General features: G+C 38.5%; 10 protein-coding genes across 18 annotated transcripts; 4 read left to right on the forward strand and 6 right to left on the reverse strand.

Annotated features, from left to right (window-relative positions):
• Positions 1–3,117: 3,117 nt before the first annotated feature.
• Positions 3,118–4,922, reverse strand: LOC126600780 (uncharacterized). The gene has a single exon (XM_050267428.1). It carries the CDS (start codon positions 3,790–3,792, stop codon positions 3,118–3,120), a length of 675 nt encoding a protein of 224 aa, XP_050123385.1. The 5' UTR covers positions 3,793–4,922.
• A 3,218-nt stretch (positions 4,923–8,140) lies between these two features.
• On the reverse strand, positions 8,141–11,694 carry LOC126600778 (probable cyclic nucleotide-gated ion channel 16). 2 transcript variants are annotated; one of them, XM_050267423.1, is made up of 6 exons: positions 11,086–11,694; positions 10,546–10,758; positions 9,966–10,300; positions 9,693–9,804; positions 9,318–9,554; positions 8,141–9,180 (listed from the first exon to the last, which is right to left on the reverse strand). In XM_050267423.1, exons 1-6 carry the CDS (start codon positions 11,536–11,538, stop codon positions 8,392–8,394), a joined length of 2,139 nt encoding a protein of 712 aa, XP_050123380.1. In that variant the 5' UTR covers positions 11,539–11,694; the 3' UTR covers positions 8,141–8,391. The 2 variants fall into 2 exon arrangements, with proteins under 2 accessions (XP_050123380.1, XP_050123381.1); XM_050267424.1 differs by having other exon boundaries at positions 8,142–9,180; positions 9,966–10,276; positions 11,086–11,693.
• A 2,072-nt stretch (positions 11,695–13,766) lies between these two features.
• LOC126600779 (spermidine synthase 1-like) lies at positions 13,767–19,438 on the forward strand. Of its 3 annotated transcripts, XM_050267425.1 has the most exons (9): positions 13,767–14,096; positions 14,995–15,071; positions 16,571–16,693; positions 17,889–17,993; positions 18,100–18,172; positions 18,267–18,338; positions 18,472–18,667; positions 18,933–19,062; positions 19,161–19,438. In XM_050267425.1, exons 1-9 carry the CDS (start codon positions 13,925–13,927, stop codon positions 19,266–19,268), a joined length of 1,056 nt encoding a protein of 351 aa, XP_050123382.1. In that variant the 5' UTR covers positions 13,767–13,924; the 3' UTR covers positions 19,269–19,438. The 3 variants fall into 3 exon arrangements, with proteins under 3 accessions (XP_050123382.1, XP_050123383.1, XP_050123384.1); XM_050267426.1 differs by lacking the exon at positions 17,889–17,993; XM_050267427.1 differs by lacking the exon at positions 14,995–15,071 and having other exon boundaries at positions 14,037–14,096.
• A 9,759-nt stretch (positions 19,439–29,197) lies between these two features.
• On the forward strand, positions 29,198–34,258 carry LOC126600792 (probable alpha,alpha-trehalose-phosphate synthase [UDP-forming] 9). 4 transcript variants are annotated; one of them, XM_050267448.1, is made up of 5 exons: positions 29,198–29,501; positions 29,702–29,763; positions 30,948–33,022; positions 33,127–33,400; positions 33,492–34,258. In XM_050267448.1, the coding sequence occupies exons 3-5, from the start codon at positions 31,032–31,034 to the stop codon at positions 33,813–33,815; spliced, it is 2,589 nt and encodes an 862-aa protein (XP_050123405.1). In that variant the 5' UTR covers positions 29,198–29,501; positions 29,702–29,763; positions 30,948–31,031; the 3' UTR covers positions 33,816–34,258. The 4 variants fall into 4 exon arrangements, with proteins under 4 accessions (XP_050123405.1, XP_050123403.1, XP_050123404.1 ...); XM_050267446.1 differs by having other exon boundaries at positions 30,979–33,022; XM_050267447.1 differs by having other exon boundaries at positions 29,198–29,763.
• Positions 34,259–34,741: 483 nt separating this feature from the next.
• Positions 34,742–36,340, forward strand: LOC126600795 (protein NUCLEAR FUSION DEFECTIVE 2). Its single transcript, XM_050267451.1, has 3 exons — positions 34,742–34,910; positions 35,049–35,137; positions 35,669–36,340. The coding sequence occupies exons 1-3, from the start codon at positions 34,848–34,850 to the stop codon at positions 36,072–36,074; spliced, it is 558 nt and encodes a 185-aa protein (XP_050123408.1). The 5' UTR covers positions 34,742–34,847; the 3' UTR covers positions 36,075–36,340.
• A 1,976-nt stretch (positions 36,341–38,316) lies between these two features.
• Positions 38,317–39,215, forward strand: LOC126600798 (uncharacterized). Its single transcript, XM_050267455.1, has one exon. The coding sequence runs from the start codon at positions 38,395–38,397 to the stop codon at positions 38,821–38,823; it is 429 nt and encodes a 142-aa protein (XP_050123412.1). The 5' UTR covers positions 38,317–38,394; the 3' UTR covers positions 38,824–39,215.
• Positions 39,216–40,135: 920 nt separating this feature from the next.
• Positions 40,136–46,021, reverse strand: LOC126600791 (RNA-dependent RNA polymerase 2). The gene is made up of 4 exons (XM_050267444.1): positions 45,382–46,021; positions 43,229–45,132; positions 41,175–41,325; positions 40,136–41,023 (listed from the first exon to the last, which is right to left on the reverse strand). Exons 1-4 carry the CDS (start codon positions 45,913–45,915, stop codon positions 40,262–40,264), a joined length of 3,351 nt encoding a protein of 1,116 aa, XP_050123401.1. The 5' UTR covers positions 45,916–46,021; the 3' UTR covers positions 40,136–40,261.
• A 947-nt stretch (positions 46,022–46,968) lies between these two features.
• On the reverse strand, positions 46,969–48,892 carry LOC126600794 (RING-H2 finger protein ATL46-like). Its single transcript, XM_050267450.1, has one exon. It carries the CDS (start codon positions 48,212–48,214, stop codon positions 47,153–47,155), a length of 1,062 nt encoding a protein of 353 aa, XP_050123407.1. The 5' UTR covers positions 48,215–48,892; the 3' UTR covers positions 46,969–47,152.
• A 2,500-nt stretch (positions 48,893–51,392) lies between these two features.
• Positions 51,393–53,902, reverse strand: LOC126600793 (probable inactive receptor kinase At2g26730). Its single transcript, XM_050267449.1, has 2 exons — positions 52,377–53,902; positions 51,393–52,159 (listed from the first exon to the last, which is right to left on the reverse strand). The coding sequence occupies exons 1-2, from the start codon at positions 53,701–53,703 to the stop codon at positions 51,585–51,587; spliced, it is 1,902 nt and encodes a 633-aa protein (XP_050123406.1). The 5' UTR covers positions 53,704–53,902; the 3' UTR covers positions 51,393–51,584.
• Positions 53,903–55,191: 1,289 nt separating this feature from the next.
• LOC126600796 (ubiquitin-conjugating enzyme E2-23 kDa-like) lies at positions 55,192–59,163 on the reverse strand. Of its 3 annotated transcripts, XM_050267454.1 has the most exons (8): positions 58,990–59,163; positions 57,630–57,732; positions 57,435–57,507; positions 57,140–57,219; positions 56,768–56,882; positions 56,411–56,463; positions 56,081–56,209; positions 55,192–55,526 (listed from the first exon to the last, which is right to left on the reverse strand). In XM_050267454.1, exons 3-8 carry the CDS (start codon positions 57,476–57,478, stop codon positions 55,393–55,395), a joined length of 555 nt encoding a protein of 184 aa, XP_050123411.1. In that variant the 5' UTR covers positions 57,479–57,507; positions 57,630–57,732; positions 58,990–59,163; the 3' UTR covers positions 55,192–55,392. The 3 variants fall into 3 exon arrangements, with proteins under 3 accessions (XP_050123411.1, XP_050123410.1, XP_050123409.1); XM_050267453.1 differs by lacking the exon at positions 57,630–57,732 and having other exon boundaries at positions 59,017–59,163; XM_050267452.1 differs by lacking the exon at positions 57,630–57,732.
• Between the last annotated feature and the right edge of the window lie 9,507 nt (positions 59,164–68,670).

Genomic DNA, 68,670 nt, shown 5'->3' on the forward strand with positions numbered 1-68,670 from the left:
AATGCGTTTAGGAACGTGGAATATAGGAACCTTAACGGGAAAATCTATGGAAGTAGTGGAAGTTATGGTGAGGAGAAGGATAAATATTATGTGCCTACAAGAAACTAAGTGGGTCGGTAGTAAGGCAAAGGATCTAGAAAACTCAGGGTTTAAACTTTGGTATTCGGGCACAAATAGAACGAGAAACGGTGTTGGCATCATCGTGGACAAGACCTTGGTACAAGATGTTGTAGATGTCAAGAGGGTAGGAGATAGAATCATGGCAATCAAGATTGTAATAGGACAAGAACTTATCAATGTGATTAGTGCGTACGCACCTCAAGTAGGGTTGGATACGAGTTCGAAGGAGAAATTTTGGGAAGATCTTGGAGACTTGGTGCAAGGAATTGCTCAGACGGAGAAGTTATTTATAGGAGGAGATTTAAATGGACACGTGGGCAGGGAGACAGGCAACTATGGAGGTTTTCATGGTGGCCATGGTTTTGGGGAGAGAAACGAGGATGGGGAAGCTATCTTGGATTTTGCAATGGCATATGATCTCTTTTTAGCCAACACCTTCTTTAAGAAGAGAGAAGAACATGTGATCACCTACAAGAGTGGGTCGTCAAAAACACAAATAGATTTTCTTCTAATGAGGAAAGGGGATCGTATAACTTGTAAGGATTGCAAAGTTATACCAGGAGAGAGCGTGGCTAATCAACATCGCTTGTTGGTGATGGATGTACATATCAAAAGAGTAAGACAAAAGAACAAGACTTGGAAGTGCCCAAGAACTAGATGGTGGAATCTAAAAGAAGAAAAACAAGCCATTTTCAAAGAGAAGGTAATCACCCAATGTGTGTGGGATAGAGAGGGGGAAGCTAGCCAAATGTGGGATTCCATGGCTAGTTGTATCCGAAAAGTAGCAAAAGAGGTATTAGGAGAGTCCAAGGGCTTTGCCCCACACCAAAAGGAATCTTGGTGGTGGAATGAGGAGGTACAAACAAAGGTGAAGGCTAAGAAGGAATGTTGTAAAGCCTTATACAAGGAGAGGACCGATGAAAATGGTGAAAGGTATAGAAAAGCGAAGCAAGAGGCGAAGAAAGCTGTCAGAGAAGCTAAGTTAGCGGTTTACGACGATATGTATAAACGACTAGATACCAAAGAAGGAGAGTTGGATATCTATAAACTAGCTAGAGCAAGGGAAAAGAAGACAAGGGACCTAAACCAAGTGAGGTGCATCAAGGATGAGGATGGAAAGGTTCTTGCTACAGAGAACGCGGTTAAAGACAGATGGAGAGGTTATTTTCATAATCTTTTCAATGAAGGACATGAAAGGAGTGCTTCTTTAGGGGAGTTGAGTAACTCAGAAGAGTGTAGAAACTACTCCTTTTATCGTCGAATCCGGAAGGAAGAAGTGGTTGTAGCTTTGAAGAAGATGAAGCATAGAAAAGCAATATGCCCAGACGATATACCAATCGAAGTGTGGAAAGTTTTGGGAGAGACAGGTATAACATGGCTCACTGACCTTTTCAATAGGATTTTGAAAACGAAGAAGATGCCAAATGAGTGGCGAACGAGCACTTTGGTGCCTATCTACAAGAATAAGGGCGACGTACAAAATTGCATGAACTATAGGGGTATTAAGCTAATGAGTCATACAATGAAGCTCTGGGAGAGAGTCATTGAGCATAGATTGAGGCAAGAGACACGGGTTTCGGACAACCAATTCGGGTTCATGCCAGGGCGCTCAACCATGGAGGCAATCTATCTCTTACGAAGATTGATGGAAAGATATAGAGATGGGAAAAAGGATTTACACATGGTCTTTATAGATTTGGAAAAAGCGTATGATAGGGTCCCAAGAGACATTCTTTGGAGGATTTTAGAGAAGAAAGGAGTACGAGTAGCATATATCCAAGCTATAAAGGATATGTATGAAGGAGCAAAGACTGCCGTAAGAACTCATGAAGGACAAACCGAAAGCTTTCCCATAACTGTAGGATTACATCAAGGCTCATCCTTAAGTCCTTACCTTTTTGCGTTGGTAATGGATGAGTTAACAGGACATATTCAAGATGATATTCCTTGGTGTATGCTTTTCGCAGACGATATAGTGTTGATAGATGAAACTCAGGAAGGGGTAAATGCAAAGCTTAACCTTTGGAGAGAAGTGTTGGAATCTAAAGGTCTTCGCCTAAGCCGATCAAAGACAGAATATATGGAGTGCAAGTTCAGTGCAAATGGAGGCCAAAACGAGTTAGGGGTGAGGATCGGAGATCAAGAAATACCAAAGAGCGACCGTTTTCGTTACCTAGGATCTATCTTGCAAAAGAACGGAGAATTAGATGGAGATCTCAACCATAGAATACAAGCTGGATGGATGAAGTGGAAGAGTGCATCCGGCGTGTTGTGTGACCGCCGTATGCCACTGAAGCTCAAGGGAAAATTTTATAGGACGGCAATAAGGCCGGCGATGCTGTATGGCACAGAATGTTGGGCGGTGAAACATCAACACGTACACAAAATGGGTGTAGCGGAGATGAGGATGCTTCGTTGGATGTGTGGGCACACGAGAAAGGATAAGATTAGGAATGAGGATATCCGGGGTAAAGTAGGAGTAGCCGAAATTGAAGGAAATATGAGAGAAAATCGGTTACGGTGGTTTGGACATGTGCAAAGAAGGCCTACTGACGCTCCGATTAGAAGATGCGACTATGGGACAGAGGTTCAGGGCCGAAGGGGTAGAGGAAGACCTAGGAAAACTTTGGAAGAGACTCTAAGAAAAGACTTAGAGTACTTGGATCTAACGAAGGACATGACACAGGATCGAGCACAATGGCGTTCTAAGATTCATATAGCCGATCCCACTCAGTGACTTGGATTTTCCAAGTCTCCAACCAAGAAGTTTTCCTCACTCGGGAACTTAAGGGAACACTACCCCAACCTACATGCTCCACTCAGAAAGCTTCAACATACAAGCTTCAACAAAAGAAAATTCAAAGAACTTAGCGAAGAAGGCTTTGGTGTATTTAACACAATACGTTGAAATGAAGGAAAGCTTATTTATTGATATCCCCGATAAGCTACAAATATGTACATATACATGAGTCAAAATAAACACACAAGAGGGAGCCTTCACAAAGGTTGCTTAGGAGAAGTCTCAGCAGTCGGTAGAGCCCCAGAAAGAGAAGGCACCGGAGGGGGATCATTTGGAGCCTCAGTACTGGACAGAACCCTAGAAGGAGGAGGCATCAGAGGTTGATCATTTGGAGCTTCATTACGCGGTACAGCCCCAGAAGACGAAGGCAATAAATGCCTTTGGAACAAACCCACAAATCTCTGATGATCAAGTAAAACCTGACCATCAGTTTCCTTCATCTGGTCAAGCTTCCTCTTCATGTTTGTAGCATAGTCATGTGCGAGCCGGTGCAACTGTTTATTCTCATGCTTGAGCCCTCTAATCTCCTGTTTGAGACTCATCACTTCAGCCGCCAATGATTCAACTTGGCGGGTTCGAGCAAATAGGCGTTGGGCCATATTAGACACAGAACCTGCACACTGAACACTGAGAGCCAGCGAATCCTTAACAGCTAACTCATCAGACCGTTTGGAAAGTAGTCTGTTATCTTTGGGAGTGAGAAGGTTCCTGGCCACCACCGCAGCGGTCATATCATTCTTCATCACGGAATCCCCAACGGTAAGAGGACCAGTTGAGGAGACGAAGGATGGGCGCCATATGTTGTCTGGAGAAGGCGGGGCTGCCTCTTCAACAAGGTTCAAGTCAAAACGACGGTCGGAGGGGCCAGACATTTTCAAAGGTGTTGAAGAGAGAAGAGGTCGGACAAATCAAGATCTTAGAAGTGCAAGAATGAAGCTTCTACTGGTGGAGATTCAAGTGTGCTTTGGAACTTAATGCCAGCCTCTATAAAAATCTGCACTCGACGGAGCTTCAGAAATCAAAGAGGCGCCTGCTCAGAAATCGAAGAGGCGTTTGCTTTCTCAAAAGTTGGGCTGCTTAGAGATCACGAGGGTTGATCTCAGAAATCGAAGAGCCGTTTGCTTTCTCAAAAGTTGGGCTGCTCAAAGACCACGAAGGCCGATCTCAGAAATCGAAGAGGCGCTCGCTTTCTCAAAAGCTGGGCTCCCTAGAGACCACGAGGGCCGATCTCAGAAATCGAAGAGGCACCTACTTTTCCAGCCTTGTCAGCACCTGTCACAGGCACACTCAGCTTTGCGGAAATTATGGGCATTCTGTCAAAGACTTCTGGGGAAGTAGAAAACACATGAATCTTACTGTTCAATCACCCACTTCCCACACGCAACAATAGCTCATGGGTACCACAGATAACTTTGCCAAAGTTCTCTGCCAAAGTTGAGCACGTGAAGCTTGCAGCTCCCACTACATCGCTCTGACCAAGAAGGGTAAAAGAATAGCAAAGAAACAGCACTAACAAAGTTTAGACCCATAAATTTTGAAGGTCTAGCTACCATATTATTACCCACAAGGGTAAAGGAACAGTACCACTGCTGGATAATTGGAAAGTCCATGTATGTCAACCTCTGTGCTTCGTGGCAAGGTAGACTAGCAAACATGCCCAACCTTTACTCACATTCGAGAAAACACTCCCAATAAGATTGCTTGCTCCAAAATCGAAGAGGCACCGTCCTCCGAATCTAAAGAGCCAGACTCCCAACATGACTACTTTCTTAAAAATCGAAGAGAGGGTAAAGGAACAGTACCATTGCTGGATAATTGGAAAGTCCCTGTGTGTCAACCTCTGTACTTCGTGGCAAGGTAGACTAGCAAACATGCCCAACCTTTACTCACATTCGAGAAAACACTCCCAACAAGATTGCTTGCTCCAAAATCGAAGAGGCACCGCCCTCCGAATCTCGAGAGCCACTCTCCCAACATGATTACTTTCTCAAAAATCGAAGAGACACTGCTCCCCGAATCTCGAGAGCCAGACCCCCAGCATGATTGCTTTCTCAAAAATCGGTGAGGCACCGTTCTCCGAATCAATCGAAGAGGCGCTCGCTTTCTCAAAAGCTGGGCTGCTCAGATACCACGAGGGCCGATCTCAGAAATCGAAGAGGCATCTACTTTTCTAGCCTTGTCAGCACCTGTCACACGCACACTCAGCTTTGCAGAAATTATGGGCATTCTGTCGAAGACTTCTGGTGAAGTAGAAAGCACATGAATCTTACTGTTCAATCACCCACTTCCCACACGCAACAATAACTCATGGGTACCACAGATCACTTTGCCAAAGTTCTCTGCCAAAGTTGAGCACGTGAAGCTTGCAGCTCCCACTACATCGCTCTGACCAAGAAAGGTAAAAGAATAGCAAAGAAACAGCACTAACAAAGTTTAGACACATAAATTTTGAAGGTCTAGCTACCATATTATTACCCACAAGGGTAAAGGAACAGTACCACTGCTGGATAATTGGAAAGTCCCTGTGTGTCAACCTCTGTGCTTCGTGGCAAGGTAGACTAGCAAACATGCCCAACCTTTACTCACATTCGAGAAAACAGTCCCAACAAGATTGCTTGCTCCAAAATCGAAGAGGCACCGTCCTCCGAATCTCGAGAGCCAGACTCCCAACATGACTACTTTCTCAAAATCGAAGAGAGGGTAAAGGAACAGTACCATTGCTGGATAATTGGAAAGTCCCTGTGTGTCAACCTTTGTGCTTCGTGGCAAGGTAGACTAGCAAACATGTCCAACCTTTACTCACATTCGAGACAACACTCCCAACAAGATTGCTTGCTCCAAAATCGAAGAGGCACCGCCTTCCGAATCTCGAGAGCCAGACTCCCAACATGATTACTTCCTCAAAAATCGAAGAGACACTGCTCTCCGAATCTCGAGAGTCAGACCCCCAGCATGATTGCTTTCTCAAAAATCGAAGAGGCATCGTTCTCCGAATCTCGAGAGCCAGATACCACAGACCACTTTTTCAAAGTGCTCTGACAGAGTTAAAACATGTGAAACTGGCAGCTCCCACTACCGTGCTATGACCAAGCAGGGTAAAGGAATAGCATTACTACTTGTTGTTAGGGAGACTCCTATATATGTCGACCTCCATCCCAACGGACAGGCAGACCTGCAAAAATGCTCAACCCTTCATCATATCTGAGAGGGCACTCCCAACAAAGCCTTTCGAAATATTCAGCTTTCTTTCCCCCCGATAATACCTCTGCAAACAAGCTATACTAGAGCAAGAATATCTCATATCATCAGGGTTAAAAGCAAGAGTATCCCATATCATGCTTTTTCCCTGTTTTTTCTTTTGGCCTTGTTTTTACCTGCAAGACAAGGAGAAAGAGAGCAATATGTCAGCACTTGGAATCAAGCTTCCAGCCAGGAACTGACTGCCTGGAACCCCTTACCTGATTACTTACCTGGCATTGCTCTCGAGTACTCATCTTCATCATCTTATGTTTCCAGGGAAGATTCCGCATCTGCTTGAGGAACAGATAGGGCAAGTGCGAAGGATACAAGGAAGCATGTGGAGACAAGCGTAACAGCACACGTGCCGATACATCCATTACTCTGTCAAAAGCAAAAGTATCCCATATCAGCAGGGTGGAACGTACTCTAGATTTGATGGACTTGTTTTGACCCTCAAATTCTTCAGTCGGCCTTATACTCTGGAGGAAACCAGAAAACCCTCCAGCTCAGTTCAAGAATAAGCCTGTGGAAAGTTACTTCTTCAAAAGCAAAAGTATCTCATATCATCTCTTCTCATTTTTCTTCTCTTTATCCTTCATGCTGCTGCAAGATGGGGAGAAGGTGAACAATCAGTCGGAGCTCTGATTGCTTACCTTGTCTGTCACCTCTTTCAGCAGACCCCCTAGCTCGGCGACTTGGGGGACTCCTACTACATGGTTTGTATCGCGCTTGACCAAGCCTGAAACTACAAGTAAGCTTCAAGTGAAATTGATACATTACCTTGTGCATCTCCACCAGTTAAAGATACCACCCCTGGATGGAAGAAGAGTACTTCCAGAGAAGATGCCACATCTACCTATGAGACAGATAAGGCAAGTCAAGACGACACCACACTCCGATACTTAGAAGTTTCGTGATTACGAGATCATTCTCCCACAATATTTCCTAATGTCATTTGTACTAAATCATTCACTCGTACTCACTAAAGGAGAGCTTGAACCTATGTACTTGTGTAAACCCTTCACAATTAATGAGAACTCTTCTATTCCGTGGACGTAGCCAATCTGGGTGAACCACGTACATCTTGTGTTTGCTTTCCTATCTCTATCCATTTATATACTTATCCACACTAATGACCGGAGCAATCTAGCGAAGATCACAAAAAGCGACCGTTTTCGTTACCTAGGATCTATCTTGCAAGAAAACGGAGAATTAGATGGAGATCTCAACCATAGAATACGAGCTGGATGGAAAGAGTGCATCCGGCGTGTTGTGTGACCGTCGTAGGCCACTGAAGCTCAAGGAAAAATTTTATAGGACGGCAATAAGGCCAGCGATGTTGTATGGCAGAGAATGTTGGGTGGTGAAGCATCAACACGTACACAAAATGGGTGTAGCGGAGATGAGGATGCTTCGTGGGATGTGTGGGCACACGAGAAAGGATAAGATTGGGAATGAGGATATCCGAGGTAAAGTAGGAGTAGCCGAAATTGTAGGAAAGATGAGAGAAAATCGGCTCTGGTGATTTGGACATGTGCAAAGAAGGCCGACTGACGCTCCGGTTCGAAGATGTGACTACGGGACAGAGGTTCAGGGCCGAAGGGGTAGAGGAAGACCTAGGAAAACTTTGGAAGAGACTCTAAGAAAAGACTTAGAGTACTTGGATCTAACGGAGGGCATGACACAAAACCGAGCGCAATGGCGTTCTAGGATTCATATAGCCGACCCCACTTAGTGGGAAAAGGCTTTGTTGTTGTTGTATATGTATTACTATTTATATAATAACACGTAGTGTACCACCTCGTATTTATGTGACACTGAAAAATCTTTACTTTTGGCGGTCCATCTCTTTGGATTTGGAACCACGTTTGAGTTAATTTGGCGGTCCATCTCTTTGGAGCAATCTTAATGCAACTCTCCTTTTGAGAAATCACTGTTCTATTTTTATATATTTTGTTTTCTGTGCTTAATTGTTTTTTTACCCCCGAGGATGGCTGCCTTCGCTGAAGAACACCATCAAACTCTGGTTGTAGTGGACTGACTCACTGGTCAATCACTACTCATCTATCTATCTTGTTTAATCCATTGCATATTTCCTTACATTTTAGAAACGGGTAAATGATGAAAATATATAGTAATACAAACTGTATATATATATATATATATATATATATATATATATATATATCTGTAACTGGTCACGCAAAGGATTCTGATTATTATATACTCAACTAATCTGCTGAAAAATCAGGTTCAATTGGCTTGAACAATTTTTTGGGCATACTAGAGCTGGTTTCATCATGTTGAATAACCGATGCCACCTTCTGAATCCCTCTTCTGGTGGTTGCAGCAAATTTGGAAGCCAATATCGCCGGCCCAAGCGGAATATTCTGCTGCCTATTCGCCTCGGACGATGACCTCTCAGCACCTCCTATACCATCATAATCTCTACTAGTTCCTACTCTAGATTCATTGCCATTGCCAAGCTCTTCTTGCTCCAAAACATGTGCGTAATAGTACTCCTCCTCTATTGCCAACTCCATTGCCAACTTTCTCTTCCTAAACCTTCTCCAAGCAACTTGTATAAAACAAGCCCCCCAAGTTCTCCACTGGTGTGAATAGTACCGAAAAGCATGCTGCAGTCTTTTGCTGTGAAGGCGCTTGAATTGAGTGGCAACGAACTTGAGGTCTTCAGCTCTCAGCGCAAATGCCTCAACTTCGGTTAGGGACCTCACCGTACGCGTCGAGCATGGAAGGTTGAGGCTTGATGTAGGCATCAAGGCCCATGTGAGCAACTCTTCGCCGCAGAAATCGCCAGCCCTGAGGGTAGTTGAGTTGTAGAACCCTGTCCTTCCACCATCAGTTGTGGAGCTCTCAAGTTGCCCTCTGATGATGAAAAGCATCTCATTCACAGGATCACCTTCCCTGATGATGTATGTGTTCCTGGTATTCAGGGATGACTCGAGACGTTCACATATGGCGTCTAGAAGCTGATCGTCCATTTGTGCGAAAAAGGGTACCTGAGAATTGAAGAAATTATACCACCAGTAAACGATCAGTGCCAACAACTTATAAACTCAGCTGCATTGCGCTTATCAGCAAGCGTCAGCATGTGAGCAATGGTTTAGATTGACAGTCTCCCAAACATAATGCTTACACGGCGAACAAGGGCAAGGCATAAATGCCTTTGGATCTGGCGGCGGAGATCTGCAGGCAAGGATTGCAAAATGTTTTTCTCATCCACACCTCTTGTGGCAATCCATTTATATTGAACAAACCGACGAACACGCTCTTGCAGCTCCGCAGGGAGCTGACGGTGCCTCATCCACTCCTCTGTGTCTCTCCTTTTTACCCGCCATTCCTCAAGTCTAATCGTTGCAGATTGCAGATAGGTCTTGAAGAAATGCGAAAATTTATAAAAATAAGTAACCAATGTATCAAAAATTCAACCATGTGAGGGAAAAATTAGACCTAGATTAATAAATTAAGACATTTTCTTGTATGTAGTAGATATGCCTTGAGCAAATTATACCTGCATCTGGCTCATGAGATGTGAGAAGAGAACTAGACCAAGAACGGCAATGAGAATGCAAAATGAGGTTTCACTGATAAAAGTGCTTGTCTTAATATCTTGTCCGTATGAACTGCGTATCGCGAAATGAGTAAAAGACATGAATTAGCACAAATAGCTTGCTTAATTTTTAACTGTTTTCATTCCTTGACGGACAAGTAACTATTATTATATGATCCAAATGTAACAGCAGAAAAATGCATTTTGGCTTGAGCTAGTAACAGCAAAGCATACCATAAATTTCTCATACCCCACCAAAGGCAGTAGAAATATTTTTCAATGATGTATGCAGAAGCAACCTCATTAGTGAAAGCCTCCGCAAACATTCCAAACTCAAATTCGTCCTTACCAGCTGCATCACAACTAGTCTGAACTTTTGTGATTTGCAGCCAAAGTTTTCGTTCGGGGTTATCGGCACTGCCACAATCCAGAAACGAAATTTTACAGGATGGAGAATGTGTGTTATTCACCTCCTTTTTACATTCTCCCGTCCAGCACTCGTACTGCCGTCTAATGGACATCACATACCATGAAGCTCCAACAATCTGCACTGAAGAACAACAACCATCCTAACAATCAAACCAAATAAATAAGGCGCGGTATAGTAAATCGCTGGATCAATTATTATTATCTCGCATTTTATGTTGTCAGAACACCAATTTGGCACCACATATTCGAAGAAGAGCTTATCAAAATCAACAGCTTAACAACGTAAGATGTCACTGTCAAATTGTAAGTACGTAGTAATAATTGAACGGAAACAAAATGGGATACAAACACACACATAGATATAACTAGCCATCTAGGTTCTTACATGTGCAATTAGACAAAACAGAACGAGATTGTAAGCTGCCCCTGACCAAGCAGTCTTGGCTACAACGCCGGTCGATTTAGTAATTCGTCGGTTGAGAGGGAAAAGTTGAATAAATCGAGGAATATATTGAATGAGCACAATTAAAGAAAGGGTATGATTAGCATGAGCAGCTGTTGGGTTTTTCACTGCTGGAATTACAAACCAAATCACAATCTGCAAAAACACAACAAAACAAAAATAAATTATATATATTCCATAAGTGATGGTATTCGTTGGACACTGCTCGGATACTTCCTGCAAATTATAATTCAACACATATGCATAAAAAATTTGTTAAAAACACAAAAGTAAAAATTAATCCAAATATCGAGATAGGAAATGTAATCCAAATTTGTGGGGGAAATGATTCCCGCACACCTGTTTTCTTATTTTGCACTCCACCTTTTGTTTATGTCGTTTGATTTTCCTTTGATTTATTTAATCAACAACTACAAAAAACGTGAGAAAAAGAGTGTGTAGAAATCATTGTTGAGTAACTACCTGTGGGAGTGGTAGGGAGGCGGCAAGATCGATAGAGAAGTCGCCCTTGAGGTAGCGGATGGCGATAGCCCTGGGGTCCTTAATGAGCTGGCCCCGCCCAAAAACCCTAGAACCTGGATCGATATAAGCAATTCGAAACTTGATTAGGATATTGATAATGTAGAAGAAGTCGGCAACCGTACGGAGAAAGGTGACCAAGATGCCAAGGCCCATGTCGATCTGCATGCAAGCGACTTGGTCGCTAGCCGTGGTGGGCAAGAAGAAATAGAGGGGGTCGAGGAAGAGGCCGACGATGCATATGACAAAGAAGATGTGGTTCCATTGCGTCACGCGTTCGGATCCTGGGTCGAGGATCTGGTACCACCACGGGATCTTCTTGCTGAGGGAAAATGGGGTCGAGAAGTTGCGGAAGCGAGCCGAGGCTGCGGCATACGGCTGGAAGCTGTGCATCATCTCTAGGCGTTTTAAGATTTAGCCACGAGACAGAGACATATTAGTTTGAGAGATTTGTGGGGGAAGAAAGAAGAAGAAGAACCAGAAGAAGAAGAAGAAGAAGAAGAGAGGAAGGGCTGAGGTTTCGGGTTTTCATGACCGTTGCATGAACGGGAAAAACGCGCCAAATGTTCTTTACTTTTTATTTCTACTTTTCATTTTGTATTTTTTTTCATTAAAACTGAAAAAAAAAATTCTTGAGATGAAGACTTAAAAACTTTTATTATCTCTTTCTGGCACAATCAGCATGGGTTTAATGATTGCCCATGATCCTAACAGCTTCAAAATGTTTATGCATATTTGTATTTAACCCATATAAACAAGGGAACTTTAATGAAAAGTTTTCGGTACTGTTCATTTTAACGAAAAACTACATTTTTACACTAAAAAGTCAATCCTGGTATTATTCACTTTACCATTTATTTTGTCCTTATCGTTAAAACTCAAAATTTTTAAGTCATTTTCATTAATTTTCCTTATAAACAACTATGACAAATTAAAGTACAACTTCCTCCTTTTTCTTCTATCGTCCATATCTTCTTTTTCTCTTGTCTTGTATGCTACTGTATTGTGCGCACTAAGTGTTGATGTAATGCCTCAGTTGACAAACATTGGCCATTTCCAACATTACTCAATAATTTCCTGCAATTGTTGTCCTTGACAAGCCTCTACAGTTCATAGTAGTTGTCAACATACTTCAGCATAAGTTTTCGAAAAATGTCAATAGAATCAGCAGTGCCCACTGGTGCTCGACAAAATGACTCCATTATCTGAAAATCCTAACTCCGTCATTGCTCCGGCATTGTTTTTATTGTTGTTACAATTAAAATGGTGTATTAACTCCCTTTAGTAACAGTTGGGAACATGATAGTTACAAAAAAAATTTCTCAAATTTTTTCAATCACATTTTGTGACAAATATCTTTTTTTTTCGTATGACAAATATCATTTTTGAATTTATGAAATAGAAGAAGTGATTATAGAATGCTAAATAAAAGAACACATGTTTTTTTCATGTGAAACTACACGATATAATTCCTTTTCCCCTTTTGACCCAAAAATTTACATTTTCCCACTTCTTTTTAGTACGTACTTTTGTTTACACACAACTTTTTTTTTTTTTTTTTTTTTGAAACAAACACACAACTTTCTCAAAGTGTAAAAAGGTAGTTTTCCAATTTTCATATTGCTTTTTGATCCGATGTACTCACCCTATATACTTAAGATTAGAGGCCACCCACTATGCGTGTCTTGATATAAGGGATTTTTTAATTTTTTTAACGAACGGTATTATCAACACTAAAGGGATGAAGGAGTGGCTAAGCCTCATAATGAGCTAACACTAATATGGTTCAAATTCGTCTTTGACAATAGTCAAACCTAATACCTCTCACTTACAAATGAAGAGGAAATATCATTAGATCATAATACTAAGTGGCTGATAGGAAGGAATTTAAATATAAGAGGAAAACAGAAAGTGAGAGAGAGAAACTGAAGGGGTAAAACTATAGCTAATTCTTTTTTTTTATATATAAAACAATAGCTAATTATTTTATTGACATTATTTATTGGGCAATTAGTTGGAATGATCAATTTTTTAATTACATTCGGTTGCAGAAATGATCAGTTTTTAGTAACGACAACATATTATTCATATATATCATACAATAATGACATAACAACCACACAACAATAATATAATAACGACATGATAAAAGCTGCTCATTTCTGCAACCAAATGTTAAAAACTGATCATTTCAACTAATTTTTCTTTCATTTTCTTTTTGTTCATTATCAAACTTATTAAGGATGAAAACAGTATAATAAGTGACATTTTACACACTATAATTGCCTATGAGTATAGAAAAACACCCACCATATTCTACCATGTTCTAATATGATTTTTTTTAATAATAGTATGAAAAGATATACACCCACCATGTTCTACCATGATTTTTCATTAGTAAGGCATGAATCACGTTATTTTTACTATTGTGAATTAATAACACTACATAGTGGTGTGATTATCATACACAAAATTTCCTTTCATCTAACTAATATTATACTAATAAAACATAATTTCCCTTGCAAAAGAGTTTTGCTTGTAAATAATTTATTAGATTCCTCACCGTCATTAGGACCTATAAGTACGCACAAATGAGCAAATGGTTTAGCCACCCCGCAGAAACACTATATAGCTTGGTTATTTGTCAAGCTGAGCCTCCTCAGTTTTGACAAATAATTAACTACAACTCAGAGAATCCATTAGACAAAATTAGTTGACGAATTATTTTTAGGGTTTGTTGCATAGAGCAGACAGCATATCTGAATATAATTTGTATGTTAAAATGGCAAAAGAAGATGGAGTTGTGGTGGTCAGAAATGGCGATAGTGAAGTCTCCCTTCCACCAATCTCAGCTGGAACTGAATACAATACTAAAGAACTTGCAGATGATAATCTTACTGATGATCATCCAAAGGTTCCTGGATGGTTTTCTGAGTATTGTCCGATATGGCCAGGTGGGTTTCAATTGACATGAAGTTAATTTTTTTTTTTTAATTTTAGAATACATTGTATGACTGTTTAATTTGATCCAAAATTTGCATTGAGTTAATTAGTTTTTTCAAGGAATTCAGATTGGGTTCTAGTTAGTCAGTAACAATTTCGTTTCTGCATGTTGTGATATGTATGAATACGCTTATTTCATTATTGTTTACCATGATGAAAATATAGCTTAATATTGTTTTCAATTCAAGTAATTCTTGCTTTAGACAAGGGAGTTGTGTATATAGTCTTGGTAAATAGGGTCGCGGGTGTATTGTCCCCAAATGGCTGTCTCCTTCCGTTTCTTTACTAAATTTTCAACACGTGTTCTACCAACTCGCATGATCCAATAAACTCAAATTCTTAATTTTGAGCAATTACAACTTGACCCTACTTCTAAGACGTCGAAGTAATCGAGGTTCAGACATAAATCCATTGTAGGTTCAATGATGTTTTATGGAGTTAATTAGATTAGCCTTCCAAGCTGTGCAGTGAGATAGGGAGGAGATGGTACAGGAATCAGAGGTTTCTTTTTGGGTGGTGCTTTTCTAGTTTTCTTGAATGTAAAACAGACAAAAAGTTTTCAGATTTCACAACTTTAGTCTAAAAACAAATGCTTGCTATTTTTTCTGAACATAGATCCTCTCCGGATCCAGTTGTCATAATCTTAGGGATCAATGAATCTGAACCATTGAAATTTGATTCAACGTTTACAAACAGAGTCCTACTTTAAAAGTTATAATAACTTTAATCGTTTTATCAAATTTTAATGGTCCGAATTCAATGATTCCTAAGATTAGGACAATTGGATCGGAGAGGATCCATGTCCATTTTTTCTTATCGGTGAATAAATTTACTTTCTTGATCTTGTAGGGCAAGCCCACTTTTTGAAGGTAGAAAAAATCTTATTTCAAGGGAGGTCCGAGTATCAAAGTATGATGGTATTTCAGGTAAATTAATTAACAGTCCCCGTTATATAGTGCGAAAGAAAATCACTGTCTTTGTCACACAATTTAACAAATGAACTGGGTAATATTAATAATGTAACAATATCACATTTCACTTCGAAAATACAATTTAAATAAAATCTGCTTATTGTGCAGAATGCAACTTTTAACTAAATATGTCATTAAGAAAACTTTTTGACTAAGAGAAAGTTTGTGGTAACCTTTAGAAAAAGGAGTTGGAGTTCATTGTTATAATAAAAATACTAGTCAATATGAATTTACTTTTGGATTCTTTAGCTACTTTAACGTAATATGACGTCAATGTTTAATGTCTAAATTACAAGGAATCTAAGGTTAGATTAATGGCTTAAATGTTAAAATGGTCCTTGTGTTTTAGTCATTGAGTCAATTTAGTCCATGTGTTTTCAATTTGGCCAATTTGGTCCTTGTGTTTATCTCTGTTAGCCAATTAAGGACATTTTATCCATTTTTTGAAAAAAAAAATTATAAATTATTATAAACTTATTTATAAAATTATTTATTTGATTTAAAATATTTAAAAATTAAAAAATATATATTCTCCTCCCAACTCTCCGACGTCCTCCCTAACATTACCCCTTCCCCTTTCTATGTCACAACCTTAATCATTTTTCAGATTGGAAGTTTTATCTCTTATATGTGTTATTTTTCATTGACTTTCATTTTTTCTGTAAAGAGAAAAGGTAATTATATCTCATATAATTTTTCTTATGAATTTTTTAAAAGAGATTGAATGAAATGTCCTTAATTGGCTAACATAGACAAACACGATGACTAAATTAGCCAAATAAAAACACGGAGACTAAATTGGCCATATGGCTATAACACATAGACTATTTTGACATTTAAGCCTTGTATTAAATAAGCACCGAATTATTAAATCAGGCCCATTGATTTTAATGTTAGGGAGGAGGTCGGAGAGTTGGGAGGAGACTTTTTTTTTTAATTTTATTTCATTTTTAAATATTTTAAATCAAATAAATAATTTTATAAATAAGTTTATAATAATTTATAAATTTTATTTTCAAAAATTGGATAAAATGTCCTTAATTGGCTAACAGAGATAAACACAAGGATCAAATTGGTCAAATTGAAAATACAGGGACTAAATTGACCCAATGACTAAAACACAAGGACCAAATTGGCCAAATTGAAAACAGAGGGACTAAATTGATTCAATGACTAAAACACAAGGACAATTTTAACATTTAAGCCTAGATTAATTGTTAAAGTATACAATCGAATGTTATATAATAATGATAAAGTTATAGTTAACATATAATCACAATATTGTTATTACAATAACAAGATAGGTGTTTGTGTTGTGGACGCCTTATTACACTACCAAAATATTACCATATATGTGTGTGTGGACGTGATTGCATTAGAAAATTATTGTAGGGTACGTTGACTAATTAACCTTTGGCTAAATTATATATGGTTGATTAATTTCTAATTTGCAGTCATCAGCATATGGCAAGGTTTTTATTCTGGATGGAGCACTCCAACTCACTGAGAAGGATGAGTTTGCTTACCAAGAAATGATTACACATCTTCCTCTTTGCTCCATTCCGAACCCAAACAAGGTAGTCAATTAAGAATTTGAGAATACCCCACAACATATCATGTGAAGGAAAGAAGACAAGTGTCAATCTTACACGTTTCATACATAATTCCTACTCAAATTTTCTATAAATTAACTTACGTATAATTGAAGTGTACTTAATAATAATAATTAGAGCTGGTAAATGGTTTAGTTTAGTTGGTAATTGGTTTGGGTTCATCACAACATAAGGGCTCATTGGGAAGTATATTTAAAATGACCGAAATGCTTGTAGATAAAATGTTTATGGATTCTAAAAACACTTGAAATACTTCCTACAAGAAGCACCTAACTAGTTCTTGTAGGCAGCCCTTCAAGTTCTTTTTAGGAGCTTCTTGCAGACAGCATTTCAAGTGTTTTTTTATAATTCACTTGCATTTTTATTAAAGATTGGTTTCAAAAATATTTTCACAGAAAAACATTTGACCATTTTAAAAGTAGTACCAAACAAGCCCTAATTTTTATTGGATCACCCAAACTTTATCTATTAAGCTTATGAGTGAAAATAGTTAAACTCGAAATGATCAGTTTAGTTAACGGGTCAACTGTTTCATCCGTTAACAAAAGCTCATCTCTCTTCATAGCATCACCAATAGAACCACCACAAATCAAAGCAGCAACAACCTAGACCCGCCACAACCCACTACCCACTTGCTCTATTACACCACCTCCAATCTCCTCTCCCTCTTAGCCTCCTCCAAATCGACGGCGATGCAACGTCGTCTCCATTGTCGTCTACGACGCCAATGGCAATCCCCGCCGCGCTCCTCCTCTCCAACTGGCCAACACTTCTCGCTTTCCAGCCCGACTCCAAACCCTCCACTATGAAAGGCTTCGCGTCCTCATTCGAGTCAACATCTGGGTTCCCGTCAGCGGTCACTATTGCAAGGCTGAAATCGAACATCAAAGGCAGCAGTGGGCCGCTGTCAACGCCAACTCTTTAATGGATGATTAATGGGTTGCTAACGAGTTCACTCATTATTGCCACCTCATTATGTCTTCACCCGTGAATTGAAATTATGTGACCTAAATAGGTCATGTTAAAGGGTCGAATCCATCTTGCCAGCTCTAATAATAATAAATCCCTAGTTTGCAGAAAATTAGAAAGCTCATCAAGTAAATGCAATCATTTTTTGTCACCTACTTAATCCTTGTTTTCTTATGTGTCAAAAATTAAGGTTTTACTCATTGGGGGAGGAGATGGCGGTATCTTAAGGGAGATTTCTCGACACTCTTCTGTCCAGCATATTGATATTTGTGAAATAGACACCATGTTGGTTGATGTGAGTAAAAAATTCTATATGAAAACGAAAGGAAGTAATCCAAATAGAAGCTCTCAAACTAAAATATCTACATGATTTTCTAAGCAAGTTGTATATAAATTTTTAGGTGTACAAGAAATATTTTCCTAGTGTTGCTATTGGATACGAGGACCCTCGGGTGACCCTTCACGTTAAAGATGGTAATTAAGTCCTTTCTAGTTTCTATATAAATTTATGTTTTGTATGTGCTTTTTTCTAAAGATGGTGAGTCCTTAATTCATGTTAAATTTGCAGGTTCTGCATTTCTTAAGTCTGTCCCAGAAGGAACATATGATGCGATAATAGTGGATGCGTTTGATCCTATTAGTACGTAGATGCGTCTAAAATATTTCCAAATATTAATAATCTGTGAATTACTATAAATCTAGCAAAAAAAAAGTTAACATATACAACATGATCGACGTAATTTATCGTTCTGTGCATGCATGCATGCATGCAGGGCCGGATCATGAGCTTCACAAGACTCCCTTCTTTGAGTTGGTGGCAAAAGCCCTCCGACCTGGCGGAGTCATGTGTATTCAAGCAGAGAGCATATGGTTTCGTTCTTTAGACATTGAGCAACTCATGGTCAAATGTCGACCAATATTCAAAGGCTCTGTTCGGTATGCATGGACAATTGTTCCCGCATATCCAAGGTATGCATATATTATATACATATAGCTCTTTAATCCGTTTGATAATCTTTTCAGTGTTGAAAACAAACCAAATTTTGAAAACTTTCACAAAAGCATCTCTTCGTTTCTGATTTCATATTTTCATCAGAACAAGTTTTCAGTTTTTATAAAAATAAAAACAAATAGTTTTCAAACGACTCCTAAGTATCTCGTTACTAGTCTTAGTACTAATTAAAAAATTCAAACACTATTTTCTAACAACTCTCAGTCGATTATTAATTTTCAGTGGGGTGATTGGTTTCTTGCTTTGCTCCACGGAGGGGCCACTGGTGGATTTCAGAAATCCTGTCAACCCAATAGACCCCAACAATAGTTATGGGGTTGCAAAAGAGCCCCTGAAATTTTACAACACTGAGGTACCTAACATAATTCCCAACTAATTATGCATGGCTATAAATTTAATGCTCGATTCTCTCTTTTTCTCTTTTAATTTCTGTCGATTCCAATTGATCAGGTGCACATGGCTGCATTTTGTTTGCCATCTTTTGCAAAGAAGGTGAATAATGGGTCTAAAATGAATGGAGTTGAAACGCTCGCAGCTGATGAGGCAAAACACAACTGAATATTCAAGAAGACGACAACAAAATCTATCCCAACACTAAACATCATTATTGTGTGTGTTTTAATTTTATATGATGGCAAACTATATATGGTTGTGTTCCATGATTTGCTGGTGGAAGTGTCCTGTTAAGCATGCTATTACTTTGCTTTAAATTAGAAAATGACAACTCACTCAAATATTGTTTTGTACGCATAATACTTGCATTCACTTTACGAGAAGAATACACATATTTTACCATTTACGAATAACTATTAGGTTTTTGTCACCATCAGATCATTTGCGTCAGCTGAATATTGGAGTTCGAGTATTTGAGTTTCATTAAATTCAAGTGTTGGTTATGGACTCTGAGATCAGTTAATCATATTATTATTTTGGAAAATGTGCTTTAAGGCTTACGTGCTTTTGTTATTTTGGGCTTTTGGGATTTTTAGTCTTTTGATTACGCGGTCTGAATTATGATGTTTCAATTAAATTGAACTAGCTCTAGAAAAAAAAATGAAATTGAACTAGTATTTTGGTCCTTTTAATTTTATTTTATAAGATGATATTTTGTTATAAACTTAATATAATTTATGGGGAGGGGATTTGAATCAAATTTAAAGGAGCGGGTACGCTGTCCTAGTTGATTGCTCTATCTAACATTTGTATCTTGTTGCTCTTTTTTTACTTTTCGGCTTTTGAGTTTCGGAATTTTAAGGTTTTGGGCGTTTGGGCTTAGGAATCACCATTGATGTGTTAATGGACTTATAGGAGGAACTTCTCAATTAAAAAAAAAAACTTGCATTCCACCTCTTTAGAACCTTCTTGTTCCATCCCTTTCATATTTCATAATCATTTCGAGGTGAATAACACTTGCATTTCTCTTTACGGATAAGCTCATTCCCCCACTTTCTAATACTTTTTTTATAATCGGAACCGTTTAATTTTTTAGTCTTAAATTTGAAGATTATTCCTACAAAAGAATTTATTCGAATAGAAAATCGCTTAACCATTCAAATATATCAAATAAACCGATGGTTTATCATTACAAATGAATCATTACTCTGAAATAAACCTAGAATAAATTAAACGTCTAATGATTTTTTGGTGGGCGTTTATCAACCTACGACATGAATTGAAAAGTCATGTAGGCTCAACTTTCTTGGATAGGTTTTGAATAATCTTACAATTCTTCTTCCACATTAAGGAAAAAAATGGGAAAACAATTGCTTTTAACCAAATTCATTTTTGTTGTCATACGTAGATATTGCACCAAGCCTATAATCTAGATCTAGTTAGGTGGGGAGGGGAGACTTGACAATGTCAAACATTTGGTAATCTTGTACAACCCAATTCCCAAGACCTTGATCGTGTTCGTGTTCACCGACGGATTCAGAAATTTCATGCGGATCAAAGTGTAAATGTTCAGCGAAAACATAAAAAAATCAATTAACATGTTTGACCATGTATCTCTCAATTTGTTATGGAGTGAAAATTTAATAATAATATTCATAGCGAAAAATGTTAACTCCACCGAAACGGTTGTAAATGGTGAAATTAAATTCAATGTAACCCAATAAATAACAACTCCATGCCTTCCACTTCACCACCACTATTAGGAGAGTGGGAAATGCCCTCAACGTTGGGTTTCCATGGAGGTCAATAGCTATGGACTCATTCACCCAACTTCTTTGACTTTACCCAAGGTCTAGGCCCATACCTAAGCCAAAAAAGTCCAACCAATTACCCGCCACAGTGTTGGTCTCCACTCTCTTGGCCTCTCAAAGACAAAGTCAATCCATAACTGGCATTACTCCGTCATGCTTTCGCCTATGGCAGAAAATTCTCCACTGCTGCCTTTCCAGTCCCATTGACCCATTTAATAAAAAGTATATATTTTAATTTTTATTAAATAAATCAACAGATAAGTTCCAAGAAGCAATGTTTCTTTCCTGTGTTTGATATTTCTAATTTCTCACCAAATTCCTTTGGATCTATTTGGTATTTTACTTGAATCCAACTTTTTAAACTAAAAAATAATTTTCAAGTTTTAGGCCTTAAAAACTTGTTTGGTAGGACTATTTTAAAAAACTAAACTCAATACTGACTAAAAAATACAGTCTATTCTCTAAAAATATAAAAAAAAGAGTTTTTAGAGTTTTTAAAAGTTAAACTCACTCATTTCTTTTCGCTTCCTCCCCCCTAACTCCAAATCTATCTCTCTATCTTTTATTTTTTCCTTCGCCTTTTTTTTTTACCTTTTTCGTCTCTCATTCAATCCGCTCTCTTTATTCTCTCGGTTATTTCTCTCACTCCTCTTTCTCTCTATCTCGTCTGATCTTCTCTCTTCTTTCTCTTTTCTTCAATCATCTCTTACTTTTTTTTCCTCATCTCTCCTCTTTCTCCTTCTATTTACGATCTCCTATTTTTAGATCTCTTTGTCTAATTGAAGTTATAAGATTTGAAAATTTTAAATCAGAAACCAATCAAGTTTTTTAATCTTAAATAAAATTGTATTCAAGAAATATTCTTAAAAAAATATTTTGAGAAATAATAAAAAATTTCAAATAAGATATCAAGCCCTTACTTATTTGGTTGGAAAAATCCCCAACTTGAAATGACGTCATCTCCTATTTTAGCAACGTCAGGCGGGAGGACAGAACGCGTAAGAACCGGAAGATACCTATCGGCAACGGGCGCGGAGAAACGGTGGGACCCGCCGGCTTGTCAACTTCTTGGTCTTTTTAACGGATAAGGACTCTCTCTCTCTCTCTCTCTCTCTCTCTCTCTCTCTGTGTCTGCATGCGATCGCAAAGTTGCAATCGGCTGACCGACGCCCTCATGCCGCCCGCGGCACGTTACGAGACTAATATACGTGGCTGGCCCACCACGGAAACCAGATAACGCGGGCCCCACCTTTTACCCTAGTCTTTTTCTAATTTTATATTTTGCCTTTCCCTTTTTTAATTTTCTGCTCCCAAAAAAAAGTATTTGGTGATAAGTGAGTTATTTTATTTCATGTAATTCCCTTGCTAATCCGAATATCCATTGTAGACTATGGTCACCTCTTTACTAGTGATAGCAACGTGGAGGATCGTATATGCCCGAATTCTCTGTATCCGTTAAATATCTGAATTTGTTTATGTTCAGGATGATTACTTTCGACTAACAGAATCTAAAATATTACATTATCGTCTATGTTTGTAAAAATAAATATTGAAATCTCATTTATTAATTGGATTTGAAAGAGTGAAAGAATTAGTTGATCATTTCGTTCACTTCATAATATATATCGTATAGACCTTGTTTTTGTGAGAATTATTGATTGATAAGTTGTAGGGAAGGACTTACATCACCGCAAACAAAGACTAAAGCAAGTGTTGAATTCAAAGTTAGTGTTAAAGATTATAAATTGACTTACTAGTTTTTTAAATAGTCAATTTATAATCTTTAACACCATCTTTCACGATTCTTTCTACACAATTTTTTTTTTCGATAAAAGTTTGGTTTAAAGATCATGCCGAATCTCTTTATGTGAATCTCTTTATCAATGATTGGATGAAATATCTTGGATATATTTCAAATTAGTTAATACATGTATCATTCAAATGAATTTAGTCAAGATTAACTTTTGAAATCTCTATTGATTTTTTAATTTTTGTGACAAGGCTTCACATGAAACTTTTTTTTATTATGAGACGATTGATACGAATTAAGTTGAAAGTTTATTATGTATTTAATTTGATTAGGAGTTATCTCATTACATATTCATGTCATATTTTTATATAATCCCCATCCTACATAACACGATAACTTATTTTTAATCACGGGTTAAATAGTACACTAAAACAGAACTAACAGCATTTAAAAGTCATGAAAATAAAATTCTATAAAACAAATATTGGCTTATCAATTTAAATCTAATATAGAGAGTAGTTCAACCTCATATATATAAGCCCTTAGTCTAAAACATGAATAACACAAATAGACTGACGTGGAACATGTGTGACCGTTTGAGCTTCACACGTAAGCTAGCTTACTCTAATATGAAGAATAACTCAATCTTTTATAAACTGTTATTTGATTTGTCCCTTATCGAGGGTGGACTTTGTCCTTACATTTTCACGATAGGTTATCTTGCCACGGAAAGGAAAATAAAGAAGTGGAGATGAATGGTGTAGGGCCTTAGCTACTAATTGTTGGTATTGCATCACATCCGGCTGGGAATGGTATTGTGCAAATACACACAACCATAAACACACACGATTGTATTCCACTTGTGCACAAGATTTACAAGAGGTGGTGGGGTATGCCAGAAGAAAAATCAAATCTTACTATCTTAGTAGTGTAGTAGCGTGGGGCCCAAGAAGGAGCGACCAACCACGAGGAAGCAAGTGTGACCACGTGGATTAATGTCAATTGTCAAAGAGAAGCCAAGCCAGAGGGAACTGGAATAAGTTAGGCGTGCTGGACTGGATTGAAAGAAAATAAAATGTTGGCGTGCTGGAAAAGACGACGGGTGGGAATGGAAGTATGGGAATGGGAATGGGTCCAAATCCAATCCAGTTAGGAAAAGGAATGGAATAGGATAATATACGACGAGGGGAAAAAACGGATGAGAGAGAGAGAGAGAGAGAATTGGATTTAATATATAGATCCTTGTCTCCTGGATTTTATCCGCTTTGAATTGCGTGACTCCAGGATGGACCTATGTTTTCTCCTTATTACATCTGTCTGCCATTTCCCTTCTATTTTAGTATGGGTTGAGCCTGAAATGACGGAAGAAAAAAAGAAGATAAAATTGTAGTAATGATCTCTTAATTATTTTTTATTGAAAAAAAGATAATAATTGTGTATTTTAGTGAATTAAGGGATTAATGATCATAAATTTTTAGGTGATGACCGTTTCTACAATTTTCATGAACTTCTTTTAAGAAAATTGATTTCTCGTTTTTGTTTGCATCGAAAATACTACTTTGTAGGATATAACGAGGATATGGATGTTGCAAAAAATTGACAATCAATGCCTTTCTTTTGTTTTCCATGATGAAGGAAAATGAATACCAAAGCGTGTTTAGGCATCACTATCCCCCTATTTTTCTGTGTGAAGAAACAATTTTCCAAGCTTAGACTTATCAAGCATGGGAATCACAACAGTTTCTCATTCCCAAACCCCCTTTCTCACATACAAAACAGTGTTTGGGACTAGATTAAGTAGGATAACTCGTAATGTATTTTCAGGAATACGAACTTGTTACGCCGCGATCCTAAAATTTATCAAAGGTCGACACGTGACTCTAGGATGTTGGGGTGCCAAGAATACACACAAGATTTACAAATGAATACTAAATTGAAACTCAAAATAAAGAATACTAGTGGTGTCTCTCCCACAAATATGGTCAACAATTGTACAACAAAATGCACATAACCTTCACTAGAGTACTGTGCCCGTAAGCTCCCAAAAAATGACAATCCAAAAGAAATACAAGGAAAGGTACAAGAGTAACCTACTCACTCCAAGCACTCAGATCTCTGCCTTGCTAACCAAGAAGCACCTCGTATCTACTAAACTCCATCACTTGCACAATGACTCCCTACACTGTGGGAATGGTGCATCCGCCAAAGCAAAAACCCGGATAAATTGTGAAGCTCATGTGAGTGACAATAATTGTCAGCTAGGGATTTCAATTACCATGACGCTTGTTTTAATCGACGTGTTGGTGAAGAATATTGCTTGCTTGCTTTGGAATCCAGGTAGAAGAAATACGACAAACCTTTACGAAAATTGATCTTATTAAATTTCGTGAAGTGCTATATTATATGTGGATCGTATTGGTTGGTTAATATGGTTGGATGCTTATTTTGTATATGAACATGAGGAAAATGAAAATGATTTTTGTATAGTTTAGCCAAACTTTAGTAGGTACCAGGTACCAAGCGAGCCCATAGTGCACAGTTTCTTTTAGGTAGTCGAGACTGGCGGTAAAGAGTTTAGGCAAAACGACTAACAAAAAGGGAAATTTGTGTGATTAAGTTACAAGAGTTATCACTTGGGGTCAAATGGTATAAGTATGATATGAGATGTACAAGGTCTGGGTGTTTAATTATACAAATTAGCGGGTATAGTGAAGGTTCTTTCCATTGCCTTCTTGCATTGTTATTTATAATGACTTAATACCTGATTGTGTATAATACCATGACACTTAATTTAGCGTGGTTAATTTACTGTGATAAAATTATGTCTCTACGAAGCTGTTGAAGCTCACCCTTTATTAAATGTGAGGATAGAAAGTTTATCCATTTATTTATATTAAACTTGTAAAGAATATTGAGTTATTTTTATAAGAAGAATTTCATTTTTCATCTTGTTTCAATTTTTTAATTCTATTTAACATTTTAAATCTTAACTCGTGTTCTAGATTCAATTTTTTTTCTTCCTGATTTCAGCATGTGACACTGTCTATGAGAATCAAATATGAAGTTTTTCACTTACGAGTGAGAAAGATTTTACCAAATCCACGACAATGGAATTATCATTGACAAAAAATATGATTCAACTTTGAATGCAATCTTTATTTACTACACGACTCAAGTTCAAAAATTCTAAACTAAAAATGATTTAAAAATAGAAATGGCTTTTCGTTAACCAAACGGCATCGTTTGCGTGAAAATTCAACAAACGCACCGACTTACTCGCGCGTGAAATTGGCGAATGCAAAACAGTAAAAAGGCAATAAAAAACCGATCTTATCCAAATGGGCGACACCGTGAAAGAAGGAAAATTTCGTGGTCGAGCAGCCGCGCTTACTGCCCATCTCCCCACCACAGTAAAAATGGTTGCCCACTAAATGCTAATGATCATCTCCCCATCAAATGTAGGTACCAAATGTTTTTTTATTCAACCATATCAAACTCGTTATTTACAAAATTTGAACAGACAATTCATTTCAAAATGAAGATAATTATTACTAGATTACAATTTTTAGTACAAGTTTACATTTGAATCACGATTCATTTTGATTTTGTAATTTTTTATCCCGCCGCGATACTTTGGATAAAAAGAAGAAAGTTAGGGCAATGGTTTATGTATGTATTATTATGGATAGACATTTAAGTGTGCATTTTACTTGGCATCGATGTAATCATGTGAGTGAGTTATACAATGCATTAGATACACTCGCACATGAGTAATTAAATGTTGCTCGAGAAATCTTGCCACAAGATAAATAAGATACTTTGTGATTGTTCCTTAAACATATAGTGAAAATTTCATGTGAAAACACACAATACACTTCCTTCTCAAGGTAATGGGATAATACTTCCATGAGCCTTACATCATACATGTTTTTCCTTTCATCCCATATGTATCTTTGCAAAGCGTTATAAGTAGACATGTAGATAATATTTAGATGCTTAAGAAATTTTTATTTTTTACTTTTATCAAATCAAATCTCTATATATAAAGCCAACAGTCCCTTTTGGGGTCACCGGCTTCACCAAAAAAAATTTGAACAACAATGCCCTCCAAACCAAAAAGTTCAAAAGCAGCCCAAAATAATAATGCAGGGTATTTTCGTCATATAAACAATGTTTTTAATATTTAAATTTTTTTTGTATAGTTTTATTTTTATTTTTATTTATTTATCAATCAATGTTGGAGCGAGAATTAGGTTTAGGACTAGGGGCAAGGTTATTGATATGTATTTATACAATTTTTCTACAATGCAACAAAGCGTATATATTTTGAAAAATAAATGGCCATATTTAAACAATGAGATCTAACTGCTACAAAAAGATAAATTATATAACTACAAATACGAGATATTAATACCACGAGACATTGTAGCACACCATATTATTGATAAAAACTCAACATATAGAATTTTTTTCTAAACTTGTAATCAAATCTTACTTAAAAGCAAAGAAGTGTTTTAAGGCTATAGATAAGTAGATGGGTATTTTAGGAAATTTACCAACAGTGGAATTTTATTGTTTTGCAAGCAACTCCAAGGGTTGCAGTCCTCTACCCTCGTCGTGGTCTTTTAGGCTAAGTAATTTCTTGTTGGATGTATATAATAATGCTACATGAATGTGACTAATTGAAAGGTCACTTTGTTGATTAAATATAGTGACCATAATAGTGGTATTTTCTTTTTTTATTGATTGGAAATGTTTAGGAAACGGTAACCAATCTAATTTCAAAATTAGAACATATCACAAATTTCTTTAAGAACTTACCAATGATTTTAGTCCTGAAATCATAGTAGTACTTTTCTACATACGTAGGCAATAGTCCAATTAAAAAAATTGACCCCAAACACTATTTTTTGTGGGCCTATTTTATGTTTATCCGCATGCAAGGATTAATTTATCCCAAGCCATCTTTAATTTGTTTTTTAAGTTATGAAGGGATGGTCAAACTTTATTTAAAGAGTTGGTAAATACAAAGACCACTACTATTAAAGGATAACATCGTTTTATAATTTTATTTAAAAAGTTAGGTTTCGTTTTCGGTACCTAAGGAATTAGGATTAAACCCACAAAACCCATTGTAATTACGTTTTAGGCCAAGCTAGTTTATCTAGCTAAAAGGTTGTATATTTGTAGGTTACTCAATATACATAAATAGTTTGTTTCTTTTAAAAGGATTAGCTGGTGGTATCGTCACGATACATTTTTTTATAGGGGACAAAAAGGATGAAAGAGATATTTCAGCCTCCTCCTAACTACTATCGTATAATTCATACACGCCAAGAATTAAATCTAGGATGTGTACTGGGAATACGGACTTAGAATTCGTCCCAACCACTAAAACACTCCATAATGATTTTATACATAAATAGTTAGCAAACTCATTTGTAATTTTTGTATTCTTGTGTATAGAGGATTAGTGGTGGGTTTGGTTATGATTCAATAGCCTTTGGATGTATATGATGCCAACATATATAGATTATGAATTAGAATTTCTCACATGCACAAAAATAAAGAGATTGAAAAAAATTTCTCAATATTGATACAAACAATATTTAATTATCGGGTAATTTCACGTCTCACACAATCAAAACTTATTTGATTTATAATTTAGATAAATCGTATAATTATGTAACATGCCAAACTAATTAAGGGTGGAATATTACCATGATTATACCAAATTCTGAAAACATCGCATTAATCGGACTTAGGGAAATATATGAAAAAAAATTGAACAAGGACTATTAGTTGAAGTTGGGCGCAAGACCTGCGGATATGGTTCCATCATAGATAATGAACTAGAATTTCTCATACACAAACATAAAAAGAATTGTCCTTATGTTGAAACAATAAACGGTCAATTATAAAATAACTTGGAAGTACGTTCAGGCGATAGTGATATTAACAACATGCACCGAATCTCATCGTAACTGTGAAAAGTTAAGTAAGTTCAGGCGATGGTGATATTAGATGGGTGACCTCTTGGAAGTCTTCGTGTTGCACCCCCTCCTTTCCTTCAAAAAAAAAAATGAAAAGAAGAAGAACAATATAAATGTTTTATGATGACTAATGATTTAGATCAAAGCATAACAATACATGTTAAACGTACTCAGGGAACAAAAATTATAAATACATAACATAAATGGGAGTAAGGAGGTCACTTAATATTACAGTGTAGTATCATTCTTCGTACCTTACAAATAAGACAATTCTCGATAAAGACAAATTTAAACAACATTATTACGTTATTGCTAGCTTATTGTCAGACTCAGTCTACTCTTTCAACTCTTTAATATAGATAATATTGTTTTTTTTTTAAAGAAAAAAAAAAGAGAGTAAGGGGTAGATATGAAATAAAGATGAAAAGGAGTGGCATTATTTAAAGATGAAGGGCACAGCACAGGATTAACGTAAGACCAACCAGGAGTTGCAATCCAAACCGTAGTCTCTCTCTCTCTCTCTCTTGTTTCTCTCTCTAAATCTCTCCATATCTATCTTCTTCCATCCAAAATTCTTTTCCCAATATTTTCCCACTTTATTTCTTTCCAATATACTATTTTTCCTTAAATTATTTGGTCAGTTTCGAAACCATTAAAAACTCTCACAAATTCCACCGGTTTCCAACCTAACACAGCTCCTCCTCTTGGTCACTTTCCCGTATAAAAAAATATCAAACAGACTTACATTCTTTCTCTCATCATATCCATCTATATCTCCGTATCTCTCTCTCTCTCTCTCTCTCTCTCTCTCTCTGCGAGTTTGTTCACAGCTCTGTGTTGTACAGTGAGTTCTCTTTTCTGGGTTGCTGAGAATTTAAGGGAAATCAATACTTGTGCTTTTTTGGGTTGTTGAGGGTTGACTTTATGATTCAGTTTCTCTGCAATGACACGGCTGTTTTCTTCTCTCTTTTCAATATTTTCTCAGCAACCAAACAGAAACTTCTTGTTGTTGTTGTTTTCTGAATGTGTAAGGTGTTTTCGCAGGAAACTTGTTCTTCACTGATATCATATAGCTTTGTTGTTGGATCAATCCGACTCCATCTCAGGTTACCCTCATTACTTGTTTCCAATTCTTCCAGTTATGTTTGTTTGCATAGAAATTTTATTTTTTTAATCGAGAAAGATAAAATCTTTTGCTCAAAGGCTGTGTTTATGCATCATGGTAAATGATAAATCAATAAGATTTTGAGTCTTTAAAGTAAAAAATATTATAAAAAAAAAACTCTGTGAATTAAATATGCTGATGAAAAACAGAGCAAAAATTGCAAAAGTTGCTGTGACAAGTAATGGTTTTTGGAATTTAATTTTTACTTGATTTAGTCTGTTACGTGAGAATATGAGTAATGAACAGAGATAAGGAGAATCCTATGAATAGTCAAATCAGATATGTATTCGCATTTATTGGAAATTATTCCTTGCTTCCGTTATTTTTATGCAGATAAGCTTGATGCATAAGAGTGTGTGTATATATATATGAGTTTATTTGGAAGTGCTTTTAAAACGACTGAAAGTGCTTTCGGTGGAATTGTTTTTGGGCAAGAAGCACCAGATAACTTTTCTAGAATCCGCTTGGATTATTAGCATGGATTGGTTTTAAAAACATTTCACCAAAAGCAATTTCAGTCATTTCAAAAACACTTCCAAAACGATGCATATGTGTGTGTGAAGTCGATGTTTTGTGGACAAAATTTAAACTGCAAGTCTTTTCGATTTCGTGAATAATTCGATTAATAGTGCTGCTCTGAGAAGTTGATTTGAAGATCATTCTAGTTAATTGAAGATTTTAGAAATGGCTTTGGATGTGAAAAACACTATTTGATGCAGAATCTGCTTTTAAGTTAATAAACGAGGTATTTATATGCATACATTTTAGTAAACTCCTTCCATTTAATGTTTTTGTATTGTATTTTTTTTAATTACTGTTGTTGTTGTTGTTATTTTTCTGTCTATGGGTCTAGATTATGAACGCTTCTTGTTACATTTTAGCAAATTTACGTATGAATATGGAGAGGCAGAATTAGATCCTAATGGTTATACGAATCGCTCTGAAAGAATGGTGTTTTCGTTAGAAATCTGCTCAATCTGCAATGCTTTATGATCTTCTTTGTCTAGATATAGGGATCGGATGCTGCACCAATTACTAAATTTTTTCGTTCTTGTGATGATTGATTGAATGTCTGTTCTTAGTATTGCCGGGTTCATCTTAGGTCTTTTGCTACCTTTCATATAGGTTCTTACTTTGCACAAAATCTTGGTTGTAGATTATTTGGAACTCCAAGTCATTAAACTGGCGTAACAGCGCATAACTGCAATCATGTTGTCAAGATCTTGCTTAAGTTTGTTGGAATTGTCATCTGGGGACATGTTGAATTTTCCTCAGACTCCCAGAAACCTCCCAAGGGTGATGACTCTTCAAGGAGTTATTCCTGATGCAGAAAGTAGCGACGGCATTAATAATGAAGATATAAATGTTCCTCCTTCGGAAGTATGTGAAAAGAAGATCATAGTGGCGAATTTTCTCCCTCTACATGCTCAGAAGGATGCAAAATCTGGGAAATGGTGCTTCAGTTTTGATGAGGATGCACTTTCGTTGCAACTCAAAGATGGTTTCCCATCTGGTACTGTGGTAATATATGTCGGTTCTCTGAAGGTTGACGTAGAAGCAAGTGAGCAAGAAGAAGTTTCACAGAAACTGCTGGAGGAGTTTAATTGTGTGCCGACATTCCTTCCTTCCGAGCTGCATAAGAAGTATTATCATGGGTTCTGTAAGCAATATTTGTGGCCTCTCTTTCACTACATGCTGCCCATGTATCCGGACCTTAGTAGTCGCTTTGACAGGCAACTTTGGCAGGCATATGTTTCTGCTAACAAGAAATATGCCGATAAAGTTATGGAGGTGATCAATCCTGAAGATGATTGTGTATGGGTTCACGACTATCACCTTATGCTTCTTCCAACGTTTTTGAGAAGGCGGTTCACACGAGTTAAGCTTGGCTTTTTCCTCCACTCCCCCTTCCCCACATCAGAAATCTACAGGACCCTTCCTGTCCGAGATGAAATTCTGAGAGCACTGCTAAATGTAGATTTGATTGGTTTCCACACGTTTGATTATGCTCGCCACTTCCTTTCTTGTTGTAGTAGAATGCTTGGCCTTGAATATGAATCGAAGCGGGGCTACATTGGACTTGAATATTTTGGCCGCACAGTGTACATTAAGATTCTGGCGGCGGGGATACACATGGGCCAACTTGAATCTGCGTTAAATCATCCCTCTTCTTCCATGAAGGCCAAAGAGATTCAAGAGCAGTTCAAGGGGAAGAAAATCATTGTTGGTGTCGATGACATGGACATATTTAAAGGCATCAGTCTAAAGTTGATGGCCATGGAACAACTTTTGATGCAGCACCTGGAGATGCGGGGGAAGGTAGTCCTGGTTCAAATTGTAAATCCTGCAAGAAGCACAGGGAAAGATGTTCAGGAAGCGAAAAAGGAAACATATTCAATGACCAGAAGGATAAACCAAGTCTTTGGTTTCCCAGGCTACGAGCCAGTTGTTTTGATTGACCGTAGCCTTCCCTTTCATGAGAAGGCTGCCTATTATTCCTTGGCAGAATGTTGCATCGTTAATGCTGTAAGGGACGGAATGAACCTGGTTCCCTACGAGTACATCATTTGCAGGCAGGGTAATCAAAACATCGATAAAGCTGTTGGAGTTGCCTCTGATTCCCCTCGTACAAGTACACTTGTTGTCTCGGAGTTCATAGGTTGCTCACCATCTTTGAGTGGAGCTATCAGGGTGAACCCGTGGAACATTGAAGCTGCAGCTGATGCACTCAATGAGGCCCTCACAATGCCTGATTTGGAAAAGCAGTTGCGGCATGAGAAACATTTTCGGTATGTTAGCTCTCATGATGTGGCTTACTGGTCCCGCAGTTTTCTACAGGATTTGGAGCGAGCGTGCAAAGATCATTACAGAAAACGTTGTTGGGGAATCGGTTTTGGTCTGAATTTCAGAATTTTGTCGCTTTCTCCAAGTTTTAGGAAGCTTTCAATTGATCATATCCTCTCTGTATATAAGAGGACAAACAGGAGGGCAATATTTTTGGATTATGATGGAACAATAATGCCTGAATCTTCTATTGTTAAGACCCCCAGTTCCGAAGTCATTTCTGTTCTGAAAAACCTTTGCAGCGACCCCAAGAACACTGTGTTTATTGTGAGTGGAAGGGGCCAAAGCTCTCTTAGCGAATGGTTTGCTCAATGTGAGAATCTCGGTATAGCAGCTGAGCATGGATACTTCATAAGGTACGTTCTTACGTGTGCTTATAAATGTAATTTTATACTTCAATGTGACTCTGGCAATTGTCTATACTAGTATTGATTCTGCGTTCAATTTTATTTTCTCACAGATGGAGTAGTGCATCCAGGTGGGAAACCAGTTCGTTGGCCATAGATCTCGATTGGAAGCAAATTGCAGAACCTGTGATGAAGTTATATACGGAGGCAACCGATGGCTCCTACATAGAGACCAAGGAGAGTGCCTTGGTGTGGCACCATCTAGATGCTGATCCTGATTTCGGATCATGCCAGGCCATGGAAATGCTGGATCATCTCGAAAATGTCCTTGCGAATGAGCCTGTAGTTGTTAAAAAGGGTCAGCATATCGTCGAAGTAAAGCCACAGGTATTGATGTTCTCCGATTTCTTTCCTCACTTTTGCATGTCTCTGTTAGTATAGTGGCCTAAAGGATGTCACATTGCTTCTTAAACTGCAGGGAGTTACTAAAGGAATAGTTGCACAGAAAGTTCTTTCCATGATGATTGGTAATGGGAATGCGCCAGATTTTGTGCTGTGCATCGGGGATGATAGATCAGACGAGGACATGTTTGAAAGCATATCGAGCACAACATATAGTTCATCTCAAGCTGCAGCTCCCGAGATCTTTGCATGCACTGTCGGACAAAAACCTAGTAAAGCCAGGTACTACCTCGATGATACAGCGGATGTCATCACTTTGCTCAATGGCCTGGCAACCGATTCAAGTCTCAGGGCACGGTCCAATTGGGAAATTCAAGTCCCGTTCGAGAATATTATCTGAGATGAATGAGCTGCCACTGTTCGGCAACGTGCCTAGGGTAGTGAAGAACATCGATGGATGCTGTTCTTCTGATGATACAAGCATACACAAAGGAATCGTTGATTAACTCTTTATGTTTCGATACGCTAACTTATTCTTTGCATGGTGGAAAGCCGGACATGATGCTGCTCCGGGTGTTTCTTTCGAAGAGAACGATGATCACAGAAGGGTTACTGCGGATTTGGGAGATGTCAATGATCACGCATGGTTACGCGGTGGCGCCATCAACCAGTTGGGCTTTACCTTCTTAGTTCACAGGTTAAAACTTGTTCTTCTTTTCGTCATTAGTAGTTTTCACAGATAGATACAAAAGGGCATCATTTGTTTGTAAATTTGAACTGGCTTTGTGCTTACATGATACTCTATTTTTTCTTCTTCTTATGAAATCATAGTTTTTACTGAAAGTTGTCTCTGGCAAATACTTCTTTACATTCTCAATGGAGACGGGAGTGCAGTAAATTATTATTTAAAGTACCAAATTACACTTGCAGTGTTCTTTATGTGTGACTACATAACTATGTGAACCCGGCAAAATCTGAAGAGCAGAGTCTAGTATTTGCCCTCCATTTGATTACCGCTCGACAAAATGCCAATTTTCATTTTTTGATCTTAATTGTAATCTTAAATGAAACAACGGACTTCAATTCGTTATAGAGTGCTAGTAAAAATTACATTTTGAGAGTGTGGCTAGTTTTGATTGGTGGGTTTGTAGAAGGATAAAGATTTTTTAATGCCTCAAGAACACGTTAATACAAATGTCATAATACAATTAATTAGATACTTAAAAAATAAAATTTTAACCACTAATGATTTGACACTTGATGTACCAAATAATATTTTCGACTAGCTGAATTTTCGACTAAACCCAATTTTCCGAAACACTATTGCCTTTTGTGCTCAGTCCTAAAAGAAAAGAGAAAGGGAAAGCAAAGTCATCGCAGTTGCTGGTTTTTCACTCTTCACACACCAAGCAAAAACAATAGAAAGTGAAAAATGCCTCGTCGTCGTTTCGCCCTCGCCGCCGTTTTCGTCCTCGCAATCCTTCCTCATATTCAGGTCTGTTTCTAAACCCTAAACCTCTGTTTGGTTCCTGAGAAAATGCACAAGAAAATTAAATACAGATTTATCAAAAGTTCTTTTGTTTCTTTCTTTCATCTCTTTCAGTTTATAGTTTCCGCTGGTGGTTTTGTGCAGGGTTTGGCGAACGATGAGCAGCACGATCTGATCTCCATACGATCATCGCCGTTCGAAACAGCCCTCGAAACCCTTCAGGTGCAAATTGGGTAAAGTTTCCATATTTTGTCCTCTTCGTTGTGGTCTCGTAATTCTGGATCATTGAATCTGTTTGGTTTCCGAGAAAATTTGAGAAGAGGAAAGGAATTCTTAACCATGTTATCATCAGATTGGGACCCTTCACCGGAGGGGCTAAATTTACTTTCCGACAACCAAAAGCGTTATCGATTATACTTGGTAGAAAAACGTAAAAAGGCATGCTTCTATGTCATAGAAGCAGTTTATGAGGAGGTGCTTCTTTAGGAAGCACTTTCAACTGCTTTTCCATGAATCACTTCAGCATGTTTCTTGTTAAAAACACTGTTAAAAGCGCTTATGAGCACAAGTGCTTTCTAGAGAAGCAGTCCCATATGGGCACTACTGTGAAACCAAACAAATAGCATAAATATCAAAATTGATTGCATTTACGTGTATCGGTGTATGTGCATATGTTTGTTTGTGCGTGTATGTGTGCATGTTGATTGTGTCTCTCTGACATTGGAGAAATGTACTGTTTTTGTGTTTCTTTGTATAATTTTCAGGTATAAGTACAAAAAAATTGGTCTCCTGCGCCGTGCCATGACCCATGCCTCCTTCTCCGAAGAGAACAACAAGGCACTGAGCATTTTGGGTGCCAATGTCATAGAAACATCGGTCTCTATGAGATCACTTGAAAGCAACCTTGAGATATCTGCAAAAGAGTTGAACCGCCGCATTTCTGATGTCTCGAAAGTAGAATCTTCCTGTGCTGCTGACGGGAAGCGATTGGGGTTGCATAAGGTGGTTAGAGTCTCTCCCAAGACCGATTCTTCAGCTCCCTTGGTGGTTTGTGGGGCTTTCAGAGCGGTCTTTGGTGCAATTGCTCTTGATACTGAGAAGGCTGATGATGCTGGAGAATGTTTCTGGCGTGTTCATGGTGGCCAAGTTGGAGGAGCTCTTGCAATGTAAGCGCAGCTCGCTCCCTATCAGCTCTCAGTAGATATTATGCTAGGGTACTAGCTGCTACTTGTGGGATTTAGTTTAGTACCAGAGGGACTGGTTTGCTGTGATCTTTCTGTTTGTTAATATGATTTGACAATATCGGTCATTTGGAATACTTTGTGCCTTTGTCCCTAAACAATATTATGCTACTTGTAATTTCGTACGTGCGAAAAACATTGTTAATCTAGTATGTTTGTTTGATGAAAGAAAGGGCATTTTGTATTTCAGCTGTACTTCAACTGTGTTTTTTTTTTTTGTCAAATGATAGATTTTGTTAGATTAGATATTAGATTAGCCACTGACGGAGTTCGAACTCACGCCGTCATCAAGGGCTCAACTCCTTTCCACTACTGTGGCAAAGAGTCACTTCAACTATACTTCAAATGTGTTTTTGTTGGAAACTTGTTTACTAGGAGCTGATTTGAATGTCTATCTTTTCTACATTCCGTCAGATATAGAATCTATAGATTCAGAAAAGATGCAGGATACGAGCCATCCTGGGATCATTTTATATTCTTCTTCGGTATATGTTGCATCATATTACTAAAGTGTTTTGATTTTGGCTTTTACTTAACGAACTCCGTGTTTCAATACTTGATAGTTTGAGAACATTTTGGATTTGCTCGAACACCGGAAATGCTTGTTATGGAAGTGCACTGGTTCTGGTCTTACTTTACGTGATTATAGGATATCATATATGCTAGATTGTGATACAACTTTGTTTGAGCTGTTCTTTGATCAACGGTGCATGGAAAAGTGATTATCAAGCCCTAGGCCTAGCATCACTTATTCTTGAAGCACTTTTCATTTCTTCTGCTTTTCACATCACTACTCAGTGTCATGCTTGTGCATCTTTTCTCGATATAATCTGTGCTGCTGCTGCATCAACTTCTGCTGGATCGACTCAGTTTCGCAACTTCTCTACGTTCTTTCTGTGTTCATGGAATTTCTTCGTTTGTTTTCGGCCCGAATCTCTTAGGGCCTGTTTGGTATTTCACAGGCTTAGAAATTGTGATGGATTAGAGGTTAGATCGTCAGACTTGACCTTCAGCCCTTCACCCCCCTTGTTCCAATAAGATTTGTCTTAGTTTGAATAAGTCGTATATGGCATAAGATTTTTGCTTCCTTTTGATTGTTTTAAACTCAGAAGCTTGACTGACGTCGTTTTCAGTAGGCCTGAGTGGCCAATTTGTCCTCCTTCATGGAAAAGCATTATCTCAGATTCTCTCAATCAATGTGGTTGGTGCCAATCTGTTTACTTTTTTTTTCTACTCTCATATTCCTCTACCTTACAAAACATTAATTTTGTATATTTCTGATTAGAGAAACACGTTGTCGTATTTAAAAGATTCAGAGAAATGCTTAGAAGACTCTCAAAAGTGCGACTCTATGTGGACGTTCTGTCACATTGTATTTTTAACATAATATTTTAATGTTGGCATGAGAATAGACGTTTAAACTGTAGTGTCAGAAAATCTATGAACAGTCCCGTGTTTTCTGAAAGATTTAGGATCATATTATTAATTTATGCTAATTTGCCAAAGGAAAAAAAACTAAAGGGGTGTGATATTCACACATCTAATTTTACTTCTCACACATCTTTTTAATTTTCGGCTGTCGGATCGGATGAATTGAAGAAGATTAATGAACATAAATTATCAAGAGGTGTGTGAAAAGTAAAATGAAGTGTGTGGATAGCACACCTCAAAACTAAAATACTAAAAGGGAAAGAAAAGAAGAATGAAGATGGTAGAGTGATTAGTCTATGGCAGCGCTGGAATTGATCATAGTCGGTTGGAGAGGGTTCCTACAGATTCCCTAATCACCACCGTTCATCTTTGTATTTAAGTTTCTCGTCGGTTCCACTGAAGCCCTGGGACCCGCACGTTCCGACCCGAAGCGTCACCTACAACCGTACAGCGGCACTATTCTTTAATTTCGGAATTTTTTTATTTATTTATTTTTTCCATAATTATACCTATAAGTTAGGTTCATCCGCTCCCTAAAACATAAATAATGGATAATTATCAATAATTATATTAAAATAATAATAAAAAATCTTAATCATTAGGCAATACCGGAACCACACCAAACGACAGGTCGTTCCGCACACAGAAAGTCACAATGGCCACCGGCAATCCCCGGTCACCTCATGTTTCCGTTACAAACTTCCACCTATTAACGTCACTTGTATAAAACAGCCCGTTTCGCAGAGAGACGCAATTTTCTCCACTGGGGTTTTCCAAACCTCTACCTCTCTCTCTCTCTCTCTCTCTCTCTCTCTTCGATGGAAGACATTGACTTGGAGTCAATAGGCCATGGAGGATCAAGGTCGCGCTGCTGCTTCTGTATTCCGTCGTCATGGTCGCGGATGCGGACCTCCCAAAACGATGACCGGTGGTGGTCCCGAGGTATCAAGGCCCTCTACAAGCTTCGAGAGTGGTCCGAGATCGTCGCCGGCCCCAAGTGGAAGACTTTCATCCGCCGGTTCAACCGAAGCAGAAGCGGAGGCGGTTCCTCCGGCGGCGGCGGCAGGCACGGGAAATTCCAATACGATCCCTTGAGTTACGCCCTGAACTTCGACGAGGGACCGGTCGACGAAGATGACGAAGCCGGCGGGTTCCGCGATTTCTCGGCCCGGTTCGCCTCGATCCCGCAACCGGCGAAGTCCGAGGGGCCGCCGGAATCGGGTAAAGAAGTGTCGGTGTACGGGTGAAGAAACTGCGCCGCGACAGCTATCGTGCGCCGGGGGGGGGTGGCGTTTTGTGAAAAGTCTGATTTTGCTGGAATGGCTGGTCAATGAGCTGGCTAAGGCTTGGAAGGTGGAAAGGGTGACGTAACGCTGACATGGCGCCGTCACTTCATTTTTATTTATCGTTTTTGTTTTCGATGGTGTAGAATGTTAGGTTTTTATTTTATTTTTATGTTCTTGGTTTTTTGGATGGTGACGTGGTCGGGATTGGGTGTATTTAATTACAAAATTGTCAGACACTAAGAAGGTCAAAATTGTCAAATACTATGAGACCAGTTAAGGATGAGGATGAAATAATATCTTGTAGATTTTGGATGATTCCTTATCAATTAATAAATATATTATTTATATTTTAATATTACGTTTATTTGGAAATTGTAATTTAAGTGTCGGTTTCTGAAACAGTCAAACCTAATTAGTGTGTACGTTTTTGGTCACTTAATTAATTATCTTTTCTTTGGTGGCTTTCTCTTGTGGCAACTGCAATGTTACGCAACAAGTAAGCAAGTAACTTGACCTATAACAACCAATTTGCAAAGAAAACTGTTTATGAAACAAGTGAACTAGCACAGACTGGGCCCTGCGTTAGACGATTGGTTACTGTCATGATTAATTTTCAAGCAAATGACACCTAGACAAAAAATAAGAAAGGGCGTTTAGAATTATCTTGGCGTACGTCTAGCTTGCCTAAGTTACAATTCTCACTTAGATGGATAGAAAATGGAAAACTTTCATTTTATTTTTTTCGTTAATTTGAAAGAAACTTGTTGGATACTTGAATGAAGTTTCCAATATGTTCTAGTGCTTTATAATTTAAGGAAAACCAATGAAAATAACTTGAAAACTTTGAGTTTTAACAATAAGAACAAAATAAAAGGTAAAGTACAATGTTTGACTGTTTAGTGTAAAAATATAGTTTTTTGTTAAAGTGAACAATACATCGGACTTTTCGTTGAAACTCCCTATAATTTATAGTCATTCTCTTTTGCAATTTATATATCCTAGTAATTGTGTGTTTTATAAGCAGACATTTATTCATGTTATAAAAATTTAATTACAATTAGATAAACCTCCTAGACCCCATCTAAACACCTAGGCACTAGGTCCCTACTCGCTGCCTGACTACGAACATCTCCATCCGTTGGTGGAAGGCAAGGGCAAGGGCATGTAAGTTGCCCCAACTATTCACTCTAAAGAGCACTTGACTTGGTGCAATTCCAGCCGTTTGGAAAGGGCAAGGGCAAAGGTGGTCCTACTAGCGACTCTGCAAGAGTAATTCTGAGAAAAAATGGAGTTTGATGTTATTAAAGTTACAAACACATACGCCTATTAACTACTCGATGAACCTACAACTAAAGGAAAGCCTACTCGAAGCATATGGTTTATACATAGACATCTGAGTTCAATTTGTTTGGATTTTCGCCGACTTTATGCTCAGTAAAATATCACCCACAACCCATGGAAAGCTCAGGCAGTGCATGTCTTCTCGGAAATGCAGTGGATGATAAGTTACATGGTACCAAGCCGACGCCAGTTTCTCATGCTCACCGTCTCTGCAGCTACTCTCGAACCACCCCTTAGCTTCTTTCTGTAGGTTCTTGAATGTCAGCGATATCCGATCCTTCATATCCCCGTATCTCCTGTTATCACGTTGCAGATAGGCTGCACGATATCGAAGATTGCCTGTTAATATTTCGTCTTCGGTCCTGGCCCCATAGTAGTTCATTATGCTTTTCATCTTCTCTATGTACAGGTCTCTGTGACCTTTTGCGACTTCAAGAACTGACTCGATACCACCCACTTGAAGATCCTGATCGTAAGCTGCTTCAGCAATCGGCTCTGACCAAACAAAACCCCTTTTTTCCTGCACCACTGAGCCAACACATGCACGGTACAGCTTCCCTAATGCCCCGTTCGAGATGTACATGGGTTTTTCCCACCTTTCCATGAAATCTGGAAACTCTTTCGGTTTTAAGATCCGGGGCATTTCAGCCGGTGCACCAGTTTTTGCAAAGTCAACAGCCTGGGAATGCAGGTCTGCCAACTGCAGGCATTTTGAATCCAAAGCTTTGTCTGGTTCACGGTCAGCATGAACTAGATGTGCAGTAGAGATGGCACCCAAATTGTCATTTATCATGTAATCAACAAAGAATTTTTGAATTTCCTGCACATTCAAGAATTATGGATATATTAACTAATGGATTTCAATCCAATTAAGACGCGGTCCAACAGAAATGACATTTAGATTGATGATGTATATGGAAGCTCATATTCATTGCCATTGGGGAAGAGTTATAGTCAAATTAGGAAGTTACCTCAAATGTTACATCGTGATCCATCGTCCGAGGTCTCCGTGCAGAGTAGTCCATGGGAGGTACAGTACGAGGAGGGACCAGATCTTTATCCCAACTTATGAAAAACAAGTCTCCATCAAGATCACCACCGGAACATTCATTTGGATGAGGCCTGCAAAAAGTTTTCAACCACAATCACTAGACAATTAAACAGACAGTTTTCTTGCTCCACAGTATATGCTTTAACAACATCCAGTTCAATTCATTTGAGCTGATGAATCACACAATCTTATTAAGTTAGATTAAATGAAAGTAGTCATGGAGTTCACAAGTCTGATGACTAGAAGCAGAGCCGGCCCTAAGAATTCGGAGGCCCCGGACAACACCAGAAAAGTCCCTACATGGCTACATATAACATCACCAAATAACTTTTTTTTATCTTCTATTCACGTCTGTGTATATAGATTATCAACAAAATTTGTTTACAGATGATTTGAAGCCTCAGTAAAACACAAACATAATATATTCTTTGCCAATAACTGTATATATAGTTATATACAAGTATTAAGTAATGATTAAACAAGCGTAACTAAAAAATCACAACCTTATTAACACAGCATAGCTACGTATGGAACCCAAGCTCTCCATATGTAAATCACCCAAAAAGGCCACTCCTACCGTAAGCATTTAATTTTCAGTTGGCCGTTAGTGTGATATTTATTGGTGAATTACAATCTTACAAACACCTACAAGACAAAAAAGAAATATTAGGGGATCTATCTTGACGTATATGGGATCGAACCTGAGTCCTATTTGTTAAAAAACTAGCAACTACCGACTAACCACTGCGCTAGAGGTTATGATATCTTAGCTGCACTTCACTAATTCATGTAACAAAAAATAAAAAATAAAAATTTGGGGGCCCTTCCCAGCTCTAACCCAGCTCTAATTAGGATCTAAAACCAGTCTTACAAGCACCCAGATGAAACACAAATCTGTGAGCTTCTTTTTTTCTTCTCTTATCTTAAAGCTCAGTTCCCCTAATATCTTACCTCGGCTTATTCAAGAACTTCACTTCCACTAACACTGCTACTTCATCCCCAAAAAAAGGTAATAAAGAATGCAATAGCACCATGAGAGACAAATCAAACAAGGAAGAAAAATGTAACCAATGGAATGAAAATAATTTCTTACTAATCTTTCATATTATATGAAACATCTAAATATGTGCACCAATGTGCCCATAATTCAATGATAATTTAGTCATCTGCTTTGAATGATATATTGGTATTAATCTGCCAGTCATCTACTGGGGGCTCGAACCCCCGCCCGCTTTCCATTTAAGGTCGCGATGGCCACTCCAACTAACCTGTATTTTGTCCATCATTCCCTATTTATTATACTTATTAATATTAACTAAAAACAAAGTATACTTGAACGGTAAGTTATACACATGACATTATAAGTAAATGAATTCTAAATACTTAATCCTCTAAAGTGTTACTTTTTCTTAATATTGTTACTTAACATATCATACCAATATAATAGTTTGTAGGCATACGTGTATGATTACGCATTTGAAGAACTCTATGTGGTAGTAAGCTACCAGTTTAATGTACCATACAGATTATTTCAAACTGTTATATTCAGTAAGATTTCAAGGACTACTTAATAGTATTGGACAACAATGTGTCCACGGATATTATATTCACCCTAAACCTAATCCAATTATGCAAATAACTTTGTAGAAATTTTAACTGAAGTATAGCCGATATTTTATTAATAAACATCTCTTGATGTTTCAGTCAAAATTTCCATGTTTTTCTCATAACTTCTGTCATCCTTCTCATGATATCATCAATGTCAGTATTTTCGTGTTTTCCACCTCTCAATATTGTTGCCAACGTTATATTTATTACCTTGGATGAAAGTAGAAAGAGTGGATTATACAGGGAAAGGAAAACAAAAGCAGTGCAACGTCTCCAATAATATTGTCACAAGCATACCATAATTGGTGAAAAGAAAAATCGTAATCATCATGATGAAAATAAGTCCAGTAATAGTGTGATGTATACCTTTCTCCTTTTTGGGGAAAGATAAGGCAATCCATCAAATTCTTCTCCTCCAGTACCACATCATATACAGCCTCTAGTACCCGGACGTCTCCTGGGTGAAGACAAGGATTTTTTGTGACAACCACCTTCCCGGTTACTACACATGTTGTTTCATCAACCTTCTGGAAGAAACTCTGATCCCCCATTTCTAGCTCATCTTTTGTCATGGTTATTCGAACATAAACTTGACCATAGTTTAAACTTCCAGTTTCATCCAAGCACCCAACCAGGATCCGGCCTTTCGGGACGTATATGCGGCATCTACTTTTTATATCAGACAAGTAGTTCTCATAATATGACTGAAGCATCATTGAGAGGTAAGGTTCCACATTTGGTTCATAACCATGATGTAACATCTTTACAAGAATATTTTTGGAACTAGCCCCACTGAATCCCTCTAAGACATTCAACGCTGCAGCTCTTTCTGTCCGCATTTTCCCCAGAAGACGCAATTGTTCCTCTTGCAATGCCTCAAATGTTTCATCCTTTACCCCCAAGGTAGACATGAGGATGATAATCTCTCGATTCAGATAGCAGGGCGAGGAATCAGTCCATTTGGTAACATTGAGCATTCTGTTTTTTGACTCAAATTTGAGCATACTGCCACGCAAAGATAGCTTCCGAAAGGAATTACGGTCAACAGCTATAACCCCTTTATATCCACCATATCGAATTTGAAATGCTGAAGGAATATGATCCAAACCACACTTGTGAGCAATTTGCCTGGCAAAAGATAGAGAAATCTTTCCTATACCATCCGAGAAGCAGTACGTAACTCCATCAGAAGAAGTCTCAACGTCAGGAATAACCTCTACATCTTGTGCAGGAACAACAAGAGTTTGTGTAGAAGAACTGAATAGTTGGCCCATCCTAGCTGCACACTTAGATACGCTCCGGATTTTGGTGAAGCAGCCCATCCATTCTCTAATATCTTCCGCTTTTACTTTGTCATTAGAAGAAAACATCCAAACAGAGTTGGATCGAAGTTGACTAGCTGAGAAAGCCAGAAACTCAAATTTCTTTTCCCCTATCACAATCCCATCTCGAAGAATAGACAATATCCGATGATATATTCCAGTTCTATGGGGTTTTGTAAACATACCGTTGTGAATGCTTGTGGAAAGAGCATTTGGAGAAAGCTTACCCCAATCCTCATCAACGAATGTAACTCTCATAAAATCGGAAGCATAGTCTGCAAAGTTCTTCACAACATAGTTTGATTTTTCAAGCTCAGGCCCACAGCAACAAATCTTTGATGGGGTAATCAAGGCTCTATGAACACTCATTACGTTATGTTCCACTAATCTTTTATGGGCTGAGGGACGACTCTTAGACTTTCCTTCCAAGTCATGTGATTGAATCCTTACGAATAATAGAGGGTCGTAACAAATGGTATTGCGCTTGTGCAGCTTCTCAAGAAGCGCATTAGCAGTGTCTACACTTAAACCACTAAGGAACTCAATCAGATCAGAGTCCGCTGCTGCAAGACTAATTTTCTGGGAATGAACGAGTGCATTGATTTGGAAGAGGACCTCATATGGCAACTTTGAATTTGATCCGCAGTTCACAAGTGGAACTGTATCCGACCGCAAACAGTATCTTTCACCGTCCTCTAAAATGAGATCCACCACATCATTATCTTTATAGAACGGGAAACACTCGAATACATCTGGCACAGAAAACTCCTCCTCAATCTCCCAGCAGAATGAAGTAGCATAACCGAGGGACTTCATGTCCGAAAAATCAGTAGTTCGTACCCAGAGGTAATCATAATCCTCCTTACAAACATGATAACGATCAGCGCTGAACTTGGCTGCTATGTTAGGTCCTGAAACTTTTCGAAAGATCCTCGGACCAAACTTTAGCTGAAAAAATCAAAATGCACTGTCTCAACATCTTACCCAATAACCCAAAGTAATACATACCAGCAATTTACTAATTCTTAACCAAATCAAACAAAAGCAACAATCTTTGAAACAAAAACAGCTCTAATTGTAAGCAAAAAAACCCAAACAGACACAAACAACAGCAATTAAATTCACATTTCTCAAAAATTATTCAAATTCAGGAAAAGAGAGAGAGAGAGAGAGAGAGAGAGAGAGAGAGAATTTTACCTTCAAAAGCAGGGCATTCACTTTCTCGCCACCCAAGCAGCACCCAACAGAATCCATAACATTCTCAAACGCAATCTCCAGCTTATAACACTCGTCTTTCCGCCATACGCAGAACTCGACCCGCTTCCTCTCGGGCATGACCCAGGCCCTCACGCCCTCCCACGTCTCCAGCACATTCATGCAATCTTCCTTCACCATAAAACCCACATGCAAAACGGCGCCGTTTACCCGGCGCTTCGGGTCCACCGGCCGCTGGATGATGTCGTCGTAGGTCTCGGAAAGGCGGAGGCTTTCGGACTTGAAAACGAGGTCGTTTTTCAGGGAGAGTGACTGAGCTTCCAATTTGGCCTTGAGGGTCGTGAACTGGATGCGGCCGAAGCCGCGTGACTTCCAGTTCTTGTGATCGCTGCTGATTTCGACGGCGAAGACTGAGTCACGGCCGAGTTTCGACTCGAGGAAGGTTAATAGCTCTTGCGCTGTGACTGTTTGCGGAATGTTTGTCACTCGCACTGTGGGTCGCTCTGCCACCCCCATTCTCAGAGAGAGAGAGAGACTGATACAGTAGAGAGAGAAAGTGCGAGATAGAGAGAGGAGAGAGAGGACTGGGAGGCTGTGACTCTTGACTGAGAAAAAGAGGGAAAAGGGAAGGGGAAAGGGGAGTAAAACGGGTCGTGGGTTTCAAGGGAATAAAAAATAATTGGGCCTCACTTGTACATAGCCCAAAAACTTCGAAGAAATTAACAATACTTTTTTATCTTTTGAGTTGTTTTGCCGGATCGGTCGCTCAAGACCTTTGGTCTCTACCCCGACCTAATGAAAAAAATGGGATCACTTCTTATGGACTCGTTGAGAATGATTCTGATCTAGTTCATGACCTATTAGAAGCAAAAGGCGCTCCGGTGGGATCTTCACAGACAGAAAAAGATTGCAGTCAGTTTGATAATGATCGAGTGACATTGCTTCTTTGACCCGGCCCAAAGATCTTTCATTAGGCCCAAAGCTCTTTAGTATCATCATTGAATATAGCTACTATAGAACGAGATGCTTGACAAAATACCTCAAAGAGGATGAGGCACGGTCGGTAGCCAAATGACAACTAGGCAAAGTATCGAGCGAGCTTCATCTTGTCGTTCGGAAGAAAAGGTCTTGGATATGCTCATATCAACTCTGCAAATTGCAACAATGTTTATCGGTTGCAAACACTTTCTTTTCCATGTGTATGTAATCACCATGGAAAGCATAGAGTTACGGAACAGTAATGTTTCTGTACCATTTTCCTGAGGGTTTTATGTCCATTCAACAGCAAATCATGAATTCGATACCATTTTCCAAAGAATTTTTATCCATTCCCTACCCGAAAAAAGGAAAAGGGAAAAGGAAACGCTTGGCATTTCCTGCATCCTCGGTTGTACGCTTCTCGCGATCTTTTTACATCACGATTAGATTGCTGCAGAATGAAGGAAAGTAGTAGAAAGAACCGATCATTTGCCTCTTTATAGTGTCTGATACTTTGATCATGGTCTTGTGTGCATGTTTCTTGCTTATGAAGAAAGGGCTCTTGCTTTCGAAAAGAAGCGCTTATCTCAGTTGCTAAACAAATGAAGATTGTTTTCTGTATTCTGTTCTGGAATCCAAACACTTAGAAACTAGTACAAATTCTCCAAGATCGCTACTGAACAAAATTCTTGCTAAACTGAACATACAATTAAGCATCTGTTATACAACGAAATAGCGAAAAAAGCAGAACTACTACTAAGCGTAATTGTACATTTCATGTTTCAGCATTGATTGGAGAAATTACACGAAAAGGAGGCAAACCGGTTTGAGCACTTGAAGAACCCGGGAATCTGTTTTTTGCAGACCAAAGCCAAATCTTCGAAACCGAGAAGCTCTCGCCTTTATGTCTGCCACTGATTTTCTTCCCTTCCAAATTCTCATTAACTGAGAAGCTCCCATTTCTAACTCCCTCTTTGGCAAGCTTGGCTTCACAATCGTGGGACAATGCAACTTGGAGATTTGAATCGCCAACCACATACTGATATGCACCCATTGAGTAACATCTCCTGGCATCCAAATTACACCTACTGCTCTCCCCCACTTTCCCTCCACTTTCATTCCCTTCATTCAAGCTTTTGAACTTCCCAAGCCTCACAGAAAAAACTCTCTTTTCACCAACACCTTCCTCCACAACCAAACCTTTCCGACCGCTCGAACACATGTTCTCCCCATCACTCACAACCCCATCTGACATCTCCCTAGAATCACCGATATCGAACACCGGATTCTCCAACAAAATCCCAGACCCCAAAATGGTTCCTCTACAAAGGGGGCACGTCGAATTCGAGAGAAGCCATGTGTCAATGCAATCAATGTGGAAAGCATGACCGCACACAGGAAGCAACCTCAGCTTGTCCTGGTCAGAAAATTCACACAGACAAACTGCACAATCAAATGGCTCCTCCTTCAAACCAACAATGTCTTCGCAGAAGAACACAGGTAGAGAATCAATGGTGGCTTGATCAAGGCCCGAATCATGAAGCCGAAAAAGCTGCTGAAGCTGCCTTTGGATAGCTCGAGACCCAGAGGTTTCTGGGAATCTATTGGATTGAAAGATTGAGGAGGAAGGTGACCTTTTTATGAGGCATCTCAAAAGCAAATGGGCAAACCCATAGATAAAAAACATAACGGCTACGATTACTATAACCAAAAGAAGCACTGGACTGATACTGCCAATCGACGAAGAAGGAGATGATGATGGTGGGGTTATCAATGAGGCGGGTGGATATATCGAATTACCATCTTTTTGCTGCCATCCATGGAGAATTCTAGACATTTTAGGAGATGGGTTTTGCTCAAAAGCAAATATTTTTGCCGGGTTTCTCAGATTATACACTGAAATTCTCAATAAAATGCACAATTTCAAAATTTGGAGGAGGGTGGATTAAGATATACCAAATCACCATCTTTTTGCTGCCATCCATGGAGAATTCTAGACATTTTAGGAGATGGGTTTTGCTCAAAAGCAAATATTTTTGCTGGGTTTCTCAGATTATACACTGAAATTCTCAATAAAATGCACAATTTCAAAATTTGGAGGAGGGTGGATTAAGATATACCAAATCATCATCTTTTTGCTTGACTCAAAAGAGAATTCTAGAGATTTTATGAGATGGGCATTGCTCAAAAGTAAATTTTTTGCAGGGTTTCTCAGATTAGACACTAAATTATTCAAGAAAATGCAGAATATATAGAAGAAATTAAGAACGCAATGCTGACTAGAAACCTAATCAAATTAATATTTCATATTGTGTGAAGAGATAATGTTGTTTTGTGGAAGATTGAGAAAATAAAAATTGGGTCTTGAAGAATTAATAAGCTGGTAGAATTGGAAAGAACCTACCCTTGGATATGGCGGGTACGAAACTGAGGGTTTATGGGGGTTGGTGATGATGGGGTCTGCACCGTCTGATTTGAATTGCTTTTGCGCCACACAAGTGTGAGAAAGAAAGGTTTTCTAATTCTGTTGTGTTTTGATGTAGACTGGTGTGATTGTGGAGTGTGCTGTCGACATTGAAAAAGCCATAGGCTCTTGAGCCCATTGTGATACAAAAAGACCCTTCAAAACTTACAATTTTTTCTTGAGTTTTTACAATATTTTACCCTTGGATTTGGTTTAAGTTTAGGTCGTTGGATCAAGGCTAATCGTCAAATATGTTTTGGTGCCGAGTGTCAGTAGTATCTAAAAGGAAATCTCAGTTTAAGTCGTTAGATTAGTTTCACTGGCAAAATATGTATCGGCAATGAGTGTTTGTAAGTACTCAAGAAAAATTGACACTCTACAGGCCTACAACGATAAGGCTAGCAGCCAATAAATTCTTAGATGGAGAAGCCTGACCACGACATTCATGTCACAATCACTCTTTCTTGTGAGATCGCACAAAGACGAGAATGGGTCGCCCGCCCAAGATTTTCTCCTAGTAGCTTAGCAGTTTTGCATAACGCAATACTTGCATGAGGAAAAAAAAAAATTCTCTCGTTAGATGACATGTGACGGCTGAGTTTTTCTTCAAAATTGTTGAACTGATGAAGGGATCCCCTTTGACGAGGACATATGAGTTTGTGAATAAAAAGTTTGAGTTATTTTCTGTGGTCGAAGTTTATTTGGAGTGATTCCAAATTTCAATTACTGGTGTGAAGCAAAGAACGAGTGCAAGTCTTCTGGAGTGATTTCAGTTATCTTCAATTTTCACTTCACTCTAAATTTTATGTGTTTTCGCTTTCGCTAAACTGTTCTAACCTCCACTGCGTGACTCTATCGTACATCAATTTCACATGTTTGGCTAAACTAAAATTGTAGGACACCATACCAGACAAACCTAAGAAAGCATTATACTTGTCTCCCTCATATGTATGGTGATCTGGACCTATATGTCACGTAAACTTGAAAAGCTGAGAAGGTCCCCCAACCACCCAGTTTTGATTGTCCAAAGTGCTCAGTGTGACTTCTTTTTCATCAATCCTGGCTTGAAAACACACTATCAACCACTTCTAGACTGAAAATCTGAATGATCTACCGCAGTAATTATGAAGTGGGTAAGTAAAAAACAGTGGGTAAAGTCTTCTTCTTTGTAGGTAAAAAGTCATGTACCAATGCAAATCTTTTATCTTACTATATTAGCTTTTTTAGTAGTGTTGTTCACACATGTATTTTTACTTTTCACACGTTCTTTTAATTTTTTGCCGTCAGATATGGCGGCAAAACAGAAATTAAAATAGGTGTGTAAGAGGTAAAAACGAGTGTGTGAGTAGCACTATTCTAGCTTTTTCATGGCTATGATATGGTGGCAAAACAGAAAGAATGGTGATATCCACACACCTATTTTTATTCCAGCCATCAGATCGATGAATTGAAGAAAATAAAAAAACATAAATTAATAAAAAAAACACGTAAAAAATAAAAATAAATGTGTAAATAGCACAACCCAATTGAAGTCTCAAAGGTTGGACAAAATCAAATGGTAGGGTTACGTTTGCTTTTCCTGGCACGTATTACCACCTAATCATATCCATGATTGTATCCACTAAACACATGTGATTATGACTAATCATGTTTTTGTAATGCTACCTCTATTTGTTTGACAAACTTTGTCTGATGTTAGTCGGTAACCAACTGGCAAGCCGGTCAAAGGAGAGATTCTTGAGTTTACCTGGTCGAATGTGACCGCTTATTAATTTCTACATCACAATATGATGAGAAAAATAAACACATAATTGTATACAATCAGGTATAAAACATATTTTCTTCTGCCAATAAATTTTGTTGCGGATTATGTTAATGATGTGACACTCACATTTTTTTATATAATCTAAACAGTTATATAAGCTAGAGGGTTCTACATTATATAACACATATTCAGACATTTTGGACACCCTGTGGATATTGAATCAGTCCATTTTGTCTTACCTTTTGGTCTATGGAGTCAGTCTACTTCTCCTCATGTTAATTAAGACGAATGCATATAGTGTTCAACATAATACTCAAAATAATTTATCTTGTGCCTCTATCTTGTGATCCAATTTATGTTCAGCTTTTTAGCCAAAATAGTATATGAGATTGTCATAACTTCTCACTTTGGTCTTTGAAATTTAAAATCGATAGAAGTAGTCATTGAGATTATCTACCATCGATCATTTTGGTTCTCTTTAAAAAAAAATCTATGTTAAATTAAAGAAACCACTACTTCAAGTGGAGGGGTTGATTTAACAAAAATACCCTCAATTTAACGGAGATTTTTCACGGAATGATCAAAATGATTGTTTGTGAAGAAAAGATTGTGTCCGTTGTGGGTTGGTTTCATCAGTCTCTGAGAATTTTGGTGAGAAATTTTCAACCAAATAATTCGACCTAGATCAACTAAATCTTAATCTAGTGATACTTCTCTTCTTAGCTTTGAAAAAAACTCTAAGTCGACTTCTTATCTCCTGTTGATAAGGAAAACGAAAAATAATGAATGCATACATATTATTATTACACGGTCTTTTTATTGCCACAAATCCCCTTTTCCCAAGTATTATTTTCATGTAACATAACTCATATGAACAAGTGACAAGGACAATAACATCATAGGTTTACCCAAAAACAAACATTTTTTATACCAAATTCCTCCAACAAGTGAGCTGCAACTGCTGAAATGTTTCACTTTTCATGGATCGGAGGATATAGATCTCTCCTCCTCCTCTTTGATCGACTTAATCATCGCCGAAACTCGACTCATACTTGGCCTATCATTTGGAGTTGAATTTATGCACTGCAATGCTACCTGCAACAAGCTCACCATCCTTTCTTCACTTGCACCCTCTTGGATCAAGGCCTTGTCGAAAACTTCGACAGTCCACTCCTCTTTAACCACCGAGTGCACCCACCCTGGCAAATCCAACCCGTTTTGCTGCACCAGCTTCCCGGTCAGAATCTCGAGAAGTATCACACCAAATTCATAGACATCACCCTTGAACGTGCTATCTGCATGGCCTGCATTCGGACTTTCAATCCCGTTGTTTGGCGAAAGGAGTGACCCGTCTTGATTTTCGACTTCCATTATGCCGTATTCGCTGATGCAGGGCTCCATGGACATGTTGAACAAAATGTTCATGGACTTTAGGTTGCCATGAGCAATGCCATGTTCATGTAGCTCTTGGTGCATGAATGCCAATGACTCAGCAATGATGTCTGCAACACTTAGTCTGCTTCCCCAGTCAAATATTTGTCCGTTTGAAGATCCTGTGATACCAAAAACCCATGAGCAATTCGATTAAAATTACTTTATTGATCGTAAACAAAATACTCGCGGTAAGAAAAGCCTTTTCACAAGCGCGTCAGAACGTATGGAGAGGCTAGTACGAATAACCAGTTATGTTTAGGAAATCTCACGTCCCCAAGCTTTATGATTTGAGATATATATAAGTAGCAAAAATTGATCAAATCGAGCGTAACCTACCATGAAGAAGGTTAAAGAGATTGCCATCAGGCTGATACTCATAAACCAAGAGCTTCTCCTGTCTGGAACAATAGAATGCAACAGCTGGCAAGACATTTCGACACTTAACCTGATCGATTTGTGTCATCCGAGTCTTGAATTTTTCGCTCGAAATCCCACAGTTCCTGATCCTCTTCACAACTAAGTTAACCCCTCCATCAAGCATGACTTTGTAGAGGCTTCCATTCTTCCCTCTGCCAAGCAATTCAGCAGGAGCTCGGAGCAACTCCTCAAAACTCAACCCCCTCAACAATGGACTAGTGAGAACCACGAGCGGTGGAGCCATTCCGTTTTCAACAGATGATAACGAGTACTCGGACGTTTTTTGACCACTACCATCCTTCACACTAGAAGAAATAGTAGTGCTAGGCACAGTGCTAGCAGCATCATTCGCCGCAATCTTTTTATTTCTGCCCTTTTCTTCATCTTCTCTGATCTTCTTTTTGCTGACAAGTTTATAGAGAAAGAAGCAAACAACAACCAGGCCAAGAATTATATATCCTGATAAGAGCAAAAGCTTTTCGAACCAGGACTTTCTCGATTTCTTTGGCATTATGGAAGTTTGTGGTGCAGGAGGGCAGGCATTTTGCAGTGGCTTTCCACACAGCTGAGGATTACCGAAAAAACTATCATTTTGTAATAGGCCTTTGACATCGGGGATAGGGCCGCTGAAGTTGTTGTTGGAGACATTGAATTCCTTGAGGTTGAAGAAATCAAAATCAGGGATTTTCCCATCAAGCTGATTGTTCTGAGCAAGAAAAGTTATCAAGCCAGAAATCTTTGAGAAATCAGGAAGCTCACCGTTGAAGTTGTTGTTAGAGATGTCAACCCTTTTCAGATTATTCAACCGCGAAAGAGAGGCAGGAAGATCACCCGAAAACTGGTTCCCACTTATATACAAGTGAGTCAAATCTCTGCAGTTCTCAATCTCTTCTGTGAGCTGTCCAGTGATCTTGTTATTCTTCAGACTCACAACACCAACAGACTTCACCGTGCAAAGAGAGTTTGCATCAAGAACTCCCGCTAAATTTGAGGTTTCGAGGACTATTTTCTTGACAGAATTCTTTCCGTCACATGTCACACCTTCCCACTTATCTCTGCAGGGGTCTGAGCTCATGTTCCAACCCCAATTTCCGTTCGTGGGCACTGCATTGACCGGTGAGAGTTTGTCCATGAACTGCACCAACGCTTGTTTGATCTGAATCCACTCTTGATCTTCTGGATATGCCACTGGAAAGATTACGAGAAGGATCAAAATGGCAAACACCCGAATGGGAATTCGATCCATTTTTCGTGTTTTCTATGTACAAATTAGATTTTTTTTGGTGTGGGAAATGGCTCTGTGGCTTGGTATTTCTTCCTTATGAAGTGGGATTCAGTGATTGGAATTGGAGAAACTAGAAGAAAGGAACAAATGGAAATGTTGGAGTTGGTTGATGGAATCACTTGCTGCCGATTGGATGAACACTGACACAGAGTTTGAAACATTCTCTGGGTGTATGTAGGGCTCATAACAAATGGCACTAAAGTCTCTAACAATTTTAAAAAGAAATATTTGCCGGCATTTTTAAATGGTCAAATTTTTCGATGGCATGTCTTTTTCAACAGTCTTCTAGAAAAGAACACGGTTATTCCTACTTACCTGCAAATCACAGTACATTTTGAACACATGCATACCCCTCTTATGAAAAACGCTCAATTAAAAGTTTATGCACGGATCAAACTGTTATTTGTCTGTGAACGACTTCGTAAATGTAAGGAGCCGAGTATTATCTTTTTGGGGATTAATGGTGGTTCGATGGTCCTAGTAATGCCATGTGTTAATCAAGTACTGTTTACTATAGTGACTTGTAGAGACCCTCCAAATCGGATTAGTTCCTTAATTTCCGAACTAGACAATGGTAAGTACCAAGTGCCAAGGGTGTAACTTTCAATTAGTTTTAATGTTGTTTTATAATTACTTAAAAATAGGTATAAGATTGTGACTGACTGGGTTAAGTTGAAGACAAGTCAACCATGGATGAGCATGGCAAATGGCACATAAAGGTATCATGCTCTCCCTTATTGTGTTGCACGTTGTACAAACACAAAAGTAGAGTAATCATCGGGTCAAGTTGCAGACTTTCGTTTCTTTTTTTATACACGCAATGTTTGAGCATGGATCCAAACACAGAACCTCGAGTTGAATCTGGATCTGAACACAAAATCTCGAGTGAAAATCCAAACACAGAAGCTCCAGTCTATAGAAAACGTTTTATACCACTTAACTTGTCCCCGAAGTAACTATGTATTGATCTTAAGCCATCGTGACATTGGCATCATCACAACATCTTTTTTTTTTTGGAGGGGGGGGGGGAGTGAACGCGTTTGTGCAGAGACAGAATGAAGAGAAAACACAAAACAGCGAGATAAATGATATGGGTTCTTTTAAATTAAAAAATAATGAAACCTCAAACCATGAACTGCCTAACCATCGCCTAGGCCGCCTAGTCCACCTAGCTCTTACCAGATCTTCCCCTACTTTTTGGCCTAAATTGCATTGAGCCTTCATCACCTAGCACCTAGGCCGATTTTTAGAACATAACGCTTGGTATGCTATTGTTTGTCTTGATTAAGAAAATTGACCAATTTGAAGGATAAAAGACCGTCTACCCAAACAATTCTATATACATCTCATAGAATTTGAAAGAACACATAAAATATTTGTGTCTTGATCATTTCTACATGTTCATCATCCTATGTGACTCAGACTCTTCATAACATTAAAACAGTTCAGTAACCAACGACAGAAGTAGATTATTTGACACAATTCATAATTTTTACAAGAAAACGCAATCTTTTCGAATCTAGTCATACAAATATTGGTAGTAAACTTAATTCAAATCGTAAGCGTGTAATGGGGGATTACAATGCTGCTGCTATAACTATAAGCAGGTTTTTAATCAAAGGTAAAGTTTCCCCCTGCACCTGCAGTTCACTATGGGTCTGCATGTCCAGCAATATCATCGTCGCTTGAATTGCTTTCCTCATCACTAATGTTCTCATCATCGCTCTCCTCGTCTGGTGTTGTATTGGTAATGTGCTCCTTCTTTGCATATCGCTCGCAGTACTCTGTGTCCACATATCACAATGGAAATTTGTAAACTGAATACTTTACATGATAAAAAATCCCGCGAATGTAAAGAAGATTTTCTCGCTAGCTTATGCTCTGTGAGCAACCAAGGAAGAATAGCTTCTGTGCTCTAAGAATACTCCCTGTATAACATCTTCGAAGCTGAAGGAACTAACTTACTATGAAAATTAAGTGGAATCTTGTATGCAAGTGTTAGCCGAAAGCATTGAATAAGGGGCCAGAGATAGACTAGTAATTCGAGTAGCCATGGTCCATGGACCACCTTGCTGAAGTCACACTCACAGCTATGAGATGGTATTGGAATTCCAACTAGAGACACAGTCAAGGGAACCAAGAAAAAGTAGGAAGAGTATGGAACTATCTAATTACAAGCAAGAGCTCTTGCACACATATGCTCATGTTTGGAAGGTCCATCTCCTAATTTACCTAAGTTATTTGTGAGAGTTTGCGGTGAAGTCTCAAAAATTTAGGCATTGTTAGTTTAAGCATATTTACTGAAAGAAAGGCATATTAATTGCAAATGAAGTTTTACCTTTGACCTTCTGATCGTAGAGTTTTCGGTCCTTCATCATCAATGACGCTGCATCACCGTTGAGTGGATCTGAAGGATTTGGATAAAGCAACAGTTGTGGAAGGAAAACTTCAAAAACATTTAAAAGGTCTGCATCAAGAAGAAACATGACCTTATATGTGAGAAATCCAAGAAAAACCAAATGAAGAAGGAAAAATAAAAGTGAAACAGAATATAACCGCCAAACATCACTGACTCATAGAAGAGAGTATAATGACACAAAACTAATATTTCAGCAGTGTATTGAAAAAAAGAGAGTCAGAATAATTAGTAAAACGGGACGATAATTACCAAACATTGGACTCCATGATTGGTTAATTACATCTAAGCAGACAGAACCAGATCTGCAATCACACAAGAAAAACAAAACAGAGAGTACAAACCAGATTAATAACCAATAAACAATTACTCAAAGTCCTGCTCCTTACTGAAAAAAATAACTCATAGTTTTCAAAACCAGAGACTTATTCAAAGCATTTGATAATCACAGCAGTATTACAGCATTCTAAATTTCTAAATAAATTCGGCCTTTGTTTGACCCATCTGCCAGCGTACCACTAGCAGCAGTTAGAATTTAAAAGTTCATAGAGGTAACTAAACTGGATTATTCGTGAGGTGAATTTGATTTTAAAACTGAAGAACACTCACAGCTCATCAACATTAGGGTGGAAAATCTTGTTCATGAAGCCAATAGAAGGAGATTTATATGGATAAGCATCCGGAAGCTCAACACGGATTTTCCAAACCCCTCCTTCATAAAGGCCTGCAATCATATCATCACACTGTAAGAGCCTCGGCTGATAAAAGCCTAGTGGAAATAAAAGAAGCAAGATGCAGTTCCGATCTAAGAGCAAACTGTAATAAAGTTACAACAAGGCAAACAAAGATGAAAAACTTTCCAAAGTTGAGTGATTGCACAGGTTCTTAAACCAAATTCAGTTAAAGTGTGCCACCATGCCCACACATAAACATGTAGAAAATTTTATGCAATGAAGTATAAGCAGGAGTGTCGGACATTACTTTCTTTCGGACCATGGAATTCCACATTGAATTCATTCAGCCCATCGTTTATTGTCTCCACATTATAGTCACTCATCATCCTGAATATCATTGAGAAAAGAATGGAAAACAAAAGCATTAGAAATAGTGTTCCAAAGCTTTATTTCATGCCAGAGATGAAGTTAGCAACCTGATTATACATACTTCTACCTAAACGACTGCATCCCACTCAGTAAACCAAAAGGAGAAATCCAATCTTATGAAACATAAGACCCACATTGCAAAGGTTGGAGGTATTAAGTAACAAACAACTTACAACTTCATGACATCCATCTCTCTCCGCTTGCTTGGTGAAGACATCTTAGCTTATTAAAATGAAAATCCCAAACCTGTCACAAACGTACCGAAGTGATCAACTTTTGAAGGAAACAAATTTCAAAGAAATTAAATATGTTAAAACCATATGGTGAAACTAAAACAGTCTAATTTACAACAAACAAGGTACACTGACCTTCCGGAAATCAACAAGATTCGCAAAAATAAATGGTGAAGCAGAAGTAGAAGTAACAAAAACTCAGATTTAATCGATGTCCAAACTCAAGGTAAACACATATCTGTGGATTGCATAAGCAAAATCAGTGATACAACCGAAACAAGTTATAAGTCTGCTTAAACGGGGGATCGTTCTTCACAAACCATGACCATCAAAGAAACGGACCTATGTTGCAGTATCAGCCATACCAGCCTATATGTGTAGTAGTGCGTTTTGTTAGAGACTTTTATACCCATTGGATGATGCAGCAGAAAGAAAGCCACCTGAACTAAAACTAACCCAGTTTCTCCGTTCATTAGTTCCACAGAATCAATCAACCGTACAAACAAAGTAGAAAAAAGAAAAAAAATGATTTATAGCTTAGATTTCCATAACTGCAACTTAAGGGTCACCGAACCATCTTCAATCTGACAGGTAAAGCTTTTTGTTACATGTACTAATACCAAATTAGCTCATACGCCAATGACATCAGATTGCAGAATGTAAATGCGTTGACTATGCTTCGCCACCAAATACAAACTACGGCCTCTCCTTAAAATGGACTTTGCCTCCCCTAAAGTTGGAGGATAACCATAACAAGCTACTGTCACAATGACAAGTTCAACTTGGAGAGTCAGTTCCCAAGTTTAACACGAATGTTTACAATTCATCACTCACCCTAACCAAAATGCCAAAAGCCGGGCTCCCCGCAATTCAATAAACTACATTGCGAAGCTAACATATTTATCATCTGAAAGTTTGTTTATGCAAGCATACTTAACAATTGATAACAACAACAAACATGCCATACAATCGAAAAAGCAAAAAAAAAATTGAAATATCACACTCATGGGAAATCTTAAGGTGCACAACAGGATTAAAAGTTATAATTGGATCATCACAATTTGATAAAAAAATGCAATGCAACTGTTATCTCCACAGCATAAAATAAAAACTTCGAGCAAAATGGCATTTCAAACTTAACCAATTATTAGACACACCCAGTTGAGGCATTATTGTAATTCAACTCCCCCTATCAAATAATTCAATAAAAATTGGAATGTTGTCATGAAACCAATACTGAGATTTTGTGAATCAATGTCATAAGTGCTTCTGAAGTCTAACAATTAAAAGCAAGCTGCAATCTTTTGAAGATCTAAGACCTACCCAGAAAATCATATACAAAGAAAGAGAAAAAAAAATTGTTCTTTGAGAATGTCGATGAAAAATAAAATTAACAATAGATATATGTGTGTGTGTGTGTATATATATATATATAGAGAGAGAGAGAGAGAGAGAGAGAGAGAGAGAGAGAGAGGATGGGAACTGGGTATCTTACAAGAGCTACTTATTTAACGGGGCGAACCTTTTCTTGTCTGACTGAAGATTCCCGAGAACCACACAGAAAATTGAGAAAATTTGGAATTGGAGAAGAAACAACGGGTCGGTGGAGGAGAGGAGGAGGAGGGTGAGGGGGAGAGAGAGAGAGAGAGAGAGAGTTGGGGAAGGGGGTGTGAATGTCGACATGTTCAGGCGCACGTGTTCAAATAATAGCATTATTACGTGGCACGCACGGTCTCAAATTAAAATTAAAGTTAATTTTGTGACATTGATTCACAATTAAAATTTAATCTCGTTAGGGCGCATGAAATTCGATTCATAATTACCAAGTAAATGTTCCTCAATTATGGTAATTTTTTTATAGTTATTTATTTATTTTTTCTTGTTCATTGAACTATATATATTATTTTCATTGTATGTTTTTCCTTAAAAGTAAAAAACATTGGATAGAATTCCTTAGCGTAAGCACTACGCAAGTTTACTACTGGTTCTGGAAGAGCGAAGAAAAAGGGAATGTTCTGTTAATATGAAAGAGAAAGTGTTTAAAACTTTTTTTATAGTTTACTCAATGATAAATATTGTACAAAAAATTGATAAATATATGGACCGTTTTAACTTTTAATTCCAAAATTCTCTATGTTAACTATTATTATCGTCTCTTTAGATTGAGGACTTCTTGGATTTTATTCAGAATGCTCTCATTGATGTTTGTATTAGCTTTTAATATTATAACAAAACTGCTATCATTTTATCTTTAAGAAAATATTTATTATATGTTTGTTTTATTATAATTAAATAACAGAATTTATCATAAAACATTTCAAAGTACACAAGACATGTATCTCAACATAATTGCAAAAACTATGAAAAAAAAACAGAACTGCAAAAACAATTGCAATAAAAGCAAAACTAATATAATTACACGGACAAAATGAAAATGGAATATATTATAGTGTTCTTATTAGATTAGTATAATGAATATATTCACGATTCTTTTTTTATTTGTTGAAAATATTTTAATTTGTTAAAAATATTAGGATGTCCATATACATTCTTATCCAATAATAACTTAATAGTTAATTAATTCAATTCTTGATAATTTTAGTGAAATGAGTAAACAAAGTCCTTACTTGATTTGATTTGTGTTTGTACCATACTTGACCAATCCCGAAACTACTAAGCACCGATCAACTTTATATCTTCAATGATCCACTGAGGGGTTCATGCTGAGGCAACCCTGCTGAAGCACAAGAGTTTCCCTCCAACCGGGAGGTCAATCACAGTACGACACATGTTAACGTCAGAATAAAGTTCATAGAGTCCCACATCGACTGCAGATAAAAGTTGGAGACTTTCCTCAACTATAAAAGAATATCATTCTCCTACAATTAATTTCTAATGTCATTATTGTACTTAAACTAGTCATTAGTACCCACTAATGATGATTATGCTTGAACCAATGTATTTGTGTAAACCATTCACTATTAATGAGAACCCTTCTACTCCGTGGACGTAGCCAAATTTAGGGTGAACCACGTACATCTTGTGTTTGCTTCCCTATTTCTATCTATTTACATATTATCCTCACCAGGTAGGGCTGGGCACGGGCCGGGCCGGGCCCATTTTTCAAGGGACCGGACCGGACCCGGAATTAAAGGAGACGGGGCGGGCCGGGCCGGGCATTACAGTTCTGAAAATAAGAATCGGACCTTACCCGGCCCGGTTGAAACGGGGCGGTTCGGTCCGGGTACACGGGTCCTTTTTTTTTTTTTTTTTGTTGCTGTTTAAAAATGTTTGCTGCACAGATTGCAGTTTGAAAAAACTGCACATATTCCAGTTTACAGTTTACACAGATTCCAGTATGGAAAAAATCACAGATTGCAATTGGCATTTCAGAAAACCAAGTTGTAAAACCTAGAGCTGTAATTGGCATTTCAGAAAACCATGTTGTAAAACTGTTATTCAAAAACCACCCGTGTTATTAAAAAACTAAGTCGTAATACAGAAATGAATCATCTCAAACTCAAATTACAGCAACAATGAAATCGTAAGAGAAATCATCTCAAATTACATAAAGAAATCATCTCAAACTCAAAAACCACCCGTGTTATTAAAAAACTAAGTCGTAATTCAGAAACAATGAAATTTACATAATTCCAATTTCTAACCATGTTATTCAAAATTCTACACAGAAATGAAACATCTCAAACTCAAATTACAACAACAATTGCAAGGCTTCCTATTCTTCTCTTCTTATTCAATTTCAGTATAGACTTATTTCATCTTAGCTCTGTAATCGTAAGAGAGTCATAAACATTCTTACACACAAAACCAAATAAACTTAAAAACACATAGATACTTTAAAAAAAAGGCCTAAAAATCCATCTAAAAAAAAACACTCCATCTGAAATAATTTCTTAAAGAAAAAACTCCATCTAAAAATCGTAAGAGGGTTCTTAGCAGTTAAGCTTTTATGTGCCATCTTAAATAATTTCTTAAAGAAAACACTCCATCTGAAAAAAAATCAAAAGAGGAATATTTTTCGTAGACTTATCTACACAATGCAAACACTTACAGACATTAGTAATAGCAGGCACTTCCTTCGCCTTAGCCATGGTCTTCAATACGCTTGAATGATCTTCCAGTTCTCTAATTCTCAGTTCGAGCATCCGACTGTTGCACCCTTACTTTTAGTTTGTCTAGCACTTGCTTTGCTACTGTTATCAAATCCGTCCAGCTAACCAAATTGTGCAGCATAAGTCTTATGTGAATATGACACCATTTCTAAAGCAATCACACCAGTTCTAGCATTTCTATGTAAATATGATCAAAATTAAAGCAATCACACCATAGGGAACTAAAGCAATCACACCATTTCTAGCATGCAAACCATTATACCGATCACAAAGCTGGAAAGTAGGGAGAGAAAATGAGTTTTGGAACACAAAGTCGGACTGGTTTATTGGGATTCTATGTAAATATGATCAAAATTAAAGAAAACAAAAACAAAAAGATAGCTTTTTTGCATCAAAATTATGCAACTGGTTGAAATTGAAGACTACCCAATTCGACATTCAAGGTAAATTCATGGAAAAACGAATCGAAAACAAACATGAACTGAAAGTAAGACTGCAAGAGAAAACCTTGAGGGCCAAGATGCACTCGTTCTGGCGGAGGAGGTCGCGGAGGACAGCCATCATATCGAGCTTCAACAACCGCCGGAACTTGGAATCGAAAACTTGGCCCAAAATGCTCTGATCTTTCTGCACCCTCTTCAACGCCTGCACGGTCTGGATGGCTTCGATGCTGAGGAACCTCCCTTTCGCGACGGGGGAGTTGGTGGTGCTGTTGTGTTGGTCCCGACGACGGTGAGCACTGCGAGTCGATTGAGAGTCTGAGAATCCGAGAATCCGAGAGACTGAAAGTCTGAAGGTGCTTCTGGAACTCGGGAGGTGGAATTGGCTAGGGTTGAAAACGACGGTTGAGATTGGCTAGGGATGATATCTTAAAAAATCTCGTCCGTCCATTGTAACACAAACGGGCCGGTCCGGGTACCCGCGGTTCCTATACTTTTGGAACCGACCCGAATCGAAAACTTCAATTGCCTGGCCCGCCCCGCCCCGATCTGTTTTTACAAAATTAAAAACCAGCTCGTACCCGCCCCGTACCCGTATTACTCGCCCCGACCCGCGGGTCCAGGACCCGTTTGCCCAGCCCTATCACCAGGTGACCGGACCAACCGAGCGAAGGTCACAAACTTGACACTTTATGTTGTTCCAAAGTCTTCACTGATTTTATGCATCAACATTTGGCACCGTCTGTGGGAAAGACATTTATTCCTACTCTCTTCAACTTCGTCAAGTTGGTTTCCATCGTTCGTACACTTTCCTTTGACCAGGCATCCCTCTCCAACATGAGGAACGAATGAAGTCACAGCACACAGAACGACACTCCCTCCATGCCTAGTGTGAGGCAACAAAGGAAAGAACGAAAGAAGTTTGCTCTTCAAGCTAAAGTTGAAGATCTGGAGGCTCAGAACAACAAGATAGCAATGAAGAATGAGATCTTCTAGGAGCAGTATGAGAAGCTCTTCGAGATGCTCAATGAGGCTCGGCATACTCAATCACATGAGCCTATTGCCTCTGTGGACGTCAACCATCACCTGGGTGCCCCCCAACACAGAGGGTCACCGGTCTTCAACATGAATATTCCTGATAAGGAGCAAGTTACTCATCAATATGTTGATCAACATGAGACTTCTCTCAACCCAGCTGTTTCGATCCGAAGCAAGAGAATTTGAGGGAATGGAAAGATCAAGAGTCGTTTACCATACAATGTCAAGAAAAATCTATCCACCTAGGTTCAAGGATCAAATACCCAAAAGTCATTGAAAGGCTCAATCCTCTACCACAATGTAGGCCTACCAACATGCATGCCCTAAAAGCCAGTATGGTGAATCTAAGGAAAAACCACATTCCTTTGACTAAACTCCCTTACTTCCAAGGGATGAGGGAAACTTACGAATGAGAGTTCTAATGGTGCCTAACTCCACTCAGGACCCTTTTGTTCTACAACTCCTTGAGGAAGCAAAACAAGTTGAAAGCCTAACGTCAAGCCAAGATACCTGACTGGAATCAACCAAGGCCCGACCCTCTTACTGGGAGGGCAGATCCAATTGAGCATATCCACCTCTTTGAATCCACCATGGCATATCGAATACATAGTGATAAGGAACAATGTCTCATTTTTGCTTCCACTCTCTCTAGTGGAACTCTAAATTGGTATTGTTTTTTTCAACCTGATATAGTGGATTCCTTGGCTAAGCTAAGTAGACTCTTCGTGACTCAACACATCTTCCAAGCTGATCGCTTACACTTTGCTGATGAACTATACATTATTCGTCAGAAATCAAATGAGTCATTGCTTGAATATAACGGTCGTTTCAGCTATAAGTACTCTCGTTGTGCTGAGGCATATGACAAAACAAAATTCAAGGCCTTCACGATAAGCATGCGTGAATGTTTCTTCAAGTACATGATTGATGCTAACACTTGGAAAACTTACTCTGAGATGATGATGCAAGCTTACAATCATGCATTTGCCGGGGCAAGGACATACCAAGGGAACAATTTTATAGTTAACTCATATTAACAAGTGGGGAATGAAAGTTGTTGGTACCACACATTGGGCCTCAGACTTTGATACATTGGGCCTCATTACCCAGCCCATATGATTATGTAAAAGGAGGAGCCCCTTATTCTATAAAAGGGGACTCCTCCCCCCTCACAAATCGAACTATGTGAACCCAACAGAGGGCAATTCCCTCACAAACACAACACTCTCTTTCTCTGGGGGGATTCCCCATCACCCTTGTAATACATACATACAGTTAGAGAGAAATACAATCAATATCAGTGTGGACGTAGCCCAAACATTAGGGTGAACCACGATAAATCTTATGTTATTTACTTTCTTGCAGATTCATGGTCGGATTTACGTTGTTCCAAGACCCCTCCGATTTTGTGCATCAACATTTGGCGCCGTCTGTGAAAATCGACACGAAAAGTTATGTCGGTTCTCTTTCATTTTTTCACATCCGCCGTGAATCTGCACAACCCAAAAATCATGGGCTGTGCTTACTAGTCCAAACCAATGACACCCTTCAACTGTCTCAGCAAAATTGCCGTCGTCCCAAGATTTGCAGTACAAAATCTATCCTTCCACAGATCAATCGCCAACACAATCTTCGTCAATCACGATGCTCCCACCGTCACAATCTCCACCGATCATGTTGCACAAGAATTGATGCATTGATTCACACAATCTGAGTTAGTAAAATGACATCTAGGAATAACGTCCATCATGCTGTTTACATTCATTTTCCAGTTCAAAGCCACTGAGTCATCTATCTCATGTCCCTCATATCTCTCCTGTTCTTGGGCGTCCACACCGACATAGACCTCTCTCTCTCGCTTTTCCAATCTTTGTCTTGCTCTTTCTCTCTCTCCCCTCACTCGCTCGCGTGCTTGCTTCAGAACGTGGACTCTACAGAAATCAGGCAACTCGAATGAGTCAACTCACTCCCCGACATCGAACTAACATCGACGAGTTGGAGCGTGAGCCTGACCTTGGTACTCATCTCCGAGGACAACAAAAGTGTGACGAGCTCCGTGAGGTCTCGCGGACGACGAACTAGCCGCTCTGGCGAGATTTCAGGGTTACTGGTCCCGAGTCTGGTCGAGAGATGGAGGCGAGAGATCCAGCGAGCTTCATGTCTTGCACGTGTGACCACGCGGGCGGTTGTACGGCGCTTGGTTCCAGATCCTCCGCCGAGATCTTACCTGTTCATTTCTTCGGCGTCTACGACAGCCATGGACGACTTTCCTTCGTACCATTTCAGATGTCCCATTTCTATGGAGCTCATGAAAGATCCCGTCACCATCTCCACTGGTGTCACCTATGAGCGTAACAACATTGAGAAATGGTTCTTCTCCTACAAGAAGAAAACTTGTCCTGCCACAATGCAAAGCGTTAAGAATTTCGACATGATTCCAAACCACACCCACGAAGAAGATAAGTGGTTGTCAGAAACTTTATATTTCTTTATGTTATTTCTTAATTATTCTATAAATGATGCCAGCTTTACTTTTCTTTTGTCTGCTTCAATTATTCTATAAATGTTGCCCACTCCGTCTAAAAAGGTAAGTTTTATTATGATAATTTTATTATTTTAACACAATAAAAAAGGAACATTACAAAAGTCAGTAAATTTCACATGACATTTGCTAGAACCGAGTGAGAGAGAGAATGGATTTATAGTTGGCTTGCACAAGTTGTATTAGGGGACCCCTACCAGTAGCAGCCTTTCATGACTAAGGTGTTGCTTGCAAAGCTGCCTACCACATGATTAACAATTTAATACGTTCTTTTGTTTATTAATTGTGATCATTAATCAGACAAGTGGATCCAAGATCCTCCTTGTTATTTTGAATGGTTTCATTATTCAGAGATATACGAAGATACGTATTGTTTATTTAATATCTTATTATTTTATTTATATCATGATGATTAATTATAAAATAATAATTTTATTATTTTTATGTCATGATGACTTATGATTAAATTATATAATTATTATTTCTGATGTCACATGATTACTACCACGTTATTGATTTATACAACATGTGATTTATCAAACAACTGAATAAATCATTTATTCATGATTATATATATACACACACACATTTAGGCAATACCTAATATATTGTTGATTTATGCAACATGTCATTTATCACATAACAGAATAAATCATTTATTCACAGAAGGCACACAGTACAATATTTTTACCTTGACAAACTTTGTCAATTTGATTTATTCATTATACGGTCATACTTATACTGTCTTTTATTGTCAGGAATTATTGAGTAACTAGATCCACTAATCAACATTGTTGCTAATTAAAGAAGTCTACCAACTTATAGACCGATGAGCCACGTGCTCATGGTAATCTCTTGTTTGACCGGACACCCACTTGCTCCGACATTCGCTTATTGGGACACCTATGTGCCCGGACCCAACTCGATGACCCTACAGATAGCCCCAACTCGATGACCCTACGTATGGCCCTGACTTAAAGACCCGACTTACGGATCCGACACATAGACCCAATATGTGAACTCGACAAGCGGACCCGAGTCATGTCGAGAATCAACTCATACTGAGTGCATGTCGACATAAAGTACATAGTTGCAATGAGGAATACCTGTTTCCATTTTCAGTGGAACAAGAATTATTGAAGAGGGAGATTGGGAGGCTACGAGCCTTGTATCAGCAACAACAACAGCAGCATCAACAGCAGCGACCTTCTTCTAGCCATAGCCACTCTAACAGCAGAGACCTTGATTCCCAATTTGCAAACTTGTATTTGAAACACAAGGATGCAAATGCAGGTCGTGACCCTGTAACAGGCGCACTTCGCATTTTGATGTCCAATGTAGCCAAAAGTTGTGGTTTGCCTCCACTTTTCTTCCACTAATCGATGTTGCATGCCACGTCTGACCAAGTTTCTTGCTTCCCTTGTGTGGGATAAGGCCGAGCTATTCGATTCCCGGCGCCTTCTCTCTCTGTCTCTCTCTTCACCTTGTGCGATTTGATCTAGCTGAGCCGCCTCGCAATGAGCATAGCCTCCAACCGAGCAAACGCCTCGCCGCGAGCATAGCCTCTAGCCGAGCATCGCCTCCAGCCGAGCAGTCTCGTAACGTGTGATACCTCTAGCCGAGTATTGCTTTATGTTGAACATTGCCTTGGGTTGAGTACTAGTTCAAGACATTTAGCCACTTCGGCCCGTACATGGATTGGATTTGAAGTCTCCAGCCAAAAGATTCTCTTGACTGAAGACTTGGGGGACTACTGTTGGTACCACACATATTGGGCCTCAGACTTTGATACATTGGGCCTCATTACCCAGCCCATATGATTATGTAAAAGGAGGAGCCCCTTATTCTATAAAAAGGGACTCTTCCCCCCTCACAAATCGAACTCTGTGAACCCAACAGAGGGCAATACCTTCACAAACACAACACTCTATTTCTCCGGGGGACTCCCCCTCACCTTTGTAATCCATACATACAGTTAGAGAGAAATACAATCAATATCAGTGTGGACGTAGCCCAAACATTGGGGTGAACCATGATATATCTTGTGTTATTTACCTTCTTGTAGATTCACGGTCGGATTTACGTTGTTCCAAGACCCCTCCGGTTTTGTGCATCAACAGAAGTCAAGTTCTACCAAGTGAGGAGGTTTGGGCCATTCAGACACCCATTGCACACTTTCCTGCCTCACTTAGCTACTCGCTAAGTCACCAAACATATTCGTCTCTTGGTAAGATTGGTAAGAGGAAAGATTTTTACTCTCAGTAAGCTCATTACAATAAGAGGGATAAAGGTTTGTATCAAGACAACCAGGAGTGAACATAACTTCAACTATTATGATTATAGGATCAAGCCTCGCTTTTTCAAAATGGAAGGACTAGATGCTGAAGGAAATGTTATTATAAGAAGTCATACACAATACAAATGTTTTGACCTTCAACTGTTTGAGATCTTTTGTAACACAAGCCATTCGGGAAATATTTAAAGAAGAGGGAAGTCAGACAACTTCGTTTGAGTATTTTACATTCATAGCATTGGAACACTTAGCCTATGCTGACCTACCTCTATACTCTAACTCAGAGCTTCAACATGCATACTTTGACACAAAGTAAGTTAAACTAAATGTTACAACCAACATGGTTCACATATCCAAAGCATAGAATCCTTCATGCATAGCAAAACATTCAAAAGTATCACTCATGTCAATCAACATAAACATCATACATTTCAACACATTCATACATAAGCCAACTAAGCTTCGAAAAGGGTCAACATACTTTGTGTCATTTGACACTTGCTACAATGTGCCTTGGCACCTTGCCCCTATTCTCGCCAACCAGATGATAAAGGAACTCACCTTCGTATCACCAACCAGGTGATGAAAGGTACGACCTATACTCTAATATCATTTAGGAACTTGCCACTTTTATCACCAATTAGGTGATGAAGGATCTCACCTTCGTATCACCAACTAGGCGATGAAGAATACAACAAGTACTATTAAGAACCTTCAAGCCTTACAGCTC

This window comes from Malus sylvestris, chromosome 14 (genome assembly GCF_916048215.2).
Source record: "Malus sylvestris chromosome 14, drMalSylv7.2, whole genome shotgun sequence".
Lineage (NCBI taxonomy): Eukaryota > Viridiplantae > Streptophyta > Magnoliopsida > Rosales > Rosaceae > Malus > Malus sylvestris.

Bases quoted from the DNA above. Each gene is read 5' to 3' on its own strand.
- LOC126600780 (XM_050267428.1), bottom strand. From the start codon at position 3,792: ATGTCTGGCCCCTCCGACCGTCGTTTTGACTTGAACCTTGTTGAAGAG.
- LOC126600796 (XM_050267453.1), bottom strand. From the start codon at position 57,478: ATGTCTTCACCAAGCAAGCGGAGAGAGATGGATGTCATGAAGTT. The intron at 57,220-57,434 runs GTAAGTTGTTTG...AATGATATTCAG, and splicing joins GAGATGGATGTCATGAAGTT to GATGATGAGTGACTATAATG. The intron at 56,464-56,767 runs GTGAGTGTTCTT...GTGTGATTGCAG, and splicing joins CACCCTAATGTTGATGAGCT to ATCTGGTTCTGTCTGCTTAG.
- LOC126600794 (XM_050267450.1), bottom strand. From the start codon at position 48,214: ATGTCTAGAATTCTCCATGGATGGCAGCAAAAAGATGGTAATTCGATA.
- LOC126600779 (XM_050267425.1), top strand. From the start codon at position 13,925: ATGGCAAAAGAAGATGGAGTTGTGGTGGTCAGAAATGGCGATAGTGAA. The intron at 14,097-14,994 runs GTGGGTTTCAAT...TTGATCTTGTAG, and splicing joins GTATTGTCCGATATGGCCAG to GGCAAGCCCACTTTTTGAAG. The intron at 18,339-18,471 runs GTACGTAGATGC...GCATGCATGCAG, and splicing joins GGATGCGTTTGATCCTATTA to GGCCGGATCATGAGCTTCAC.
- LOC126600791 (XM_050267444.1), bottom strand. From the start codon at position 45,915: ATGGGGGTGGCAGAGCGACCCACAGTGCGAGTGACAAACATTCCGCAA. The intron at 41,326-43,228 runs GTATACATCACA...AACTTTTTGCAG, and splicing joins TTTCCCCAAAAAGGAGAAAG to GCCTCATCCAAATGAATGTT. The intron at 41,024-41,174 runs GTAACTTCCTAA...TTGAATGTGCAG, and splicing joins ATCACGATGTAACATTTGAG to GAAATTCAAAAATTCTTTGT.
- LOC126600792 (XM_050267447.1), top strand. From the start codon at position 31,032: ATGTTGTCAAGATCTTGCTTAAGTTTGTTGGAATTGTCATCTGGGGAC. The intron at 33,023-33,126 runs GTACGTTCTTAC...ATTTTCTCACAG, and splicing joins GAGCATGGATACTTCATAAG to ATGGAGTAGTGCATCCAGGT. The intron at 33,401-33,491 runs GTATTGATGTTC...CTTAAACTGCAG, and splicing joins TCGTCGAAGTAAAGCCACAG to GGAGTTACTAAAGGAATAGT.
- LOC126600793 (XM_050267449.1), bottom strand. From the start codon at position 53,703: ATGGATCGAATTCCCATTCGGGTGTTTGCCATTTTGATCCTTCTCGTA. The intron at 52,160-52,376 runs GTAGGTTACGCT...TTGGTATCACAG, and splicing joins TCTCTTTAACCTTCTTCATG to GATCTTCAAACGGACAAATA.
- LOC126600798 (XM_050267455.1), top strand. From the start codon at position 38,395: ATGGAAGACATTGACTTGGAGTCAATAGGCCATGGAGGATCAAGGTCG.
- LOC126600778 (XM_050267423.1), bottom strand. From the start codon at position 11,538: ATGATGCACAGCTTCCAGCCGTATGCCGCAGCCTCGGCTCGCTTCCGC. The intron at 9,805-9,965 runs GTATGCTTTGCT...CGCGATACGCAG, and splicing joins TGGGGTATGAGAAATTTATG to TTCATACGGACAAGATATTA. The intron at 9,555-9,692 runs GTATAATTTGCT...CATTTCTTCAAG, and splicing joins ATCTCATGAGCCAGATGCAG to ACCTATCTGCAATCTGCAAC.
- LOC126600795 (XM_050267451.1), top strand. From the start codon at position 34,848: ATGCCTCGTCGTCGTTTCGCCCTCGCCGCCGTTTTCGTCCTCGCAATC. The intron at 34,911-35,048 runs GTCTGTTTCTAA...GGTTTTGTGCAG, and splicing joins CAATCCTTCCTCATATTCAG to GGTTTGGCGAACGATGAGCA. The intron at 35,138-35,668 runs GTAAAGTTTCCA...TATAATTTTCAG, and splicing joins ACCCTTCAGGTGCAAATTGG to GTATAAGTACAAAAAAATTG.